At 37.0% G+C, this 72,089-nt stretch overlaps 4 protein-coding genes across 5 annotated transcripts; 2 read left to right on the forward strand and 2 right to left on the reverse strand.

Annotated features, from left to right (window-relative positions):
• The first annotated feature begins 6 nt into the window (after positions 1-6).
• On the forward strand, positions 7-2,588 carry LOC109170751 (protein MICRORCHIDIA 6-like). The gene is made up of 6 exons (XM_019319904.1): positions 7-33; positions 325-527; positions 650-750; positions 1,466-1,545; positions 1,723-1,765; positions 2,197-2,588. The coding sequence occupies exons 1-6, from the start codon at positions 17-19 to the stop codon at positions 2,299-2,301; spliced, it is 549 nt and encodes a 182-aa protein (XP_019175449.1). The 5' UTR covers positions 7-16; the 3' UTR covers positions 2,302-2,588.
• An 8,071-nt stretch (positions 2,589-10,659) lies between these two features.
• On the reverse strand, positions 10,660-15,021 carry LOC109170752. The gene is made up of 4 exons (XM_019319905.1): positions 14,884-15,021; positions 11,493-13,308; positions 11,249-11,367; positions 10,660-11,151 (listed from the first exon to the last, which is right to left on the reverse strand). The coding sequence occupies exons 1-4, from the start codon at positions 15,019-15,021 to the stop codon at positions 10,660-10,662; spliced, it is 2,565 nt and encodes an 854-aa protein (XP_019175450.1).
• Positions 15,022-19,511: 4,490 nt separating this feature from the next.
• LOC109170753 (histone-lysine N-methyltransferase ATX4-like) lies at positions 19,512-21,401 on the forward strand. The gene has a single exon (XM_019319906.1). The coding sequence runs from the start codon at positions 19,512-19,514 to the stop codon at positions 21,399-21,401; it is 1,890 nt and encodes a 629-aa protein (XP_019175451.1).
• A 3,721-nt stretch (positions 21,402-25,122) lies between these two features.
• Positions 25,123-30,241, reverse strand: LOC109170750. 2 transcript variants are annotated; one of them, XM_019319902.1, is made up of 5 exons: positions 30,044-30,241; positions 27,732-27,798; positions 27,138-27,542; positions 26,603-26,946; positions 25,123-25,698 (listed from the first exon to the last, which is right to left on the reverse strand). In XM_019319902.1, exons 1-5 carry the CDS (start codon positions 30,119-30,121, stop codon positions 25,483-25,485), a joined length of 1,110 nt encoding a protein of 369 aa, XP_019175447.1. In that variant the 5' UTR covers positions 30,122-30,241; the 3' UTR covers positions 25,123-25,482. The 2 variants fall into 2 exon arrangements, with proteins under 2 accessions (XP_019175447.1, XP_019175448.1); XM_019319903.1 differs by lacking the exon at positions 30,044-30,241 and having other exon boundaries at positions 27,138-27,535.
• Positions 30,242-72,089: the final 41,848 nt, after the last annotated feature.

Consider the following 72,089-nt stretch of genomic DNA (forward strand, 5'->3'; position numbering starts at 1 on the left):
AGCCCGCTTAAAGGAAATGACATGGGAGTACTGGTAACATATCTTTCTAGAGGAAAAATATGCCATTTCAATTACGTATCCCTCACTCTCTTATTTCTTTTATCCCCTTTTTTGGACTCGTTAAAGTCTGCTCAATCTTACATAGTTTCTTTACAAATAAATTGGGTTGCTCTTGGATGCTCTTAGTCAAGATAGCACTTCCTGCTTTAAGATAACAGTTTCCATTATATGTTTTCTTTTAAGGCATAAGCCATTCGGGGTTTTTAGTTGAGGTGTTTTCTTGAAGAAATGGTTGTAAGCTGATAGTGCTCTTGATTGCGCTAGGGATTATCACTGTGGACTTATTGGTTATGTACCAAAGAAAAAGGCTCAACCGTCAACAACACCCCAGGTTTTACCTGAATCTCGTCAGAAGCATGGTGCATATCAGTCTGTTTTAATGACTAAAAACTCTCCCAGTGCAACCAGTACAGAAGCGTCAAGGCCGGACAATCTACCAAGAACTTTCCATCAAAGCTATAAACAAGGTAGAATTCACATGAGTTTGTGTGCTACAGCCAATCACATCATGTACTTTGTTATAGCGAGTAAATTGCAGTGCTTGCTTTTATCATGACCTTTTTGCGCATAACAATTTTTTCCTTGTCAGTGCCCGTATTCCCTCATAAGAGGAAAGAGCGTGATCACCCAACTGAACCTGAAAATTTGAAACAAAAGGACAGAGGAAATGTCAATATTACTAACACAATGGTATGTATCCTTGTGTGAACTCTCCTGTATGTCCGTTTTGAAATCAGCAATCACTTTCGTCAAATGCTTTGCTGCATCATTTAAGCCTGCTATGGTTGACCATCCTTGAATTTCCATGTTGCATATTTTAAAATTAGATTGATAAGCTAATCTTCATTGTGCTTTTCTATCATAATGTAAATTTCTATAACCTTGCAGTTATCATTTGTTTCTATCTTGTTGCACTTTGGCTGTTATCTATTCTACACCTCTATTTTAATTTTTGTTTTTTCTTTCCATAGTTTATATACTCGTTCTAAAATCAAACGTGAGAAATTATTTATCAAAAAAATGAATAAATCTTTTTAAAAAAAAAAAAAAAAAAAAGAATAAATCAAACTTGGAAACAAAGAATGGTATCACAGAAGGGGAAATTTTGGTACGGACAAGTTTTGTAACTATTGGGCATGAGTGATCTTTCCTGTTTCACTTGGCAACCCCCAAAGGGATTATATTAGAAATCACTTCAAGAAGGCAAAAGAATTTGAAGAAACTTGAACTTCTCCATTTTGAATTGGTCTCACTGCACACATATCATGAGTTATAAGCTTTGGATGAGACCTATTGGCTTTTATCTATTTATTTATTTCTATAACCTGTTTCCACGACACATTTTAATATGGGTCTGTTCTATATTTTCTTTTTATTTATTTTGCTTCAATTTTTTTTCATGTAGCCTGTCGGTGCTGCTGCTAGTTACTTGGGAGGTGAAGAGGCTGCCAACCTGCTTGAAGAAAACCAAAAACTTCGTGCTCAGTAAGTTGCAGTTAATTATATTTTGTATCAAACTCGTCCATATGATTCAACAATGCGGAACAACTATGTCCTCGCATAATGCTAAACAGCTAGTTATGTTTAATTTATTACTCCAAGAAGTCTCACTTGAGATGTTCGCTCGATGGAATTTCATGTGCTTCTACTTCAATATTGCAGGTGCTCGGAACATGAGAAGTGGGTGGATGAGCTTAATGCTAAGGTAAGTCTAATTTGCTTGTATTCCTATACTGAACAAATCAAACCATATAGAGCTGAGCCGGTGAAAAGCGGGTGTTTGTACAATCATTATTGTGTGGACCATACTATCAAATAATGTACATTCAGTACACAAATAATGTACTTTTAGTATATTAAAAATGTACATTATATTCACGGAGGTACATTATTTGAGTACTGAAAGTACATTATTTTGTATAATGTACATTCAGTACACGAATAATGTACTTTTAGTATATTAAAAATGTACTTTTTGTTATGGTCCACACAATAATTTGCCGGGGTGTTTGTGTGACTGAACAAATCAAACCATATAGAGCTGATCCAATGAAAAGCGGGTGTTTGTGTGATTGGGTATCGGGTTACTGATTGATTGGTGAAGCGTGAACAAACTAAGTAATTTGTATTATGCAGGTGCTTCTCGTTCGAAAGCAACTAAAAGAAACACAGAAGGAATATGGTCGATTGCTGCTCGATTTGAAACTATTGGAAAAGGAAAAAATCAAACGGGAAAGCTAACAATAGTGTATTAGTGTTGTTTAGATAGGGCAACTTTCTTGCTCTTCTCGTGAGCTCTTGTAAATGATTTATGTATTTTAATGGCAGTTTAGGGACACTTTTGTAGAGTTTAATGTACCCACTAGACTTTTGTTGTTTGTGTGTTGTTCATTGCAGGCCAGCCAGCCAGAACTGTATCTCAAATCCTCCCTCCTTGTAGGGAAATTTTCAACCCAAAAGGGAAAAAGAAAAATCTAAGGAAATTTTTTCATTTTCTTTCTTTTGAGTACTTACAATTTCATTGTTAATGGTGCTGCACTGCTGCTTCTGTAAACATATTGAGAGTGATAGATTTCTTCCTTCCTCTATTTTTTTTTTTGTTTTTTTTTTAATTTGTTTTTGTTGTATGTGGATTGTGTATAGTGAATTTTGTTGACTGTTTTAAGCGGAGAGCATTATTAGTGGTTTATAGAAAAATATTTTGTAAATTAATTATTTAGTTTTAACTTGTAACATATAAAATAAAAATGAATATTATAAATTTAATTTTAAAAAGTATTTATTTTATAAATTTATGTGCTTGATTGAGACAAATGTACGAAGTAAATAGGTTTTAAATTTAAAATTTTTTTATTAGGTAAATTTTTTTTTGAAACCTTTTCACACGAGTCTTAATTCATGGAACATTATGATGTGGATTGTGGTTCACATAGTTGTGTGGATCATGGTCTAAAATAACGAACTCATAAAGTATATTATTCTAACTTAAAATACATTATCTTACTTAGAACGTTCATTATTTTAATTCAAAAAGTACATTATTATAACACAAAATATATTATTTTATTTCAAAAGGTTTATTATTCTAACACAAAAATTATAAAGTACAATATCAAGTGGCTTGTGGTCTATTGGTATCCGATTGCTTTCGTATGTGGGAGATTTAAGGTTTGAGCCTTATTGTAAGCATAGGTTGTTGTGTGGGTATTCCTTTTCTTTTGTAATAAAAATAAAATAAAATTATAATGCTAACACATAAACGGCTACAGCAAATACCGTTATTGACCTACGGATTTTTTTTTAACACCAAAACGATGTCATTTTGAGTCGTGGTCCCACAGCTGTGTGGACCATGATCCAGACAATAATTTGCTTTAATTCATGGTACGAATCAGTCGTTATATCGTGCACCAGGGCGCACAGCGCACAATGCATTGTGCGCCCTGAGCAAAACGACGTCGTTTGTATTGTTCAGATTTTATGTGTATTATGTTAAGAGTTTATGTATATTCTGTTATGAGTTTATGTGTATTATGCTATATTATGTGTATTCTGTTATGAGTTTATGTGTATTATACTATTATGTTAAATTATGTGTATTCTGTTATGAATTTATCTGTATTATGTTATGAGTTTATCTGTATTATGTATTACGTTAGATTATGTGTATTCTGTTATGAGTTTATGTATATTTGTATTATGTTAGATTATGTGTATTCTGTTTTGAGTTTATGTGTATTATGTATTATGTTAGATTATATGTATTCTGTTATGAGTTTGTGTACATTCGAAATAGAGAATTTTTTTTTTTTAATTTAACGGTAAAAACAGGAAACAGAATTTCTAGAAAAGAACATAGTCAAAACAACGTCGTTTTGGTCAGGGCGCACAATGCATTATGTGCCCTGGACACGATATATTTGCCGGAACGGATCATGTTAAGAGAATTGGGCCTTATAATATATAAGCTTAATAATATTATTTGTTCTGTTTGGCCCATTCTCACCATTTAGATATGGGCTTCCTTTGGGCTCATTATTAGTACTTAGGCAAATTATACTGTGGACTATGATCTATAAAGCAAAACGACTTTGTATTATTTTAATTACATTTTAATTTCTTTGATAATATTGCTCTGTTTTTTAATTTTATTTTTTACGTACATTAGTTTCATTATAGTAACATTAAAGTATTATTTTAATTATACTACAATTTCATTTGACATTATATGTTATTGCATGAGCTTTGTTTTTTAATTTTATTTTCAACACATGCTATTTTTATTTTAACAATACTAAAGTATCATTTTAACTCTACTACATTTTCATTTGGCAACCGTATTGGATTATGGTCCACATAACATTGTGTGAACTATGGTCTATTGTATAAAAAATTGTAGTATTTATTTGCCCATTTTTAGGCTCATTTTGTTTGGCCCATTTTCCTAAAAGCTCAATCAAATTATTTCGTGCAAGCTATCTATTATTGTTTTGTTATAAAGTATTATGTTTATGTTATACAGTATTATATATAAAGCTTAAAGCAATAATCATATATGCAACTTTGCTATGTAATACACTTTATTTCCTGCAAATTATCGATTATAGTTTTTTTCTATAAAATATAACATTTATGCTATAAAGTATTATATATAAGGTTTAAAGTATTGATTATATAATGTATGGGTATCCCCCTTCCTTTGTAATAAAAAAAAAGTATTGATTATATTTATAATTCTGTTATGTTACTACTTTATTATATGCAAAATGTGAATTACATTATGCTATAAAGTATTATATATAAAGTTTAAAGTATTAATTATATCTGCAATTTTGTTATGTTATTACTTTATTTCCTGCAAATTATCTATTACAGTTTTGTTATAAAGTACTGCATTTATGATATAAAGTATTATATATCAGGGTTAAAGTATTAATTATATATGTATTCTTTTATGTTATTAATTTATTTCTTGCAAATTGTTTATTACGGAGTACAATTTTGTTATAAAGTATTACATTTATATTATAAAGTATTATATATAAAGTTTAACGTATTGATTATATATGCAATTATGCTATGTTATTACTTTTTTTTTTTTTTAAGTACTACTAACTCGTTTACAATATAATATCAGTTCATATAAATTTTCTCAGCCTATTTATGTAAGTGTGTAGTTAGTTGTTGGACTGGCATGCAATATTGTAGTTATTTATCATGTGCACTTCAGTTTGTTTTTGTGTTGAGGATCACTAAACTCCAACATTTGTTCTGTTTTTGCTTTTTCTAAATTGTAATGCTTCTTTTCATTTTGAATACTTCTATTATATTCCTAAATTATTCTACCATTTTAATTAGGTCAAATATAATTAGTACACCTTACACATATAATAATGTAGGAAATAATTCAGTATTTACTTAAAGTTGGTACATGGTGCGTGGGAGGATAAACTAGTTAGGGAGACCTCATATATTAGAGGTGGTTACGGTTCACGACCGAATTGAACCAGTCCTGAATCGGTCCAGAAAAAGTTAGACCTGGACTTCATCGGATCTAGGTCGGGTTTAGCTTGGACCTGAACTGGCTAGTAATGGGTCAGTTTAGGTCCTATTAAAAAAATTCGAGGCCCAGCTTGAAACTAACTCAGGATCGAGGCCAAGAACAGCCCAAGCCCATAACTGGCCCAAGCACGGATTAGGTCCAGACCCATGCCCAGACTTTGGCACATATGTGTTTGAATTATTAAATAAAGTGCTTTTAATTTTTGTTAGATAATATGCTTCTTTCAATACTATATCTATAGTTCATTTACTTGAAACCTTACATTTACTTGTTAATTGTCAATTATTGCACTCATGTTAAATTTATGTGTTTAATAAGGACATCAGACTGATCAAAGTTTGAGTGCTTTTGTTGAACCAATTAGAAAATGTACTAAAAATTGAAGCATGTGCTCCATCTCAACTAAAAGTCTAAGCTAATAGTTGGATTGCACATTAATGGCTATATGCCATATACCAAATTGAAGCATGTGCTCCATCTCAACTAAAAGCCTAAGCTAATAGTTGGGTTGCACATTAATGGCTATATGCTCAACACTAAATGATTTAGATACAATAGAAAAAAAAAATGATTTTAAAATATTGTGTGCACATGGTTTAAAGAAAAAAGTCATTATAGTTTATATACACCTACTCAGTAAAATTTTATATGTAAAATGTTATGTGAAATTGCTCTATATCATGAGGTAATAACTATTTTGTATAATAGTCACCAAACTAGTGACGCTAGCCTAATTACAGCTATGTGAATTTTGATTCCTCTAAATTATTGATGATGATACGTATGAATCTTAACGCGTATATGTGTGTGTGTGTGTGTGTGTGTGTGTGTGTGTGTGTGTGTGTGTGTGTGTGTGTGTATATATATATATATATATATATATATATATATATATATATATATATATATATAAAGTGATCAGGTGTGTGTGGTGCTTCCCGTGCGGTTGTGCGGGTGAGCTCACATTAAGCATTATACTGGCGTACTTTAAGTACATAACAGACGCACATTAACCCCACACAAACAAAATACATTCACAACACAAACTCACGGACCTTAAGCACAAAACTCACGCATCTTAAGCACAACCCTTGCGCACCTTAAGCACAAAAACTCATGCACCTTAAGCACAAAAATACACGCACCTTAAGTTTTAACAACAACTCACATTAAGTACGCACTCACGCACATTAAGTACAAAACTCACGCACCTTAAGCACAAGACTCACGCACATTAAGCACACAACTCATGCACTTTAAAGTTTCAACAACAACTCACATTAAGTACACACTCACGCACATTAAGCACACAACTCATGCACCTTAGGCACAAAACTCACGCACCTTAGGCACAAAACTCACGCACCTTAAGTACAAAACTCACGCACATTAAGCACTACACACTCACACACATTAAACACAAACCTCACGCACCTTAAGCACAAGACTCATGCACATTAATCACCCGCATAACCGCACGGGAAGCATTCACCCGCACTGAAACTTAAACATATATATATATATATATATATATATATATATATATATATATATATATATATATATATATATATATATATATATATTAATTAGCATTATTGAATCAAAAAGTTGAAGTTCGGGGTGAGCAAAATATCGGTTAACCGCTAACCGACCGAAAAAATCGATTATCGATCGGTTTCGGTTATTGCTATAAAAAAATTTCAATTTTTCAGTATTTCGATTATTTTACGATTTTAGTGTGTCGGTTATCTGTCGGTGACCGATAACCGAGTTACATATATATATATATATATATATATATATATATATATATATATATATATATATATATATATATATATATATATAGTGTTTGAGTTTCAGACTTTCAGACTAATAGTCCATCTCCAGCCAAATATCTAATAATTTATTAGCACAATTAATAGAAAATACCAATCTCCTAATTCCCTAAACACAATGGAGAACCTCAAAGTCAGAACGCTACGATTAAGGTTTGGTGGGAATGAAAACTAAAACTCTTACAGAACGTTTGGTTCACGGAATGAATTTGGAGGGAATAAGAATGTTATTCCATAGGGAATGGAATATGTAAGGAATAGAATAGGAATTGTATTCTGTTGTTTGGTTGGCTGAAGGAATAGACTTTAGTAACAGTATTCCAGTGTTTGGTTGGTTAAAGGAATAGAAATGGAATAGGTTTTAAAGACATAAATACCCTTATACAAAAAAATAATAAAAATAATAAATATGATTATGATATACTGAATGTTATATATATATATATATATATATATATATATATATATATATATATATATATATATATATATATATATATATATATATATATATATATATATATATATATATATATATATATATATATATATATTTATATTTATATACTTATATATTTATTTATATTTATATTTATTTTCCCACTTATCCCACATCGGTTGGAGAAGTAAAGAATGGAGTCTTGATGCTCCTATAAAAGGAGCCTCAAGGCTCCATAATTTCAATTGCAATGCTCATCCGCTAGGCAAGCTTGCAATGCCCATCTGCTAGGCATGCAGATGAGCATGCTACTTAATATAGGAGCCAAGGCTCCATAATTTAGGAGTCTTATACAGTTAATTTTTTTATTTACTATATATATATATATATATATATATAATAAACTGTCAAGGGTGTTTTGAGAAAAATACTTTTCTTTTTCTAAAATGCCAATTGCAAATGCTGCAAAATGTGTATGTGTATATATATATATATATATATATATATATATATATATATATATATATATATATATATATATATATATTTTGATGGATAAAAATTATAATTAATTAAATATAGACATTTATATAATACATTATATTTATTAAATGAATATAAATATTATATAATGTGCAAATGGTATTTTTGGTATTTGTGATATAAAAGCTATTCCCAAGGGCATGGGAATAGCTAATACCAAGGCCCCCCCTAGGAATGGCTATTCCCCTTGCGAAGGTAATAGCTCATTCCTAGGAATGTTATTCCATTCCTGACCTATTCCATGAACCAAACATGCCATTAATTCCCTTATGCGAATCTGCTTCTCCATTCAACTATTCCGCAGCCACAGCCCACAGACGACGCACAACGATTCTCCGATCCATTGTCTCCTGTAACACCTCCCCCCCCCCCCCCCCCCCCAAAAAAAAAAAAAAAAACAAGGCCCAATTGAAGCCCTAACACAAGCAGATTAACAACAAAACTAGCACAGCGGAAGATAAACGGAAACTGGATAACAGAAATCCAAAAAGGGGTGTTATGCCACGTATACCATACTAGGTAACGCTAAGGCAACAATCTGCAAGTGTATAATACTATCCCAATACATCAATCTAAAACAGTCTAAAAACATTGGCGCACAGGCCACAAAAACACAAAGGTGCTAAGCTACCAGGCTCTAGACATCGAAAAAAAACATTGGGACGACGCCCGGTCAGCGAATAATGCTGGTAACCCACCAATACCGTTAAGTATCATAAATAGGTAGATATAAGATATAAAAACCATTTTCGAAACGGAATACATATATATAAGTCAAAAGCCAAGATCACCAGTCAACACAAGACTCATCACTCTCAAGACCACACGGGAACACATCCCAAACCACAAAGGTTAACCACACACAAGGATAAAGACTCACCCAACGGCAACACATGCCAAAACAACGCAAGCCTCCGTGACTACACACGTCACGAGAGAAGATCACACAACGCCGGCTTTACAAGCCCTCGCAACATCACCCATCGCGAGTTGGTATGCCTTCCTTATGCCCTGTTCCAACTTTATGGCTACCCCCAACCTTGTATCTTCTTTCCAACCATTACCGCCAGGATCCCCTGTACAGCCAAGTCCAACCTTATTCCGCCGGGACCGTCGTCCCCTACCTATAACCACCAACGAACCACCACCAATCACGGAAACACATGCCCGGATAACACATGTTATCCCCCAATCACGTGGACCCATCACTCAGGCCACAACTCCATAATCACGTCACGGGCACCACGAGGACCGCTGCAATACCTTGGTGACTAGTGTCCCATACCACTAATCGTGCAATCCAGGTAAAGCCACGCACGCCACACCTCAACAGGAATCAATCAACGGATTGCAACGAAGGTATGGAACATACTCAATCAAGGAACGGGTCACAGCCCAACGACAACAACGATGGATAACACAAGTTATCATCAACCAAACGGAAGGTACAAACAACACACACGCTAGCATTAAGATAACAAACTAGCATGCTTATCAACGGGGAAACTCAAGATAGTTCCGAGGAACACACAAGACACTTCTTGGTCCAACGAAACACAATGTTGAACACTTAGCACGATTCAAGACATCAAAGTCCTACATGGATACCTACCATATAGTTCTAGACCTACGAAACATCAAGAAGACACTCAAATAGTTCCACAAAAGAACAACGGAAAGTCAAAAGATCAAATACCGAGACAACGAATCACGGGGAACAAATCCCGAACCAAACACCACCGTGTACCCGCGGGTGGACCCACGGGAAGACCATCCCACGAGGCCTGTACCCGCGGGTAGGCCGGCGGGTGGTGCCCCGCCCGCCGTTCCGCCCGCGGGAACATTCCTGTTCCACAATAAATCCCCTCGGGGATTTTCTTCTCCAAACACAAATTCAAGTCCAAAACATGCCAAATCTCACCAAACACAACAAAATGACTTGAACCAAGGAAAATGCCAAGCAATGGCACCAAGGTTTTCTAGGCGACAAGCCGCCGACCGCCTAGTCGACTAGGCGGCCGCCTAGGCGACAACTAGGCGATGAGTAATATATTATATATAATATATAATATATATACTAAATTGTCTAAATATGCATTAATTTAAACATTCAATTCAAAGTCAAGAACCAACATCACACATTCACACAATACTATGATACTAAATGTCTAAATATCCAATGTCTCAATTCTCATTTCTCAAACTCCCAAGTCTTAAGCATCCATTAAATCAATCCCGAGCCCTGCACCACCATCATTATCCTCATCACTCTCAATTCCCTCATCTTCTTCATCATCATCAATATCTTCATCATCATTTGGGAAAGGATCTTCATCATCTACTTCATCCCTCAAACCTCCCATTGATGAAGTATTGCGACGCCGGGAATAATGTATTGGTGCACTCGTGCCTTCACCTGCATGTGCTCTTGTAGGAAGATTTCTTCCCTCCAAATTTGCTGAAGCACCAAGCACCTCATCAACAAGACTCCAAGTGAGGTCCTCACCGACATGAACATTATCATTATGATTAGTACCATCCACCCATTCATTTTCCCATTGAAATTCTTCAAGAACTAATGGGTTGAAGTTTGTTCCTTCCTCACGCCGCTTTTGAAACCGACTAACAATCTTCCGGTTATACTTCACATAAACCAAGTCATTCAACCGTTTATGTTCTAATCGGTTTCTTCTTTTTGTGTGAATCTAAATCATAAAAAATAAAAAATAATTACTACTTTAGTAACTTAGGAACAAATAACAGTATTAGTCTATTATTTAGTACTAAGTAGTAAGTACTTACGAACTCAAAGGTGCTCCAGTTACGTTCACAACCGGCAGATGAACAGCAGAGGGAAATAATGCGCAGTGCTAATTTTTGGAGCTCAAAATGATTGCCTCCAAAAGCCATCCACCAATCAACTAAAATATGAATATATATCATACTTAGTAAGTTAGTTTATCAAAATTCAAAAGTATAAAACTAGACATTGTTTAAACTTTAAAGTTTAAATTTGTTGTAGTTTAAAACTTTAAATAATACTTACGAGGAGTTTTGTTTTTGTGTTGGTTGATAGCTAATTGCTTCCCAAAACTTCCTCGCAAATAATCATACTCATCAACTTGATTGGCTATTTTGAGTTGTGTTTGTTGATCTGGAACCATCTTCTCAAGCACTTCATTAAACATGGCCCGCTGCTTAGAAGCATATTCACTATCACTTACTTTCAAATCAAAATAATGGGACGGATTTAAAAACAATGCTGCTCCATACAAGTCAACTCCCATTTGATCTTGCCAACGTCTATCCACAATATCCATCAATCTTGCCAGCAACCTTGATTGACTTGCAAACGCTTCATTCAATTTCCTCCTTGCAGTAGTCATAGCCATAGCAACCTCGGGCATAGCAGGGATCTCATCACCATCTACGATTCTCAATACAACAAGAATCGGTTGAGAAGCCTTAATGCAATCTTCCACCCCAGACCAGAAACGAGTAGAAAATACCGAGTCATAGATCTTCTTTCCAGCTTGTGTGTTTGCTAGTTTAGAAGTAGTCCAATTATCACTAACAAACAAGTTTTTTAAAGCTTTCTGATGCCTGTATAAGCTCTGCAATGTAAGGAAAGCTGTGGCAAATCGAGTTACTCCGGGTCTCACAAGATCCTTACCACCAGTAAACTCCCTCATAGCATTTAAGATCCTTCCATGCCTATATATGAAGGTAGTGATGCGTCTAGCACTTTCAATCTTCTGTTTGAACTCAACTAACTCGCCAATGTCTTCCAACATTAGGTCCAAGCAATGTGCCGCGCATGGAGTCCAAAACAGTGTAGGTATCTTATCTTCCAACAACTTGCCCGCTGCTTTGTAATTAGCACCATTATCTGTCACAATTTGGACAACATTTTCTGTGCCTATCTCTTGAATCTTGCTCTCTAGTAACCTAGCCAACATGTTGGCATCATGGGATTCGCTCGATGCATCAATAGATTCCAAGAAAAACGTCCCCTCCGGACTGTTTACAAGAAAGTTTATCAAATGTCGATTTCTTCTGTCAGTCCATCCATCGGACATCAAAGTACACCCATACCGCCTCCAAGCCAGCTTGTGTTTGTCTTTCAACACATCTATTTCCTTTTTTGCTTTCTCTAAGAGTGAGACCCGCAGTTCTTGATAGCTAGGAGGTTTCCACCCGGGTCCTAATTGTGCAACGGACTCTAACATGACCTCAGAACTAAAGGCATTTGCGACATTAAAAGGAATGCCACACTCGTAGAAACAGTTTGCAACATGCATTGCTGTTCTCTCTTTCTCTTCTTTAGTTCTTGTACAATCTTCAAGGGTTCTTTGATAACCCTTGCTACGCCTTTCTTCCACAACTTCTTCAGGGGTTTTCCTAACCATTGCCGCAATTGTTTTTTGCGCCGGTTGTGCAAACCTCAAAGCCGACTGCCTCTTTTTAGAACTAGTCCCCGAACTTGGATGAGTAATTGAGTCGTGAGATGATGGTTGTCTTGGTTGTGTTGGTTCCATTGACACTTCTTGTGAACCATTATCCCCATCATCGTCATCCAAATTTAGTTGTTTGTTCCTTGAATTTTTTAAGATATACTCCCGCATTTCTTTCATAATCTCTGTTGTTGTATTCGGGCATGCAACAACATCTCCATACCCCTTAGCCAAGTGTTGTTTCAATCTTTTAATGCCTTGGCTAATTTGTCTTCCACACAACGTACATCCGATCAACTCTTTTTTACTTAAATCTGGCCAAAATCCATACTTCCAACCGGGGTCTTTAGACTTGGCTTTTCTTTTAGGATCCTTTGATGGATCATAAGTATTTTCGTCCTCCATAACCTGACAAATAAAAAATAAACAACCTATATGAAACACATCAATAGCACACTGCCAACTGCCAAGTATGTAGAAAAAAAAAAATGGTCAGTGTGCCACACTGTGAAATGTGAATATATGAAATAACCACAGTGTGCCAAGTGCCAAGTATTAAGTATGAAAATATGAAATAACCACACTGTGAAATGTGAATACTGAATATATAATTATATACACAACATACACACTGCCAAGTGTGTAGAAAAACAAAATAAATAAATTCAATGGTCAGTGTGGCACACTGCCACACTGCCAAGCTTAATATATTATATATTTATATATATAAATTATAATGTAATATACTAATATATACAGAAATAACAGACTAGTTTTACACACTCACAGTCACACACGACTGCACTAAGAAGAAGAAAAAAAAAATAACAAAGCAGCAAACTTACCGGTCGGAGTCGCTGGTCGGAGGGTCGCCGGTCGGAGGTTGCAGTCGGCCGGAGGTCGCAGCCGGTCGGAGTCGCAGCAGGTCGGAGTTGTGGACTTGTGGTGAAGACTGAAGAGTGAAAGAGTCGTTGCGTTGAAGAGGACTTGAAGTTCAGACGAGTCTTGCGATAAAGACTAAGTCTAGTAGGGTTTTAATTCAGCAATTAATTTTTTTTTTTTTAACATAAACCCGGGTTGACCCGGGCAGAAACCGGGCCGAACCAGGCATAGGCGTCCCAGGGCGTCACCTTGACGACTAGGCGTCGCCTAGGCGACGCCCAGGCTCGCCTCGCCAATTTTAGGCGAGGCGAGGGAACTAGGCGGGAGCCCTAGCCCGCCCAGACGCCTAGATAACCTTGAATGGCACAAAGGAACCCTAAACACAAGCTCTAGATATGCAATATCACAAGATAAATGCATAAAACCATCATATTTCATAGCAAAGAACAAGTAGAATCCAAGAAATCACATATAGGTAAGCAAAATAGGTTTTGTAGAGCATGGGTTACCTCTTGAAGACCAAAAGACTTCTCTTTACACCACAACAAGCTCTCCACTAGGCTCACTTCTCAAACCCACTTCAAGATCAAACCAAAAGATCATAAAGGTCTTACCTTTAAGAAAAAGACAACTAAGATGGAACCAAAAAGACTAGACAAGCTTAGATCTTACCCTCCTAGATACCCAAATAGGTGAAAGGTTGAATCTTGGAAGCAAAACTTGGAATCTTGACATAGGTCTCAACTTGGCTTGGAGAATAAGCTACATTTCTATTCTAGAGAGAAGGTAGAGATATTTTCTAGGAATTGTAAGGAATGAAATGAAGAAGTCTTCTAGGTTAGGATACAATACTAACTCTTGGTGAAAAGACAAGGCTACCCTTACTAACCCTTAGAAAGTGTAAGGAACAAGGGAACTCCTCTCTAAGCACAAGGTACAACACAACTTAAAGATTGACTAGTCAAATACTAGTCCTTAAGTATTAAAAATCAGGATTTTAGGAATCAATTCCTCAAAAGAATTAGAATTAATTACTCAATTAATTCATGGATTGGAGTGTGGATTTTTGGGGTGTCACATCTCCGGTCTCTCAAGTCTCACCGCTGCGCCTCTCGCCCTCCGCCCGGACTGCCCTCTGCCCCTCACGCTCTCTGTCTTCGCGCCCTTGGCTATACTCCGATCTTTCACCGCCTTCACATCCCCATGTATTTCTATTTGTATCTGTATCTTCATCTCCATCTATGAATGGACCGACAAATCATGGAGACAAGTAATCTTTCGGTCGATTTTTGTATTTGTATATGTATTTGAAGATGTATTTGTATTTGTCTTTGTATCGATCGTTCATGTATTTGTATATGTATATTCGTCTTCGCCATTTTTGGAGCATTGTTAATCTTTCGTTTATTCGGTAACGGACGATCGATTTTTCGATCGGCTAGACCATATACTTCGGTCGGTTAAGAAGGTTAAAAATTTTGATCCGTTTTTCGGTTTTTCGGTCGGTTATGTAACCGACCGACCGTTTGCTCACTCCTAGTTGAAGTGCCTTCAATTAGATATAACTTTGATTTTTAACTATGATGTTAGTGGGTCAAATATATATATATATTTTAAGTATAATTATTTTATATAAAAAAAATATAAAAATAAAATTTTGGCCCACAATATATAGGCACGGGCCTAGGCCTGGGGTAAGCCCGGCACAGGATTGGCCCAAATAATTCAGGGCCGGTCTCAGTCCGTGCCAGTCTAGGGATCAGCCCAGGCCCAAACTTTGGCCACCTCTAACATATATAGGAGAGATAATTGACTTTTTTGATAATATATATGGTGATGTAGCATAGAGTGTATAGATGTAATAGCGTTCTCTAGAAATTAGGAGTACAATTATGACACATAATATGTGACAATAAGAGATTAGGCATAGTATCAGAAAATCAACATGCATGGAGCTAAGCAACTAAAAGCAAAATAGAACAACCACATATTAATAAGAAAATAACACAAGAATAAAATAAATAGGATTCAAACTATGAATCTTCTAGATGAAAACAAACTTATAGAGTTATAGGAGTGTGGTAAAATACACAACCAAAGAAAGAGAGATAATACAATCTTAACCTAACCCTTATATATACTAACTACTCACTCATATTAGCGCACAGAGAGGGAGGGAGGGAGAGGGGGAGAGAGGGAGAGGGGGAGGGAGAGAGGGAGGGAGAGAGAGAGAAATCTTAAAATTCTAGTGTTGAATTCTTGATAATAAGTTCTAAAAGTTTAATGAAAAGTAAATTCAAGTCTATTCTAACCTTGGTTAATAATATTGAAAGAAAGTGACAAGAATGCCCCTATACTGATAGAGAAGTTAATTAATTTCATTGATATATATTGGTTCTGATTAGGTGGTGAAAAAAAGTCTAGAGAGTGAATATACTTTTCAAGTAAATTAAAATTGTTTAACATCGACAATTTTATCAAAATAACTCTAAGTAAATTAAATTAATAAAAATCTAAATTTTATCAAAATAACTCTAAGTAAATTAAATTAATAAAAATCTAAATTAGAGTGCACATTGGAATAAATGTACGTAAAGTACTATATTCAAAAATGAAGTGTTAGATGATGTATGCAAACTTGCAACGTGAAGGGTAGAAATGAAACTCATGTAATCTTTTGGTTCACCTGTACTACATAATGCTGATGAAGATCAGAGTTCTAATACAGACAGTTTTCACAAATAATTTCCGGCCACTTAGTAATGAAATTAATATAATACGTACATCTTCGATCTGCTTCGTCATACAAATCAGGCCAGGGAACCTCTATTTTATGTATAGTTTCTTGTACATGTCAGACTTTTGGCCATTTTGGACTCACAAGTCACAACCTACACATTCAAGTAAACAACTAAAATATCAGACTACGAACACACGTTACGTTCTCAGGTAATATAATATAATGTTCCCCTAAAGATCACTAAAACTCAGAATCACTGATCTATCGAAACTCCAGTATTCACCTTGTCATACTTTATCCCAAAGTTTAAGATCATTAACTAATTGCATTCAAATTGATAATTTTAAGAATAAAAAAATGATAAAGTTATCAGAATATCCATAATCTATACAACTAACATTTTGGTTCAACAACGACCATTTTGAATTGCCAAAAGTGTCCAAAAAACGATAGTCTGGGATCTAAAATGGCAAAAATGATAGTTTGGGACTAAATTTAGAATTGTCACCAAAGACAAGGGACCTCTGGTGGAATTAACTCTGTATTAAATGTAATAGATACGTAATTTATTAACTTAACTAGTTTTTTTACGCGCATTGCACGATTGAGATAATGCCTAATGTTTTTTTTTTTTTTTTTTAAATAAGTACTTTAAAGTATATCAAGGCAAGATTATATTGGAATTGTTCATGCATAGATAATTGAATGTTAAATTTGCGTATTTAAATAGGCAATTCTAAGTTTACAAATGCAAGATAATATAGTCAAGATTGATTATAATTGTCAATAAAATAATTGTATAGGTATGGTTGAAACCAAATACGGGACATAAGGGAGAGCAAATAAAATTTAGAACATAAAATATTAAATATATACTAATATTGAAGAGCTAACCGCTGATTGCCAAACAATGACATTGTGAGATAATTTTCGACTTTAATTTGTTGTGTGATTTAAATACTCTTTTTGTCAATAAATCTCGCAAGTATTTAATATGATTGGCTTAATTATATATTTTTTAATTTTTTTATTTTTTTTTTTTAATTTTTTAAAATAATAATAATAATAATTATTATTAAAATTATTTTTCTTAATTAATTTATTGATAATGAATAATTTTTTTAATAAAGAAATTGTAGAGACAATGTAACGAATATAATCAATTGATGAATTTGAATGTAAAGAATTTTTAGGGAAAATGGTCAAATAGGTCCTTAAACATTTCAAGAAAAGTCAATTAGGCCCTTGAACTTTTAAAAAGTGCAATTAGATACATAAACTTACGATTTTAGCTCAATTTACCCCATTAGCAGGTTAACTATCAGATTACTTCAGATAAACGCCTATGTGACAGCTTACTTGGCAAAAATGTTAATATTTAATTCGCCACGTAAGCATAAGTAAAAAAAATGAAAATAAATATATTAATATTGTTGTTATTATTATTATTACGGAGTATTAACATTTTTGCCAAGTAAGCTGCCATATAGGCGTTTACCTGAAGTAACTTGATGGTTAACCTGCTAATGGGGTAAATTGAGCTAAAATTGTAAGTTTATGTATCTAATTGTACTTTTTGAAAGTTCAAGGGCCTAATTGACTTTTCGTGAAATGTTCAGGGGCCTATTTGACCCTTTTCCCGAATTTTTATATTGGAGAAAAATAAATACAATATAACTAATGAAATTATTTCTCTTATTTAATTTATTGATAATGAATAAATTTTTTTGAATAAAGACATTGTAGACACATAATTCTAAATTAAAGAAATGCATATGTATTATTTTTTGGTGTAGCTACTAAGTTATTATTATTTATAATTTAATAAGAGTAAAATAGAGTACTAATTATGCCAACTTTGATTGGGATGAGGTTCGAACCTAAGACCTTTCTTATTGAAATCAATGAGTAAGTTAACATTAACTAACATAAATTAACGAAAAAATTAACGAAAAAGTTAACGGATAATCATATTCATTAAGGATAAATTAGAAAATCTTAAGAAAAAATTAAAATCTGATCAATCTGAGTCATTCATTTGATTAAAAAATTTGACCGTTATTTTTTCTACCTATTATAGACCTAACTTTTTTGAGCTTTTATTAGTATAGTAGATAGTAGATGTACATAATATATTAATTGTAGGTACATAATCTAGACAAGATCTATCATGCGCACCCTGATTCCCAATATGTGGTCCAATGGTATCCGGGTTGGATTTCCACTTGGAAGGTTGTGAGTTCGAGCCTCAGTGGAGGTGTTATTAGCTCTTTGTGTTTCAATAGGTTGAGAAAGTATATGAACAGATACTACAATGTAATAGAGCTAGTAGCATTCAAAAAAAAAAAAAAAAAAAAAAAACTTTCTCCTTTCAAAAAAAAAGCAATTAACTTTCTTGGGTTTCAAGCAATTGTTAAACCATTGCCTAAAATATAATTTGAAATTAGCATTTCCTATTTTCATCATAATATGAAAAATTCTATTAAGCACGAAGAATATTCAAGAATAGAACGCTAGATACGTATTAAATATATTACTATTACAGTTTTCACATAACGGTAACAATTTCATCCTTTGATGGAAAATTATAATTTTTTTAATTCTTCAAATTGCCAATTTTCATGCAATTAGTTAATGGTCTTAAATTTGTGGGACAAATATAGTAAAGAATTTTTTTGTTAATTATTTAATTTTTTAAATATAATCTAATTCCTATCCCCAAATATAATTATCCATATCCCTCCAACCAAACGGGCAAAACTAGTCCAGTCCCATTACTAGTCGGACTAGAAATCTATATACGAACTTCTCTTGCCCTGTTTTTTTGGTCTCTCCATCTTCCTCAATTCACAAATCTCTCCCTCTATATCTGAATCAAGGGTTTTTCCGCTTCCAATCTCCGTTGAATCGCACCGCAAGAGCAAGAGTTTCGATCAGTGAAGAGAAATCCAGGAGAAGCAGAGCAAGAAATCACCAGAATAAATTAAAGATGGTTCTTGGATTGAAGCGGTGCCTCCCGGATTCAATGAGCGGCGCCGATCGAGGGTTCTGCTTCTCTGATCCCAAGAAACAGCGAAGAAGCAACGATGTTCTTCCCGGAGAACTCGAAAGGTGCGTTGTTAATCCCCATAATGGCGGCTTTTTGGCGCGAAATCCTCCAATGGAATGCAGCGGGATTCTCGATTCCGAATCAGGGCCAAAACCCTATCCTTCGCCGGAAGATGTTATTCCAGAGATGGTAGAAGTTGTGTGCAATGACACAGAAGGGGTTTATTTTCCCGGCCTCCATATGGTGCAATGTGGGTGCAGGCCGTGTTCGATCAAGAAAAACAACGCCAAGAGGAGCGTCGGCGATTGGGAAAAGCACGCCGGGTCGAGAGCTAAAAAATGGAAGGTGAGCATAAAGGTGAAGGCCACAAGGCAACCCTTGGGAGAATGGGTTTCAGAGAATTCCGCAGTCACTACTCGAGGACATGGGTTTAACTTTAATCCGGGATTAAACCCAACCCGACTCTCAGCATTCTTAACCCAAAAACACACCCCCATAACCCAAAAATGGACACCAGAGCGCTGCGCAGTCTGCAGATGGAACGAAGACTGGGAATACGACAAGATCGTAATCTGCAACAAGTGCGAAATGGCAGTTCACCAAAAATGCTATGGAGTAAGTCACATCAATGATTTCACCTACTGGCTTTGCAATGCCTGCAAGAACCCGAGTCTCAACCCGGAATGCTGTCTCTGCCCCGTCAAGGGCGGCGCATTGAAGCCCTGCGACGTTGAGCCGTTCTGGGTTCACGTTATCTGCGCCTGGTTTCGTCCCGAAATGTGTTTCCCCAGCGACAAGATGGAGCCGGCCGTCGGGCTGATGAGAATCCCGCCCAAGACTTTCCACCAGACCTGCCAAATCTGCAACCAGACTCACGGGGCGTGTATGCAGTGCTGTAAATGCAGCAACACTTACCATATCACCTGTGCTTTTCGAGCAGGGTTTTACATGGAAATGATGTTAATAGCCAATAAGAATACTAATAGACTGATATTGTATTGCAATATCCACAAACCTCCCAATCCAGATAGTAAATTAGAGATGCGAACTCTTCACAAGAACAGAAATCAGGCCCTGAAAAATTCCGTGCCCTATTCATCATCAAATGAACCTGAACCCCAGCCTAAAATTGAAACAAAGCCAGATGATCAAAGTTCAGAACCTGAAACTTCTAAGACTGATTCATCATTAAATGAACCTCAGCTTGAGCCTGGAACTGAAACAGAGCCTGATGATCAATTTTCCGCGGCGAGATGTCGGGTCTACGATAGAACAGCTCGGAAAAGAGATAAACCGGAGGCGATAATCAACGCCAGGCTGAATTACGGAAAGGAGCCGGAAAATGGGCGGGGATTCTCGTCGATGCCGGAGAGGATGAAGCATCTGCAGAGAACGATGAAAGAGCGAATCTGTTTCGGCAAGTCCGGGATTCACGGGTGGGGGGTGTTCGCAAGGCGGAGAATCCGGGAAGGGGAGGTGGTGGGGGAGTACGTGGGGGAGGTTGTGCGGCGGAGCGTGTCGGACGTGAGAGAAGCTCGGTACAATGCGGAAGGGAGGGAGTGTTACCTGTTCGGGATCAATGAAGAAAAAGTGATTGATGCGACCATGAAGGGGAACTTGACTCGGCTGTTCAACCATTGTTGCATGCCGAATTGCTATTCCAGGATAGTGAATCTGGGGGAAGGGGATTACGGGGTGGTTTTGATAGCCAAGAGGGATGTTGGTGCAGGTGAAGAACTTACGATGGACTACATGTTTGATCATAACAAGGATTATAAACCCACCACTCCCTGCTTCTGTGGAGCTCCCAATTGCAGGAAATTCATGTAATTTGTTTGTTTTAGTGACAAAAGGTGTAACCAATCATCCCGGATACCCCACCTAACAGAATTATGGAGGGATAGCACTAGCACTAGCATGTGTTGTTGTAAAATGGAATAGGATTTGTTTCAATTCTCGACTGAGATTAAGGTTATCCTTTGACATACTTTAGAAAAATATTACTCTCTTCTGCTTATTTTATGTGTCTAGTTCGCTTGATTGAAGTTATTTTTAATTCAATTTTTCATAATATTAAATTTAATATTAGTATACAAACTTTATATATTTAGAAACTACATTAAAAAGTACTATTAAACACAAAAAATTAAATTTAAAATAAGCAAAAATACAAAAAAAAAAAAAAAACAAAAATGAAAGAATTGATTTGACCAATGAATTGTAAGTAGGGCAAACAAAATGGGACAATGAATACTTTCTAATACCTAATTTAGTCCTCGGCTATAATGATTTTTTTTTTTTTTTTGTTTTAGTTCTAAATGTATTTTTGTGTTTGGATTCTCGACTTTGATAATTTTATTTAATTGAGTCATCGTAACTGTAGCATAATAATTTCTATCTATTAATACCCAATTTAGTCTTGAACTATAGTCGCTTTATCCAAATTAGTCATCGACTATAGTAATTTTTCTCAATTTAATTATTAATTCATATAGTCGATTGAGGACTCAACTAAGCACAAAAAGATAAATATAACTAAATCGAGAAAAATCACTATGTCTAAATTGCGTATTACTAACTGTTAAAGCAAAAAAGCGGCAGGATAAGAGAATGAAAAGCAGAAGATGTATTCAAGAATAACGAAGGCCATCTGAGGGTGGTATGCACTGCTCATTCGAATCCTCTGCTGCTAAAGTACGTGTTATATTTCTATACAAACTGTTGGACGTGTTTCATTATGACTTTCAATTTGGAATGGTAACAGTAAGTGGTGAAATCATACTAAAAAGTACTTAACAAATTATAGATACTAAAATTAAAAGTAAACTTCTAAACCAAAATAAATCCTAAACCCAACAACAACAACAAAAATCCTAAACCATAAACTCTTATTAAAGGTGATGAAACCATTTCACAAAACTTTTGTATATCACAATATGCACTCTATAATATTATTGAGTTTGAGTACATTTAAAGTTTGAGTTATTTACAAAAGTATCAAAACCTTTTTTTCTTTCTCTCATTACTTTAAAACCATTATATCTTTTCATATCGAATACTTTGATTGGTTCCTAATTTTCTTCTCAACGTAAATTTTTATTTGATTCAAATCATATAACTCTTAACCAAAGAATTTAATATTATGTATTTATGTTTCAACAATGCTACCAAACACATGGGGGGCATTTAGCTCACAAATTGTAAGATTATCTTCCGAGAAGTAACACGAAATTTTGAAAATGTGAGATTAACATATTTATTTAGAATTATATTTTAAGTTATATTATTTAATTTACTTAAATACCCTCGTAAACAAATAAATATTATTATATGACCATATATCTTATTTTATTAAAATATATTAACTCTCAATCCAAGTTATATCCCTGATTTATATCGTTAATTTTTTATACATTATGTTATAAGAGTTGTATTATACAATTTTTGGGACAAAAATATTGCAACCGTTATAACTTCTATTATCTTTTCCCATTATAATTACCACGCACATGCATACACAATATCTTTTCTTATATTTTCAATAGTAATATTAATATATGTAGACATTATATATTGGAGTATAAAACTCTTACTTTAATAATATTAATAATATCATAATTATTAATTTATTACTCAAATTATCAACTTTACTTTTTTTTTTTTTTTTTTTTTTTTTTTTTTTTTTTTTTTTTTTTTTTTTTTAAGGAAACTATACTTTTAATATAATATCAATATCAATTATACAACTATGAATTTGAAAAAAAATATTTTAATATATTTAAGACTTTAACATTGAGTATTAATATTGTGCATACATTTTTACGCATCACACATATAAAATACTAGTTATTTTACATAAGTATGAATATATTATTATTATTATTATTATTATTATTATTATTATTATTATTATTATTATTATTATTATTATTATTATTATTATTATTATTATATCTATTATAACAAATATAAAAGTTACTCAATTTGTCCCATTTTATCTGTCCTACCTACTATTCATTGGTCAAATCAACTCTTTCTTCTTTGTTTATTTTTTAAATATTGTTTACTTATTTTTTAATTTGGTTTTTTTTTTTTTTTTTTTTTTTTTTTTTTTTTTTTTTTTTTTTTTTTTTTGTGTGTGTGTTTAATAGTGCTTTCAGTGTAGTTTTTAAATATATAATTCTTGTATACTAATATTAAACTTAATATTATTAAAAATTTGATTAAAAATAACTTCAGTCAAACCTCGTTAACCGAATCAAACACATAAACTGGGTTTATGGGACAGAAGGAGTTTTTGATAAGGGCAAAATTAAATTATTAAAAAGTAATGTAAGAATACTTAAAAAGATAGAGGTAACTACATTACCTCAAAATTCTATGTGGCAATGATATAAAATTACCGAGTATCACATAATGTGATATAAACAATGTTTTTTTTTTTTTTTTTTTTGAGATCAAAACAAAACTTCATTCAAACAATCTTACGAGCTAATACAGGATTTAAAAATAAAGGAGAAGTGACATACCACTCCCCACATCCTCCTAACAAAGAATGGGCCTCCTTAGTAACCGTATGAACATCACACCGCTTAACACACGAGAATTACAACTGATCAAAAGTATCAGCAAGTTCCTTTACATTATCTAAAATTAAACCAAATGCACTATCCTCAGAGTATCTATGAATAGCCACCCAAAAAAAAAAAAAAAAAAAAAAAAACCGTATCCATAGTTGAAAAAATCGCTAGGCGCCCATCGGGCGCTCGGGGAGCGCCTAGCGCCTAGGGCGCCTAGGCGGGGATTAATCGGCGCCTAGGCGCCCGTGCATTTTTTATTTTATTTTTTAGTTTTATAAATTTCTTTAAATTTTTTAATACTTGATAATTATAAACTATTTAATACTTTAATAGTTAATACTAAAATATTAAATATTAACCTAAAAAACATTTAGAGTTTGAACAATTTAAGATTATTTCGCTCAAAAAGATGTCGTTTTGAGTGAAATAACTCACTTAAAAAGAATGGAACAATAGTTATTTGGTCGACTAGGCGACCTAGTCGGTGCCTAGGCGGCATAGTCGGTGCCTAGGTTGTTAGTGCCTAGGCGGCCTAGACAACACTTAGGCGGCCTAGTCGGCCGCCTAGCCGGCTAGTCGCCTAAACCACCGATTATGCTGATATGCTAGGCGGCCGGCCAACGCCTAGCGCCTAGGCGCCAATTAATCGGTGCCTAGGCGGGATTTTTGCAACATTGCCTGTATCACATTATCTTATTCCCATTTCCCACTCTCCACCTACAGTCCTACACCCATCCCGAATCAACCCCTGCACCTCCCAGATATAAACAATGTTATATCACATTATCATACTCATTAATTAGGTAAAGTTACATAACTTGAACTAAATGCAGTCTAAGGTAATTAATGTTTTCAAAATTTCACATTACATTTCAAGAAGCAATCCTATTAACTGAGATAATCTCACATTATGTGGATCAAACACCCCATTAAAGTTATTAAAGCATAAATAAATGTGAAGGCAGACATACTAAATTTACAGGAGATAACCATCAAAGAATTGATTATACTAAAAGAGTTCCACTTCAAGTACACAATGCATGCAGCCTAGTGGAGCAGAATAAAACAACAGGGAAAGCAACTGCTTTCCCTTTTGCCGTATAAATTTCTGAGTCATTTGTAAGTATGATGCCTTAAAATCTTGAAGATTCAATGAGATCGCCTCCGTTTCCTATGTGCTTCCATAATAGGTTGAGTCAGTCATAGAAGAACTATAGGTCATAGGTGAGATTACAACCAGCCAACACCATAATAATAGGTAATAAGCTTCAAAGTGGGCAGGGAAAGAAACTGCCGGCTTTGCTGTTGTTTGAAGAGTTTTTTGGTGAAAATCACCCCTCAGTCATGTTTATGGAAGGAAAGTATCTCATGACGAAGCTCGAAAGTGACCAAATACAAATCACACCAAGGACTTGGAGTACATTTAAGAGTGCACCCAGTGAACTGTTTATTGCCAAGTTGTGAGGTGTCGTCTCGGCTCCCCTTACTGTGAATGAAAGTGCTGTCACCAGTTGTGCTGCCCTGTTTAGTTGGTGCAACCTATAAACCTGTCAAATTTCCCAAAAGGGAGCCAAAAACCCTCATTAAAAAAAATTTAGGAAAAAAAAAAAAAAAAAAAAGACTTGAGCTTCTATAATTGAGAAGCAAAACAATGAAACTCTAGGCAATGGGTCATGTCATTCCAATCTAATATGTGTCTACAAACACATAATACGTTAACAATATATTGGCCCTGTTTGGTAAAATGGCTGTTAGCTGATTGTGTTAATTAGAGGGTATAAATAGTTGATAACATTAGCTGATTGTAGAAAAATGTTTGGTAAATTAGCTGTTAGCTGATAGCTATTTGGTATAATTTCTTTTCTCAAAAAGCTAATTGAAAAAGTTGTTTGGAGTAACTTTTTGAATTTTAGCCTTTTAGAGTTGCAAAAAGCTAATTAACCAAACATTTATATTGATATTTTAACTAAATCAAACAATTAATAGTGGTCAAATAAGCCAAAAATGGCCTATAGGCCAATTTTCTACCAAACAGGACCATTATGTGTCTGCACTTAACAGTTTATGTGTTTGTAGCTATCATTTTATGTGTATGTAGTTAACATGTTATGCACCTTCAATTTATTTACAAGTATATAAACTATTAACTGCAAGTACAGAAAATACCCCCTCACACCCCTACCCCCCTCCCTCTTTCGTTTTTGTTCTCTTTTCAACACACAAGACTTGAGCTTCTATAGTTGAGATGCAAAAGAATGAAACTCTAGGCAATGGGTCGAACCCCCACGGAAAAATCAATCTGGCTAGCACTTTGCCCCTTAATTGGGTTAGCCCAGTGAAAACATGGATTAGTCTGAGTATGGTACGGGCTTAAAGGTGCCTCCTACAGTTGGGGTCTGCTCAGGACACCTCGTGGTCTAACCAAAAAAAAAAAATTATGTATATTTTTACCTGGAAAACAACTGGAATAACAGGCCATGAAGGTGACTTCACATATCTTGCATATTGCTCAAACGCAAACTGTACAACAATACCAACAAGATACGGGGCAAGAGTAGCAGAAGCCGCTGGGCCAGTCCATGGCCAAACAAATCCCATTGTCACCATTGGAATTGTAAGACTCAGACCCAAGATAGCAACCGAAGAGATTCTATATGCCAATGGTGGGGGGGTAATATTTCTGTTACATGCTGAAGATACCAACTCAAGTGGCCTTCTTAAATGGTGAATTAGTAGAAGAAATATTGCAACTCCACAGTAGAAAAGAGCCTCCGTGAAAAACAGTATAAGGAAATCTGCATGCAGAAAAGTCAGTATAACAAATGGTAAGAAAAGTTATATTGATTCAAATATTACTCCCTAAATAAATAATGCTATTTTAATATTTGCATATCAATCAAATAAGGTTAATTCTTGTGGCATATACATAACAATTTGTTAAAATGTACTACGTAAAAAGTTTAGTTGTGGGATAAGTTCCACCTACCAGTTAGTAGAGAATCCTCAAAAATAGTAGATATTATCCTGCGTAAGTAGAGCGAGGGAACGATGAAAGAGGCTATAAGAACAGCAGGACCAACAACCCACAACAGAGTGCTTTCGTTCTTTCCACCATTAGACACAATGAGCTCATCTTCTCTTCTGTAAGGACGATTATAAAAAGAAATTAAGCCAGGCCTTCCTCCTCCTAATCCTTCAGCTTCAACATCTGAAGCATCTGCAGAGAAATCTTCAATAAAAGGCTCTGGACTTTTTTGCTTAGAAGCATCTTGTTCAAGCTCACTATCCAATAATTGATCCTCCGAGGAGAGAGCAAAGAAGTTGAATTGCCTCTTTGAAAAACTTCCGTGCATCCTTAGCTTTCCATGCATGAGCTTGTATGACCTAACAACTTAAAATTAAAAAAAAAATGAAAAGAATAATGACAGAAAGTCAGGAAAAATATACATAAGCTTTAAAAATCCATAAAGTTTGAGGTATGAGAACAAATGTTTAGGACTTTAGAGAAAATAATTGGATATATGACCTATAATTTAGGGATTGAACCTTCACAAAAAAAATTCCAAGTTCAAGTACCTACATTTATCATTGCTTGCAGTATCTGCACCAAAATGCTGCATGTCAAGCAATCTGAGTCTTGAGCTAATCTGAAAATGGATGGTAAATTCAGCAGAATAGTAAATATCCATGTATTATTGTGTCCATTACAACACATGGGGCATAAAAACCACATGGGACAACAGGGAGATGGATAAAGAAGTTTTAGACAAAAGTAGAAATGTCATGAATTACAAGCTCCCTTTGTTCAATTAACATTAAGGGTCAAGAACTTTTCACATTAATATTTTATATTTTGGTTTACCAGGATGAGTTTGTACTAATATACTACCCTTGCTACAAAAAAAAAAAAAAAAAAAAAAAAAAAAAAAATGAAGAAGAACAAGAAGTCCTGTTTGAAAAATCACACTTATATAGAGAATTTATGCATAGTTAACCATTATTTGTATTGTATACTTCCATTTTTGCCTTGAAGGCAGTATTCTAATTCATGAATCATTAATTCCAATCTAAGAAAAGGGGTATTCTTGAAAATCAACCAAGAAACCATTGAACTTTTATGACATCCCAAAAAATATAAAACAGGACACTTTTAGGGAACGGGGGAATTAAATTTATGTATGTGTGTGCAGTTTATTTACCATTACTCTCCCAATAACTATGCTTCTATTACTTTTTGGACTGCCATAGATCTTCCTCTTATTTAGAGTTTTAAGATGATAAAAACAACTTTGAATTTCATAAAGATTCCATCTGTTTGACTAAATTGATGAGAAGTTGAGAACTGCAAAACTTAGCACTTAGGACTCTTTTCACATAGGCATTTTAGTCTTTAAGCACTTCATAATGGGGGACATGAGATTTGAACCCAAGTTTAATGCCCAGACAAGGGCTTAGCTTACCACTAAGCATCTAAACTAAACACCAATTCTTACTTGCCAAATACTGAATCTGATGGAGAGATATCAACATACATTAACGAAGTGAATTTAGCCACAAATATGATAGAGCTGTTTATCATTTTCTAAAGTAACAAATAGAAATTTTCAAGGAATACATTGCACTCCTCAAACCTCCACTCTATAAATGTAATACCCAAAGTTAACTAAAAAAGTACAAACGGCTGAAGAATTAACAATACTGATTTTAAAACAATGCACTTAAATGCATTCATTGCTCTAATAGGCATTCCTGGAGTGAATTGCTAATAATTTGTATCGTAATGCTGACTAGATAACAAATTAATATGATTGGTTAATTTTATAGATAACTGATTTAAATTAGTTTCTTTAGGAGTAACATATATATATATATATATATATATATATATATATATATATATATATATATATATAGAAGAGCGCTCATATGCGGCGGGATCTTACGGTGCGGCGGTGCGGTCAAATTCCAGAATACACCAACAGTGTTAACAATATGCACCAACAGTGTAATAAAAACACACCCCAATGAAATGTAATAAAACATCACAAAATACACCACAGACTCAAAAAAACACACCATATAACTCACCACCCCCAATGGTGTATTTCCAAACAGTGTATGGTGTTTTTACTCACACCTAATGGTGTGTGTTTGGTGATGCAGGGCTCTGTTTACTCTGTTTTGTGTGGTGTATTTCCTAACGTTGATGGTGCATATTTGGTGAACTATTGGTGTTGCCGCACCGTAAGAAATAACAGCACCGTAAGACACTACCGCACTTGAACCCGCCTCTATATATATATATATATATATATATATATATATACATACATACTGTAAGACTTTAGGGGTTGAATTCCAGAACGAATTTGTCTATTCTCTTCTTTCTTTAATTTATTTTGGTTAACTATTGATCACAATCTTTTCTAGACAAGATTGAGACATATGTTAAATTCTGAATAATGCATGTCTTGTAAGTGGTAGAGAAGCCATTTTATGTATGTAAGATCATCACAATCATGGCTTAGAATTACCATTTATTGAATATCAGGGGAAAATTCATCATATGGAAATAACACATTCACATATGAATTCATCAAAATTACATATGACATTTACTCATGAAATTCATCTCACTGTAACTCACTCAAGAGACTAATGTATTGGAAAATATACACAAACAGATTATAGTGCTCCAATTCTCTAACAGATTAAAAGAAAATAAGTAAACCACTCGATAATTATTGCCATCCAATACCAAAATAGACTATCAAAGAACAAGTAATTGGAAAAGTTTCTGAGACTAAAGATGAAGCACTATGGAACGCTGACGGTAAGAAAAATTAGAATATTTCCAAAAAAAAAAAAAAAAACTAAAATAAAATAACGCACCATGCGGGCTTTCTTGGATTGAAAAGGCAAAGGAGAGGTGAAAACAGAGGAAAATGAAGACCCAATCTTGACTGACATTTCTTCTTCTTCACAACCAAAAAAAATCTTCAACGTATATGTGAAATATTGTAAAGAATTTTCTGACAGAAAATTCAGAGAGGAAGTGATGAGGGTTCAGAGATTTTTGAGGGGTGTAGCCTGTAGGGGGTTTTACAGAAGGCGGCTTTTTACCGTTCTTGTTTTTTTATTATGATAATTTCACTTTTGACCCTGAGGTTTCTCACTTTAAAATTTCGACCCCCTTCTCTCTTTCTTTTCTTTTTTTTTTTCTTTTTTTTTTTTCTTATTTTTTATTTTTTTGACCCTGAGGTTTCTCACTTTAAAATTTCGACCCCCTTCTCTCTTTCTTTTCTTTTTTTTTTTTCTTATTTTTTTTTCTTATTTTTTATTTTTATTTTTAGCACAATGCATACCATTACGACAAATTATTTTATGAGCTACATTTTTTTTTTAGTATTATTAACTCTTTTATAATGTAATATCTGTTTACAAATACTTTTTCAATTCAATCTATTAAAGCACAAAGAGTCACTATCCTATAGGAGTTCGAATTTGTGACTACTCATCTGGGAGAGTCACAGTTATGCACTTATGCTGCTCGACTCTGATACATATTTACTTTTTAATATACAAAAATTTGTTTTTAATTAAATAAATATTTTGCCGAGCACCTTGTGCTTAGATGGCACCTCTAAGAGGTAAGGTCACAGGATCGAACTCCAGTGGTGGGGAATTAACTCTTTGGGCTGCAACGATAGTGAAAGGTATAGATGATTGCGGTAATTTGGGACAACAAATAATATCCGGAGTATTCGTGTTATCGAACCACAGGGAGATGGGGTACTAAGCACTAGCTACTTGGTTACTCATATGGAACTAATCTGAACGAAACTTGAAGATTGGATAATTGTAGATAATAAAAGGCAGAATAAACTAATTAACAAGGTGTTGTAAGCAATAGAGCAAAGCAGGATTCTTGGGATCACAATGTTTAATCACCTAGTGCCAATTAAAGTTTGTAATATTTAGTTTGGAATTAAGACTTGTGTGATAATGCAAAGTGGAATAGAATTACTCTTGTAATCTCTATCCCTAGTGAATTTCTACTCTCGTGGCTTAAACACCCGATAAGAACAAAGAACAACATTAAATTATTCCCAATTACTACCATCTCCTCGATGCGCAACAATCTAGAATAAAATTTCCCAACCAAATTGCCCTTTCTCAAGGTGCAATAGTCAAGTGTAATCGTGTGTGCCCTAGCTTGTGTCTAACTCTCGTTATGACATGAACATGGCTATGAAGCAAGTAATTTAGGCCTTTAATTACTAACAACAACAGATTAAAACAAGATTGCAACACAAATCATAAAACCAAACATAAATATATTAAAGAACTAAAGAACTAGGCACATAGGTTCATAAACAAATTCACCCAAAAATCCCTAATGGCCTGTTTGGTTCACGGAATAGGCTAGGAATAACATAGCATTCCCAGTAATAGGCCTATTCCTGTGTTTGATAACCTTTTCTATTACCGGGAATAATATTCCTGGTAATAGCCTATTACCTCAAATAAGGTAATAGCTATTACCAGGGCCCCCTGGTATTAACCTATTCCTGAGTCCTCAGGAATAGTTTTTTCTTTTTCTTTCCAATTTTACCCTTTTTACTTAACCTATCGTTCTTTATCTACGATTCCTTCAACATCTATCCCTTTCACCATTTGCAATTCATTTCGTCATCTGTATCAATCTTTGCAATTCCTCCTGCCTTCTACATCAAATTAAAGCTTCAAACAAAAGTATTCTTCTAAATTTTATTTTTTACAAATTATATATATATATATATATATATATATATATATATATATATATATATATATATATATATATATATACACTGTTGTTTGTTGAGCTGGAATTAAATCAGATAGACAAGTAGCCTGGACCGAGATAAGACCAACGCCACCATCCTATTCATTGTTAGCCGCCTCCGTGGGGTACTAGTGTAGCATTCATCGCAATAAGGCAGAGGCTAGATAGATTCACTGCTTTCAATCAGTCAGCCGGAAATTTCATGTTCTGCCAGAGAACACATCTACCCAATAAAGAATCTAGCAATCTAGGCATCTGGCAAACAACATCCTCAGCCCAACTTCTGCGAATCGCCGGCGACAATCTCCCTTGCGCGCAGTAGACAACGATGACTATTTTTGCTTCCCCACGACAACCGCCGACGAGGAATCCGGTCTTTGCCCCCTATGCGACAACTGTCGGAGAGAGCTTCGGCTCCCCTACGCCTCTGGTCACGTCTCCCGTCAAATCATGGAAGTCGTCAAAAAATTCATCAATGCACCAACGAAATCTCACAGACTGAGAACGTGTGTGCGTGGTTCACAATGGATCCCCGAGACTGGCCCTAGAGCTCCACCTTCGACTGATGGTTGGCCACCGCCCAAATGAGATGTTGATCAGGGTCTAATTGGCCGCGAGAATGGCATCCACCGAGACTGCTGCGTCTGATTTAGGGGAGAGGGAAATGGGTAGGGATTATTGTCTTGCAAATGGGCCGTGGGTTTGGGTTATTATTATTATTATTATTATTATTATTATTATTATTATTATTATTATTATTATTATTATTAAGGGCATTTATGTCTTTTAAACATATATTCAATTTCTATTCCTTAACCAACCAAACATTGGAATACAATTCCTAAAGTCTATTCCTTGGGCAAACCAAACAATAGAATACAAATCCTATTCTATTCCTTACCTATTCCATTCCTAATGGAATAGCATTCCTATTCCCTCCAAATTGATTCTGTGAACCAAACGGGCCGTAAGGGTTTTAGCCACTCATGGTCATAATAACAATCAATACAATCTTTAAAGATAAACAAATAACAATAGGAATAAGAGAAAGAGTGAGAATTCTCCCGAATCTTCCTAGCCAATTCTCTACTCCAAAGCTAATTGTAAATCTTCAAATTGGTCTTCTTGGTTATTGCTCTTCGTTGCCTTCCAATACCAAAATCTGGGAAAAAAGAGAACCCTAGGGTTGATGGAAGATGATCCTTTTATAGCGAGAACCCAATGAGATTATTTTAGGAAAATTCCAAATTTCAATATTCCGCGTTCTCGACGCGTCGAACCTCTAATCTGGCACGTTCTTGTAGCTATTGGAAATTCTTGATGCGTCGAGCAGCGGGCTCGACGCGTCGAGGCGTTGATGCTTCGACTTCTTCATCTTTTTGATCCAGTCGTGCTTAAAAATCTCCCCTTGGTTTTACACTTAACCTGTAATGGTGAAAAACACTACCAAACACCGTAAGACATTCAAAACAAGTGTAAAACAATGTCCTAATGAGAAAATAAGGGAAACACGAATTAAATAGCTATAAAAACATGCACAAATGTGATAACATCACCCCCTCACACTCAAGACTTTGCTTGTTCTCAAGCAAAACAACTAGGCAAAACCACAGGTCAAACACTTAAAATCACTCCCACTTTCTCGTGCACAACTTAGCATACCACAAGCCAACTCACTGCAAGACACATGCTTCCAGAATCATCTCTGCTTGGCACACGCGGGCCGTTCCCAAGCCAATATACAAGTACCCAGATTATTAGTAATGAGTAATCTAGTATGCACATGTACTCAGTTAGGTTTGTGCAGAACACGCACCAGAAAAACATCCTAGGCTTGCCGTTCCTACTCCTCCTGTATAGAACTAAAGTTTCATGCAAAGATCAAGTAGGTCTTTATTAAGCTTGTAATGGGGCTAAGGGTCATGGCTTATAACAAAAAAAGGGTATGGAATAATAACAAAAGAGAGAGAATGACACAATTATCTATAGCTTTAAATCTTAGAAGAGATGAACCAATGGTGAATAAGGGAGCAAAAAACAACTCATCAATACTATAACAACTCTGAAGGATATGGGGGTTTATGTAAAGAATTTCCTCAATCAAAATTGGGAAAATGGCACTTTTTCCCCCTGAGTTATATACTTATAGCCCTTTTTCCTCCTCAATTATTTAGGTAAGCACATTAGCCCCCTCAATTATTCTAAAAGTGGTGGTTTTTTCCCCTGATATATTAAATTGACATTTCTACCCTTAAAGTAAACATTTTATTTATTTTACTTCTCCAACAAATTATCGCGTATACGTAGGGATGACCACGGTTCGGATCAAACTGAACCGAACACTATAGAAATTGAATTAAAAGTTTCCGGTTATGATTCAGATCTAGAACCTAATATTTGGATTTCAATTTATTAAAATTATGAATCAAAAAAATTGGATCTTGAACCGTGAATTGGCAGTTCTGGATCCGGTTCGCGATTTTGAACCGTCTTTATTTTCAAATTTTATTTTTTATTTTAAATATTCTAAATTCAAAAATAAATGAATTTTATTTTTTCAGTTCGGAACATGAACCGTCCATTCCGGTTCGCGATTTTAATAAACTCTAAATATCGAGTTTCGATTCTAAATTGTAATTGGAATATTTCGGTTTGGTTGCTATAATGTTTGTTTGGTTTGAACCAAATTATGGTCATAATTTGTTGGAGAAGGAAAATAAATGAAATATTTATTTTAAGGGTAAATATGTCTATTTAACATTTCAGGAAGAAAAACAGCCACTTGAATAATTCAGGGGGGAAAAGTGCTATAAGTATATAACTTAGGGGGAAGAAGTGCCATTTTCCCATCAAAATTTGATTTGAGTTTATTTGGAATATAGAAAGACAATCTTTTTGGTTTTTTTTTTTTTGTTTTTTTTTTTTTTTTGTATAACAGAGAATCGACACTACAAACTAAACAAGAAATGAACTGGTTTAATCGAACAAGTAATAACCCCAAACTTCACTTTTTCTGGAACAAATTAGCTTTTTAAAGTAAGCTCCAAAAGAAATCTCTTCTATAAGATTTTTAAAGACAAAAGCTACATTCTCTCCAGGGTGGAAGGATAATATCTGGCCAAGGGCTAAGGGTTATAATAATGGGGGTAAATCAAAGAAAAATAATCACAAAGAGGGAATAAGTGCTTAGCACTTATTTAACAAAATGAAAGGCACAAAGGGGACACAAAGGATAAAACATATGCAGGGACATGTTTAAAGGCTGCGGGTTACAAAGAATGTCCTAAATCATTTCAATACATGCAAAAATTAGCCTAAACTTGAGGAGTAATGGGACAAGCTCTAGTAAGCCAACCAATGTCGAAAGTCCACATAAACTTTCACTAGCACACACACTAACCACTAGATTAAGAAATTAGTCCGGTTATGAGTGGGTAGCAAGGATATTGACAAGGGAAATAGATTACTAATGTGTTACACTTTGATTTCATCCATGGCATAATGAGATGCAGCAAGTTCCACCAAAACAAACCACTAGCCAACACGAGAGAGCGAGTGCAATTAAGTGTCAAGACAAGCAGTTCATTAGAAATAAAGCACATGAATCATTCAAGCAAAGTATTCAAGTGGGGGAACAAGCAACACAAAATGCGCAAGTTTTACAATAAAAACAAAGGAATGACAATTTTGGGTGAAAATGCAAATGACTAATCTAAAACATTAAACATAAAATAATCGAAAAACATTAAACATAAAATATGACAACAAGACTAAATAGAAAAAACAAAAATAAAATGCGAAGACAAAGAAAAGAAGGGGAAATACTTCAATCCTCTCCCCCTCACCCCCCCATAGAGAATTACATTGTCCTCGATGTAACAGATTAAGTGGAGGAAAAAGGAATTGAAGGATAACCCTAGGACCTTCTACTGATCAGCATCCGGTGGTAGTGGTGGGTAGTAGCCCCGATAGAAATTCGGGATTACTGTGGGTCCTGAAGCCAAGGCGGTGGTGGTGGAAAGTGAGGCTGGAAACCAAGATGAGCTTGGTTTTGCTGGTGAATGGATGTCCCCATAAACCAGTTGACCTCATCCGACCTTCACATGAAGTCCTGCCAATCATGAGGATAGGCAGGTGCAGGTGCTTCAATCTGGGGGGGCATTCTCATCATCCCCCTCATCTTCATCTTCTTCATCTTCTTCATCGTCTTCTCCCTATTCGGCTTGCTGTCCGGGCTTATAGCGGGTGGCAATGTAGCGCTCAGAGATGAAAGCCTGTGGAGCCAACCGAACCTCTTGGGTCTCATCAATCGTGACCTTAGCCAGCTGGCAAAGGTGAGTGATAAGATAGGAATGACCAAGATACACTCGACCCTTAGCCTCCGCTGCTTCACGGATGTTGCCGTTTATGATACGGCCAATAATGTCAATGGTCTGGTGCTCCTTGATGCAATAAGTGAGGAACACCTGGTCCTTTCGGACGTTCCCCTTGTGAGAATTGGGGACGAGCTTGGCCTTAATGAAGTCCAGTATGGCTCGGTCGGCTGGCTTGAAATATTTGTAGTCCATGTGGGAGGCTACACCTCTCCTGATGTTCCACTCGGCCGCCGGGTAGAAATAGTGTGCAATTCGGTTCAACCATCTCGGCTCCATGCTGCCACGAGCTATGTCACGATGAAAGTAATCTTCACCCTCATAATTAATGGTACCGTAGTATGCATTAATAACTTCCTCAGAAAAATTCACCTGTATGCCTCGGACAGTGCACATGTTGTCCTGGAGGCCATCCTTGACATTAGCATAGAATTCTCGAACTAGGGTGCTAAATGCCTCCCCTGGCTGAGCAAGGAACCGGGGTCCCCAATTCCATGCCACCGGGACCGCTATATGTGGACCTCTTTCTTGCCGGACCGGCCTTGCAAACATTAGTCGGTGGTACCGTTCCGCTGCCGCAGGGGTAGCAAAACGCTCATAGGTCGGGTTTTGAGGTTGTGCCCCGGCTTGGGAGGACTCGGACCTTGGCCGTTTGGAGTTTGCACGGGCCCTAGGTGCCACAGGGAATGCCTACAAAACACAAGATGAAAGCAATATTTTCTTGAGTTAAGACAAAGGGCTTACAACTAGGATATAACAACTTAACCAAAATTCTCAAACTTATTCCAAATAGGACAAGAAACTCATTTGGACATTTTATCAAAGACCTTATGCGCATGAATTTTGACAATAGATGTATGTAAAATTGATACGTGTAAATCATCCCAAAAGTTCACCACACAACCAACTCATGGATACAAACATAATTAAGATATAACAATTGAATCAAGATACCCAAATTATTCAAAATTAGACAAGCAACTCATTTGAGCATTTTATCAAACACCTTGTGGGCATGAAATTTAACAATAGGTCTATGCAAAATTGACATATCAAATTCATCTCACAAGTTCACCACACAATCAAATCAAGGATACCAATCATCAATAGCAAGTTCTACATAAAAACTAGACTAACATTATGGCATAAAATCACAAAACAAAGCTAGGTAAAATTTAAACAAAAAAACTAATAGAACATAGTAAACTAAATTCAAACTTAAGTGACCAAGACTATGTGGTCTAATGGTACCCGGGTTGGACTTCCATTTGGAAGGTTGTGAGTTCAAGCCCTAGTGGAGGCGTTATTGGTTCTTTGTGTTTCAGTAGGTTAAGAAAGTATATGAACCAAGGTTGTAAATATCGGTCTAGGTGTCCGCCTAGCGTCTAAGTTAGACGATATAACTCGTCCATTTCGGTCGAGTTAATCCGATCGGCTTGACCTATTTTTTTTTTATTATACATATGTGTGTGTGTGTGCGCCGTTTGGCCGCCTAGCGTCTAAGTTAGTCGATATAACTCGTCCATTTCGGTCGAGTTAACCCGATCGGCTTGACCTATTTTTTTTTATTATACATATGTGTGTGTGTGCGGGCGCGCATACATATATATAATATGACATATATACACTCGTAGACTAGTTTGATACTTTGAATCTTTGGATGATTGAAGCATTTGTGTATTTTTAATTTTTAATATTGTTTTAATGTTTTTTTTTTTTTTTTTGAAAATCATTGATTTGATGTTATGACTTATGAATTATCATTAATTCATTTATTTGGATGTGTTATTTGATTAAATGTTGAAAACAACCTCATTAAAATTGTCAAACTGCAAGTCTACCATTGTTTTTTTGGCGCCCGCCTAGATTCCGCCTAGGCGCTGTCCGGGCGCCCGACTAGCGCCTAGTGCCTACTGCAACCATGATATGAACAGATACTACATTGTAATAGAGACAGTAGCATTCAAAAAATAGCAAATCAACACTAAGCAAGCAATCTAGTATTCAATATGGACTTTGGGCTGGACGCGTTTTTTTATAATCTGGAATCCGACGTCTCGATGCGTCAAAAAATTCCAGAATGAAATTTTTCGAGACGTCTTGAGCTCGACGCGACGAAAATTTCCAGTAGCCTTTTTTTTTTTTTAAACTGCTTGGGCTCGACGTGTCGAAAAATTCCAGTGAGAAATTTTTCGCCCAGGTCGATTTTTAGCCTTATTACTTAGCCAAAAATAACTCCTTCACCGCTAATTAACTCCCGAAACCAAAAACCACTCAAGTTTAGCAAAACAAAAACCAAAGCGAAATAATAAGCAAGAATAAAAACGCAAGAAATTAAAGGATAACATGGGGTGCCTCCCATGAAGCGCTAAATTTAACGTCGCTAGCTCGACTGTACCTCCTTTTTCAGGTGTCACATGTAGGTTGGGAGGTTAAGGCGATGTATCACATTGGCCTTAACTTCCTCGGTTGAATAATAGTGCTTCAACCTTTGCCCATTAACTGTGAATTCTTCTTTTGCCCCTTGAATCACCACGGCACCAGATGGATGCACCTTTATCACTTTGTGCGGCCCTGTCCATTTAGATTTCAATTTTCCCGGGAATAATTTCATCCTTGAATTGAATAAAAGGACATCTTCTCCCGGGACAAATTCTCTCCTTAAAATGTGCTTGTCATGCCACCTCTTGGTCTTTTCTTTGTAGATTTTTGCATTGTCATAGGATTCGAGCCTAAATTCCTCAATTTCATTTAGTTGAAGTAGCCTCTTCTCTCCTACAAGTTGTAAATCCATGTTGAGCGTCGTGACTGCCCAATGAGTTTTGTGTTCCAACTCCACAGGTAAATGACATGGTTTCCCATAAACAAGTCTGAATGGTGAAGTTCCAATGAGATTTTTGTAAGCGGTCCTATATGCCCATAGTGCATCATCAAGCTTTGTGGACCAATCTTTCTGGACGGGTTGACTACCTTTTCAAGAATAGCCTTGATTTCCCTGTTTGACAATTCTACTTGACCATTGGCTTGGGGGTGGTAGGGAATAGAGAGTCGGTGATGAACTCTATACTTCTCAAGGACTTTCTCCAACGCTTTGTTGCAAAAGTGTGTCCCATTATCAGTAATCAAAGCCCTTGGTACCCCAAATCTTGCAAAAATATTCTTCTTGATGAAATTGATGACAACCTTGGAGTCATTAGTAGGACAAGCAATGACTTCAACCCATTTAGAAACATAATCCACTTCCACTAGGATGTATTCATTACCAAAAGACTTGGGGAATGGACCCATGGAATCAAACCCCAAACATCAAATAGCTCCACTTCAAGAATTCCCTGTTGAGGCATCTCATTTCTCCTTCCCACCATGTCCACTCTTTGACATTTATTACAACGAGCCACGAAAGAGTGTGCATCCTTGAATATACTGGGCTAATAGAATCCTGACTGTGGAACTTTTGCTGCAGTTCTAGAAGCTCCAAAATGTCCCCCCCATAAGGTGATGAATGGCAATGGGTTAGGACACTTTCTGTTTCATCTTCGGGCAAGCATCTTCTTAATATTCCATCTGCACACCTCTTGTACAAAAACGGTTCATCCCAAAGATAATATTTGGCATCAGTTTGTAACTTCTTCTTCAATGATTTAGAAGCATTTGGTAGGAATTGTTGGCAAACCACATAGTTCACCAAATCTGAATACCAGGGCATAAAAGCACGGAGAGCCATCAGTTGCTCTCCCACAAAGTAATCATCAATTGAAATCTTCTCTTCTTCAGCCACTTCGTTATGATTCTCTAATCGGGACAAGTGATCAGCTACAAGATTTTCGGTCCCCTTTTTGTCTCTGATTTTCAAGTCAAACTCTTGAAGTAGAAGAGTCCACCTCATCAGTTTTGGCTTGGATTCCTTTTTGCTCATCAAGCTAGTACTTCAATGCTGAGTGATCGGTATGGACAATCACTCTGTTTCCAGCCAGATAAGACCGGAACTTATCAATAGCAAAAACTACAGCTAGCATCTCCTTCTCAGTTGTGGCATAGTTAACCTGAGCATCATCAAGGGTATGGTTTGCATAGTAAATTGGGTGTAGGCACTTTCCCTTCTTTTGACAAAAGACGACCCCCACAACAAAATCACTAGCATCACACATAATCTCAAATGATAAGCTCCAAGACAAGAATCATAAAAAACAAAGTTAGCATATTTTAAAAGCAATTGAGTTAGAGGTTTAGAGATCATTGAAAAGTCTTTAATAAATCCTCTGTATAACCCTACATGGCCAAGAAAACTCCTTATTCCCTTTACTGAAACAGGAAGTGGCAATTTCTCAATGACTTCCACCTTGGCCGGGTCAACCTCAATACCCTTCTGCGAAATCTTGTGTCCAAGAACAATCCCTTGTTGTACCATAAAGTGACATTTTTCCCAATTTAAAACAAGGTTGGCGTCTTGGCACTTTCCCAATGCTTCATCCAAATTATCAAGGCAATCATCAAAAGAAGAACCATATACAGAAAAATCATTCATTAATACTTCCATAGTCTTCTCAACTAAATCAGAAAAAATGGCTAACATGCACCTTTGAAATGTAGCTGGTGCATTACATAACCCAAATGGCATCCTTCGATATGCAAAGGTACCATAGGGGCATGTAAAAGTAGTCATCTCTTGGTCATCGGGATGAATAGGGATCTGAAAGAACCCCGAAAAACCATCAAGAAAGCAAAAGTAAGAATACTTAGCCATCCTTTCAATCAACTGATCAACAAACGGGAGAGGAAAATGATCCTTCCTGGTGGCATTGTTCAACTTTTTGTAATTCGTACACATCCTCCACCCAGTGACTAACCTGGTAGGAATGAGCTCATTCTTTTCATTGCGGACCACAGTTGTCCCCCCTTTCTTTGGGACCACATGAATAGGACTGACCCACTTACTGTCAAGAACAGGGTAAATGATGCCAGCCTTCAACAATTTTAGGATCTCTTTCTTCACAACCTCCTGCATCGTAGGGTTCAACCTACGTTGGTGCTCAACACTGGGTTTATGCCCATCCTCTAAATTAATCCTGTGCATGCAGTAAGAGGCACTAATTCCAACAATATCATCAATAGTGTACCCAATGATTTTCTTATGTTTTCTCAACACATTTAATAATTTCTCAGTTTCATCATCTTTCAAATGAGCACTCACAATCACTGGGTAGGTAGAATTTGGACCAAGATAAGCATACCTCAAATTTCTTGGTAAAGGTTTTAATTCTACCTGTGGTGGTTCCTTTTCCTCAAGGCTACAAGCAATAGACAGTAGTGGTGTTTCCTGTGATTCCCCACCATTCGTGTCATCATCCAAGTGTCTACTCTCTGTAGTGTCTTCACTTTCAAGTTGTAAAGGATCATTAGAGATCCATTTACCTCTCTCATAAGCTGCAACACATGAGCCAATTTCATCTACATAAAAGCAAGCATCAAGCCAAGAAGATTTGTTAGCCAATTCAAAAACATTAAATTCAACTTTATCCTCTCCAATTTCAAGCACTAAGGTTCCCTTTTTGACATTAATCACAGCTCCAGCAGTTGCCAAGAACGGTCTCCCAAGGATAATGGGAACTTTAGCATCTTCTTCCATCTCTAACACCACGAAGTCTCCTGGAACGTAGAATTTGTCAATCTTTACTGGCACATCTTCAAGGATTCCAATAGGATACTTCACTGATCTGTCTGCCAACTAAAGAGTCATTGATGTAGGTTTTGGCTCTCCAAGTTGCAGCTTTTGACACAGAATATGACATTAAACTCACACTTGCCCCTAAATCACATAAAGCTCTTTGAACAAGTGATCCTCCAATAACACAAGGGATAGAGAAACTCTCAGGATCCCTAAGCTTTGGAAGAAGCTTGTTTTGAATTAAAGCACTACATTCTTCACTTACTGCTACTGTCTCACGATCTTTAGATCTCCTATTGTTGGATAAGATTTCTTTCAAAAACTTAGCATACGAAGGAATCTCAGTGACTGCATCAAACAAAGGAATGGAGATATCCAGCTGCTTGATCAAACTGAAAAATTTTGCTCTTCTTTCCTCTTCCCTAGATTTCTTGAATTTTTGTGGGAAGGGTAGTGGTGGTGTATGCTTCTTCACGGGCTCAATTTCTTGTATCTCATCTTCTTTGTCTTGGGCAACAACATCTTCATTTACTTTCTCATTCTCACCTCCCAGATTCATCTTTACAATTTGTTCACTGTTGGGACACGGTGGATGCAGTAGTTGCTTTCCACTCCTAGTAGTGATGGCATTCATGTGCTCTCTTGGATTTTCGGTGGAAGCAGGCAACTTCCCCGTGACTTTAGTACTGGAGGTAGAGGTTTGATTTGCTAACTGATTTTCTAACATCTTTTGGTGGGCACTCATCTGATCCATCCTCCCTGTAAGCTGTACATGACCTTTAAGAAATTTTTCCAACAATGCTTCCAAATTTGACGAGGCCGGTGCTTCCACATTAGGCAAGGTTTGCTTAGGTTGATTTACTGGAGCTTGATATCCTTGGTTTTTCCTGAACTGTTGTGGAGGACCCCCTCTAAAATTTTGCTGTCCTTGAAATCCTGGTGGTTGAACTCTATTACCCAAGTGTTGGGGATTAGCTGCCCCAGCTGGATTACTCCAAGAGAAACCAGGATGGTTCCTTGGTGCATTTGGGTTATAGGTTCCTTGTTGTTGGAATGCCAGTTGTATCCTACCATATCCTATCACATCAACTTGTTCCATTGTGGCTTGAGAATCAACACTGAGACACTCCTCTGAATTGTGCTCTCCTCCACAAAGCTCACACATCATTATAGGTCTTGGAGGAGTAGAAGATGTAGTAACATTACATGGAGTTTGATTCTTGATAGCAATCTAAGCCAACTGTTGAACTAAAGTAACCACATTATCAAACTTAGCTGATAGAGCTGATATCTGATCAACATCATTCACACCCCCCACCAATTTCTGGGAAGATCTCTCTGAGTACCAAGTTGTTCCATTCATTGCAACCTTTTCCAATAATTCTTCAGCTTGTTCTGGCTCTAGGATTGTAAATGATCCCCCCGATGAAGCATCAACCAGGATTTTTGGATTATCCTATAATCCCTCATAGAAAGCCATCATTAAGTCCCAACTCTGAATATCGTGATGTGGGCACTGTCTCTTCATCTCTTTGAATCTCTCTTATGACTCTGCTAAAGACTCACCAACCAACTGTCTGAAATTCTGAATTGATCTCCTCATTTTCTGAGTCTTGGATATGGGATAAAATCTCTTAAGAAACTCTCTGTGCAACTGGTCCCAAGTTTCAAAATAGTTCACCGGATAAGAGGCAAGCCAACTGTTAGCTTTATCCCTTACAGTGAATGGAAAGAGACGAAGCTTGATAGCATCGCTCGGGACTCCATTAACTTTGAAGGTACTGCAGATCCTCAGAAATCTTGCAATGTGAGCATTAGGGTCTTCGGTTGGTGACCCACCAAAAGGATCTGAAGCAGCCATCTGAATAATAGCCGGTTTGATTTCAAAATTATTAGCATCAACCCTAGCACATTGATACTTTCATGTTCTGCTACATCTGGAGCAATGTAGTCTGAAATGGGCCTCCCAATGCGTAGTGGTTGATTGACTCCCTCTTCATTGAGAGCCAAATTGTTCTGATTTCCTCCCTGCGCCATCCTGACCTGTTTTCTTAAGAACTTTGCCTGCTTTTCAATATCTGGGTTAAAAGATTCTAATCCTTCGCTACCCAAAGAGCGAGTTCGCATACAACACCAAGAACGCTGATAACAGAAGCACATCACAACACAAGAAACTCGTTATCGGTTAGCGAAAATAAAAATAAAGTAAAAAGAAAATAGACTAGACTCCTAAAGTAAGATTTTCGCTAATGTCAGTACGTAACGCCACCTCCCCGGCAACGGCGCCAATTTGATTGCGGTAATTTGGGGCAAACAAATAATACCCGGAGTATTCGGGTTATCGAACCACAGGGGTACTAAACACTAGCTACTTGGTTACTCATATCGAACTAATCTGAACGAAACTTGAAGATTGGATAATTGTAGAAAATAAAAGGCAGAATAAACTAATTAACAAGGTGTTGTAAGCAATAGAGCAAAGCAGGATTCTTGGGATCATAATGTTTAATCACCTAGTGCCAATTAAAGTTTGTAATATTTAGTTTGGAATTAAGACTTGTGTGAGAATGCAAAGTGGAATACAATTACTCTCGTAATCTCTATCCCTAGTGAATTTCCACTCACGTGGCATAAACACCCGATAAGAACAAAGAACAACATTCAATTATTCCCAATTACTACCATCTCTCGATGCGCAACAATCTAGAATAAAATTCCCCAAACAAATTGTCATTTCTCAAGGTGCAATAGTCAAGTGCAATCGTGTGTGCCCTAGCTTGTGCCTAACTCTTGTTATGACATGAACATGGCTATGAAGCAAGTAATTTAGGCCTTTAATTACTAACAACAACATATTAACACAAGATTGCAACACAAATCATAAAACCAAACATAAATATATTAAAGAACTAAAGAACTAGGCACATAGGTTCATAAACAAATTCACCCAAAAATCCCTAAGGGTTTTAGCCACTCATGGCCATAATAACAATCAATACAATCTTTAAAGATAAACAAATAACAATAGGAATAAGAGAAAGAGTGAGAATTCTCCCGAATCTTCCTAGCCAATTCTCTACTCCAAAGCTAATTGTAAATCTTCAAATTGGTCTTCTTGGTTATTGCTCTTTGTTTCCTTCCAATGCCAAAATCTGGGAAAAAAGAGAACCCTAGGGTTGAAGGAAGATGATCCTTTTATAGCGGGAACCCAATGGGATTATTTTAGGAAAATTCCAAATTTCAACATTTCGCGTTCTCGACGCGTCGAGAATATGCTCAACGCGTCAAGCCTCTAATTTGGCACGTTCTTGTAGCTACTGGAAATTCTTGACGCGTTGAGCAGCTGGCTCAACGCGTCGAGGCGTTGATGCTTCGACTTCTTCCTCTTTTTGATCCAGTCGTGCTTAAAAATCTCCCCTTGCTTTTACACTTAACCTGTAATGGTGAAAAAACACTACCAAACACCGTAAGACATTCTAAACAAGTGTAAAACCATGTCCTAATGAGAAAACAAGGGAAACACGAATTAAATAGGCACGATTAAAGAACTTAGTTACTGAGATGATTCAAAATAACTATAAAAATATGCACAAATGTGATAACATCAATAGAACAGATAGTACCTTGTAATAGAGTCAATAGTTCTCGAAACAAAAATTAAAGGCTAAAGTGTCATCCCGCACCATGAACCATTTTCAATTATTCATGTCGCACCCTGATCTTTCAAAACGTATATTTAGATCCACAAACCATTTTTTTTCGCCTAGAACTTTTTATAGTTTTCCAGGTTACCTGATGATATGGCGACGGTTTCGGGCTGATTTGGAGTCCATGTCAGCTTTATTAAAAATAAAATATATGAGATGGAGTCCACATAAGCTTTATTAATTAAAAAAAAATGAATAATGAAGTCAGATAAAATGTTTGTTCAGCAGCGACTCCCAGCTCCGACTTCCTCTCCCAGCTCCGACTTCGACGACTTCTCCGCATTCAGATACAAAGGTTTTTTCAGCAGCGATGAGGAAACAAAAGATGAAGACGACGACGACGATAGGGCCACTATTTTCTCATCAGTGTCATTCTCATTTTCGTTCAACACTACTACTGATTGATCATGTGACGTTATGGAATAGGTAAAAATACAGAAAAGAATAGACAAACTATTTCACCTCTCTCTCAACACTAGATAGCTGGTCGAATTGGTCTTTTGTATCCTGGATATTCTCCTCAGTACAACAGCAAAAGTGTCTTTGTCCTGAATAAAAATCATCAAACCCAGTTATATTAAGGGTGGAAAGCGTGCAGTATCATAGATACAATCATACAAAATGTTGTGATATGCTAAATGTGGTTCTGTCGTGTTCATGTAACAGAATTTATCAAGCTGTACATGATGCATCATCTGGACAGACAACTTCTCCAGTCGGTATAAGAAGACGAAGAAGAGAGGTGTTTTGCTGTATCGATACACAGAACGGATTTTTACAGCGGCATTGATGGATTCTGTGTACGAATCATTTAAGGATGAAAATGGGTGTTTGTACATGTGCTACAGCAGCGAGAAAACCTTTGGTGCTATAGCTCCCAATTAAGTTGCGTCACTCACGTTTTACATATAACTCTATTGACATGTTTGTGCTAAGTGAACTGTGGTGACCTCATTGGTATTATCTACATTCTTTAAGATTTGTTTGCAATATGGACATCTTCTACATCCTCAGTAGCCTGCGCACGTCCAGGCAACTGGTGCACTGAAACAGGAGGAAAGATATAGATGAAGACGAATCAAAAGATCCATTCTCAACAAGGTTTGGGACTGATGTGGAGTGGTTTATTCCATCGTTGGAAAAAGTAGTTGTAAAGTGATAAGTTTCTCACAGGAGGGGAACTTGGTTTTGGAGGGACGATTCAAAGCGATAACAATCGGTGATATATTTGTATAGCAGGGCACTTCAATCGGTGAAAGAAGAAGAATACGAAAACAAATAATAAAAAATTCTATGTCAGGAATATTATTACCGGTAACCTGTAGGAAACCTGTAAAAAATTTAGGCGAAAAAAAAAATTAATGATTTGTGAATCTAAATATCACTTATTAAATATCATGGTGCGGCATGAATAATCAGGAATGCTTCATGGTGCGGGATGACACTTTAGAAAAAATTAAATAAAGAGTTAATTACCGAAATAGTCCCTTGACTATAGCGAAATTATCAATTTGGTCCTCAACAATTTTTCTTACCCAATTAAGTCCTCGACTTTGAAAATGTTAACCATTTTGGTCCTCCGTTTATTTAGGTGTTAGAAATCTGTTTAAGTGGAGGGCATTAATGGAATTTTACTTGATGAACGGGCTGCCCATACTGCCTACGCACTGTGTTTACAACAAAGGGAGAAATCCCCAATTTGTTTAACTAACATAGAGCTTTCAATTTCAATACTCTGGTTATGGAACAACCTAGAAACAGGAAATCATGGAAGATCTACACAAATTCACTAACTCTAAGGCCTGGAAGAGGTGATATCTCCTCCACGGCAAGGAGAAGAACAACCGCCCGGTGTTTGGAAGAGATGATGTTTTCAAGCGAATTCTTTTTTTTTTTTTTGTTTGAGAATTACTAAGAGCATTATTACTTCAAAGATCTGCGCAATCTGAGTTCAAAGTTGTAATATAGGGCAAACAAATACATTGCAAAGATTGAATTTTTACACTTATTTGTGGTGTTGACAGATGTGGGAGATTGGATGATTGAATGGGTCTTCTCATGCGCAGATCTGTTGAGGCACAAATTGTTCATGGGTCTTCTCAATTTACTTCAAAGATGATTAGTAAATTGAGAGAAAGAAACCAATTCATTCATCCAATCTCAACAGATGATCAGTAAATTGAGAGAAAGAAACCCCAAAAAAAATTTAAAAATCATTGTTTGTTTGCAGGGGAATTTGGGGTGGGCGTTGATGCAGCAAAGAAACTACATAGAAGCAGAAGATGCATACAGAAGGACTTTAGCAATAGCGCCGGAAAACAACAAGATGTGTAATCTGGGGATTTGCTTGATGCAGCAAGGGAGAGTGAGGGAAGCTAAAGAGACTCCGCCGCATAAAACCGGCAACGGCGAACGACCCCAGAGGCGTAGATTCTCACCTCAAAACCTACGAGAGAGCGCAACAGATGCTTTAGGATCTGGAATCCGTCACCATGGTTAAGGTTGTCGGGTCCGACCAACAACGCAAGGCTTTCGAATCTTTCTTTGGCTCTTCCGCAATCTGGAAACCTTAGCCACGACGACGTCAGCGTTCCCGGCGACAACAAATCCCCACCACCAAGAAGTGCGAAATTCCGTCAATGCCCTCTAACTTAACGGACTTTTAACGCCTGACCGGATGGAGGATCAAAATGGTTAACATTTTTAAAGTCGAGGACTTATTTGGGTAAGAAAAATTATCGAGGACCAAATTGGTAATTCTGCTATAGTCGAGGGATCATTTCGGTAATAAACTCTTAAATAAATATTTAGAGTTAATTCCACTAGAGATCCCTTGTCTTTGGTGGCAAGTCTAAATTTAGTCCTACACTATCGTTTTTGTCATTTAACATCCCAAACTATTATTTTTTGGAAACTTTTAGTCATTCTCATGACTTTTCCTATTTTTAGTAAGGACATTTTTTTTTCTCTTCATATTTTTCTTTTATTACTTTTCCAATTTCAACCGGTTTAATTGGTTTAGGCCTTTACTAAAAACTGGTTGAAAATATGGTTATTAAAAATCAGAGGTTACCTAAAGTTCTAAACCAATTAAATCGGTTGAAACTGGGAAAATAACAAAAAAAATATAAAAAGACAAAAATGTCCTTACTAAAAATAGAAAAAAATCATGAGAAAAACTAAAAGTGTCCAAAAAATAATAGACTCAAATGTTAAAGGGCAAAAATGATAGTCTAGGACTAAAGTTGAAATTTCCACCAAAGACAAGTGTCTTTGGTGGAATTAACTCTAAATATTTATTTTCAAATAGTACACTAAAAATGAACATATATGTCAAGCTCTACTTTGCAATATGAGTTATGGTCTAGAGGATAATGATTATACAATTATGTATTGGGTTGAAAATACAATTTCTATTAAAAATTTTAAGGCATCAATCAACATCTTTACCTTGTACACCAAGTACAATTAAAAGTGCATACAAAAAGTTTTGGGGTTTGTATTGGTTACAATGTCTTCATTATGTAAAATACTACATAGACTCACACTTCTTACTCCCAACTCCTACTTCCTTTCACAAATCATTGATGTAGACATTTTTCCTGGGACCCACATGATGAAAATATAATATCATATCATTGTTTGTCAAATCATACAGTAAAGGTGGGGGAGTAGAATTTGGGAGTACATGTAGTATAACTCTTCCATTATACTCAATATTGTTGGCTTTCACAGCGTTGATGGTTGCCCGGCAGACCAACACTACCGGATAACTTTGTTTGTGAGTGTAAAGAAAGCGAGAAAATAAAGATAATTTTAGAGAATAACCCGCCGTTATTTCTTTAGGGTGTTGCCCTTAAAAATATGCTGCTCCCAGAGAGAGGGTTCCTCCCCATCCATGGAGATCCCATGTGGATATTTATACATGAATATCGAATCTATACATGGTAAGTAGGGCTGACATCTAGCCAAGGTCAAGGGTAAGTTGGGCTGACGTAAGGGCTGATGCAGCCGTCGATTCCCTACCTTTCCTATCTAAGCGAATTATGGAAACTACCTAATCTGAGCGAAGATTGCTTCCGGAGAATCTGCTGATACGCATTTCGGGGCGTGTACCCAGTCGGGAGCTGTCCCGGCCGCGTGGGGACGCCTTCCTGGGTTTCTACCTCCAGGTAAGAGCATCCCTCCTAGCAAGCCTGGTCGCCCGCCCAAGTCTTGGGGTGTTGCACGGCTGGGGACACACCGCCCGCGTGACCTGTTCGCTCGTCCCAGTCTCTTGAGGCTCGGGATCAGCGACACACCGATCATCGTGACTGGTCTCCCATCAGCATTGCCTTCCAGGGCTCGCTTGGGGATGCGCCTCTTGTGACACCCCAAAAATCCAAATTCAATTCACGGATTAATTGAGTAATTAATCCTATTTCAATTGAGGAATTAATTCCTAAAATCCTGAAATTTAATAGTTGGGGACTAGTATTTGACTAGTTAACTCCAAAGTCAAGTTGTACCTTGAGCTTTGAAGGGAGTTCCCTTGTTCCTTACACTTTCTAATGTTAGTAAGGGCATTCTTGACCTTTCACCTAGTGTTAGTATTGTAACCTAACCTAGTAGACATCTTCATTCTACCCCTTACACTTTCTAAAATTTAGCTCTACCTTCTCTCTAGAAAGGTGAGTAGCTTTTCCTCCAAGCTAAGTTGAGACCTTTCCAAGCCTTCAAGAGTTGCTTCCAAGATTCAACCTTTCACCTATTTGAGCATCTAGGAGGGTAAGATCTAAGCTTATCTTGTGTTTTTGGTTCCATTTTAGGTGTCTTTTCTTAAAGGTAGAATCTTTATGATCTTTTGGTTTGTTCTTGAAGTGGGTTTGGAAAGTGAGCCTTGTGAGGAGCTTGTTGAGGTGTGAAGTGAAGTCTTTTAGTCTACAAGAGGTAACCCATGCTCTACAAAACCTATTTTGCTTACCTATATGATGATTTCTTGGATTCTACATGTGTTTTGCTATGAAATGTGAGTGTTTATGCATTGTCTTGTGAAAATGCATATCTAGAGCTTGTGTTTAGGGTTCTTGTATGCCATTGCTTGACATTTCCTATGATTCAAGTCATTTTGTTGTATTGGGTGAGATTTGTCATGTTTTGGACTTGAATTTGAGCTTGGAGTTGAAAATCCCCGAAGGGATTATTTTTGGACACAGGGATGTACCCGTGGGCGGAACGACGGGCAGAGCCCTACCCCCGCCGCCCACCCGCAGGTACATTGGCCTCGTGGGTAGTGTACCCGTGGGTCCACCCGCGGGGAACACTTCAGTGTTGTGATGGGATTTGTTCCCCGTGATTCTTTTGACTCGGTATTTGGTATTTTGACTTTCCGATGTTCTTTTGTGGAACTATTTGAGTGTCTTCTTGATGTTTCGTATGTCTAGAACTATGTGGTAGGTATCCATGTAGGTCTTTGGTGTCTTGAATCGTGCTAAGTGTTCAACATTGTGTTTCGTTGAATCGTGATGTGTCTTGTGTGTTCCTCGGAACTACCTTTGGTTTATCCGTTTGATAAGCATGCTAGTTTGGTGTCTAAATGCTAGCATGTGTGTTGTTTGTACCTTCCGATTGGTTGATGATAACTTGTGTTATCCACCGTTGTTGTTGTGGGCTGTGACCCATTCCTTGATTGAGTATGGTTTCATATCTTCGTTGTGATCCGTTGATTGATTCCTGTTGAAGTGTGATGCGTGTGTGGCTTTACCTGGATTGCACGATTAGTGGTATGGGACGCTAGTCACCAAGGTATTGCAGTGGTCATCGTGGTGGCCATGATGTGATTATGGAGTTGTGACCTGTGTGTCAGGTTCACGTATTTTCTTGGGAAGGCGTGTGTCGCCGTATGTGTGTACGGTACCTTGTGTACTATGAAATTAGTGGTCTCGTTGGTGGTCGTTGGTGGGGGACGACGGTCCCGGAGGGAAAAGGTTGGACTAAGAAGTACAGGGGTCTTGGAGGTAATGGTTAGAAAGAAGAAACAAGGTTGGGGGTAGCCATAAGGTTGGAACAGTAAGGCAGGCATATCAACTCGTGATGGGTGATGTCACGAGGGCTATTGTAGCCAGTGTTGTGAGTTCTTCTCTTGTGACGTGTGTAGTCACAAAGGCATGTGTTGCCTTGGCATGTGTTTCCGGTTGTGTAAGTCTTATCCTTTTGTGTTGTGCTTGTCGGGTTTTGATCTATTAAGTGATGATAGATCATGCCTTGACTCTTTTGTGAGTCGTGTTGTTCTTGTGGTCTTGGGATGTGTTCCCATGTTTTTTGTTGAGAGTGTTGAGTCTTATGTTGGCCTTGACTCTTGGTTTTACACTTATATATATGTATTCCGTTTCGAAAATGGTTTTACAATTTATACATTACTTATGTCTGTTATTTCACATGTATTGGTGGGTTACCAGCATTATTCGCTGACCGGGCGTCGTCCCATGTTTATTTGTGTTCTTTCAGGTGATGTCTAGACGAGCGCGATGTCTAGTGGCCAATAGTGTAGCTCCTTTCGTTTATCTTACGGCCTGTGAGCCGGTTTAGTTTTAGACTTGTGAGATTTGGGATAGTTGTATACCATGTAGATTTGGCCGTAGCGTTCATCTTTGTTGATGGACGTGGCATAACACCCCTTGACTTGGATTTATGTTTATCCAGTTACCTTTTTGTCTTCCGCTGTGCTAGTTGTTTGTTATGTTATCTGCATGTGTTAAGGCTTTTTATATAGCATGTTTTGGGGGGGGGGGGGGGCGGGGGGGGGGGGTGTTGCACAGTTGGCAGGCTGGCTGCTTGATAAGTGCATAGTGGACTTTGGGGGCGTCTGTTATCATGACCGGGAGGTTTTTAGTAGTTTCCTCTGTCCCTCCTGGTCAGCTACCGGCTCGGCTCCCTTACCTGGCCGCCTGCCTAGGTGGCTAATTTAGGGTATCTATCAAATACAACTCTCAAAATTTTTTGAAATGTACCTAATGCAAAAGACATAGCTAACTTATGTTAGGAATATATCTTATAGATTTTGAAATCATCTAAGTGTCAAAAATAATTTTAGAAGCAGCAAAGATTTTAGAAAATTACTTATAAGCAGCGAAGATTTTGAAAGCAACAAAGATGTTTTTTTTTTTTTTTTAAAGATTTTCTATAAGCTGCAAAGGTTTCGAGAATGTTTCATAAGCAACAACATTTTGAAAGTCAACTAGGAGCAATAAAGATTTCAAGCAGTTGAGTTTTCAAAAATTAGAAGCATATGTGTTTTTTTGAAAAAATTGAAAGTAGCAGAGTATTTTAAAACACGTTTACACGCAGCAAAGTTTTCGATAAGAAATCAAGTTGATAACATAAATTTTAAAATTTGGAGCATAAACTATAAGGGGCATAAATTTGGAGCACAAGTTACAAAGAGCACAAATTTGGAGCATAACCTATAGAGAGTACAAATTTGGAGGATAAGTTACAAGGAACACAAATTTGGAGCACATATTATAACGAGTATTTTGGAGTACGAATTGAAAAAAATAAATAAATAAATAAAAGGAATTCGCTGTGGATGTTTGAAGTAGAAGTTGATATATGGCTAAAACTCTTATGTATTCAAATTCCTATACAAGTTTCAAGAATGATACATGCCAAATAGGGAAATGTTTTAACCGTCAATAAATCATGTTTCCTAGACCAGGTAGTAGGATCAAAATTTCAACACATCAAATCATGGGCAAGAAATAAATTGTTAATTCCAACGGACAAATTTGGATCATCTATATAAGGACATGAAGATGTTGTTCGATATATACGAAAAATAATAATAATCATACGAAAGGTGATGAAATGCCTGACCTGTCACTCATTCACCAAGAAGAACACTCGACCGGCCACCTTTTACACAACAGTCACCACCGCAATCCCGTTTACCAAGTGGGGGGTTGATCTGCTAGGGCCACTGCCCCAGGCGTCTGGCTAAGTATGCTTTTGCATAGCAACTGTGAATTATTTCACCAATTGGGCAGAGGCCGAGCCCTTAGCCACCATCACTTAATATCAATGACAACGGTTTATATGAAAAAACATCGTGTGTAGATTTGGACTGCTTGTGCATCTTATACGGATAACGGTAGGCAGTTTGATAATCGAGCATTCGCGGCATTCTGCATGTAGCACGGGATCCGGCACATCAGCATGTCCGTAGCCTATCTTCAAGCAAACGGGCCGATCAAAAATCTGAATCGCACTCTCTTAGATGGGCTGCGAAAGAGGTTGGAAGAGCTGGGCGGTACATGGGCTGAGCAGCTAGAAAAGGTATTATGGGCTTACCTGACGACTCCGCGTCGGGCGACCGCTGAGACCCCCTTCTTATTAGCCTATGGGTTTGAGGCTAAGGTTCTGACCAAGCTCCAAGTGCCTAGTCGACGCATTTTTCTGTATAACGACGAAGGCAATGATGAAACATTGCAAATTGAGAAGAATTTTCTGAAATAAAGGAGAGATGCGGCCTATGCTCGAATGGCCGAGTACTAGTAAGTAGTCAAGCGATATCAAGATAAAAGGGCACGAGTCTGATATCATCAAGTAGGAGATTTGGTGCTAAGATACCGGAAGGCCAGTTGACTGACTAAAGGAGGGAAAATGGCAATAAAATGGGAATGGTCTTACAAGATAGCTGGGGAAGTTTATCTCGGAACTTACTGGCTGGAGACCACAGAAGGTGAACCGGTGAAACGCACTTGGAATGCTCACCACCTAAAAAGGTTCTATCAATAAGTAGTTAGCCCGGTTTCTTTTTCGAATAGTTCGTTGTAGGTCCCTAGAGGCCAAATACTTTGCTAGTTCGTATTATTTAGCCATTAGCAATAAAGTTCAAGTTAGTTCGTCGCAACGTTATCTGTAATGGGTCGGGATGATCAAAGTTGTCACGTCCTCCAAGCAAGGATGGCTGACTGCGCCTTATCAAGCGGTTTTTTCAGGCATGGAGTTTGGGTGGGCGGCCACTTCGCGAAGGAGCTTGGAGTTGTCACCTCCCCCAGGCGAGGATGGATGACCGCGCCTTATCAGGCAGCCTTTTCAAGCATGGAGTTTAGGTGGGTGGCCACGCCGCGAAGGAGCTTGGAGTTGTCACCTCCTCCAGGCGAGGATGACTGACCGCGCCTTATCAGGCGGCCTTTTCAGACATGGAGTTTGGGTGGGTGGCTACGCCGTGAAGGAGTTTGGAGTTGTCACTTCCTCTAGGCGAGGATGGTTGACTGTGCCTTATCATGCACGAAGTTTGGGGTAAGCGGCCGCACCGAGAATAAGTGTCTCTCAGGGCTCGTTGGCAGTCAACGTTGCCCACTGAGGGACTTGGCTGTGTTTGGAGTTCATTTGTCTCTCGGGGCTCACAGGCAGTCAGCTTCACCCACTGAGGAACTTGGTTATTTTCAGAGTTTGTTCCTCTCGGAGCCCGTAGGCAGTCAGTCAACCGCGCCAGTTTACGAACAGCTAGTCCCGACGCTCAAGAACACTTAGTGAAATTGGAAATATAATAAAGGTGAGTAAAGAAAGGCAGGCAAAAAGAGTTCATTTCAAAAAAACCCTGAGTGGGTAGTCAGGTTCATTGTTACAATAGATATAAAGGAGGGAAGCAAGACTCTAAGACCACTACTCTAGTTAGCCCCCTCCGTTAGTCCTGGGGGAGCATTGACTGGAGCAGCAGTAGTCTGATTCTGACGGCGTCTTAATAGTTGATAAGCAAGCTCGGCTTCGTCCTTGCCATCCAGGTCCAACACCGCCGGTTCGTGGGTCCCAACCAGAGCGTTTGGGTCAGCAGCCAAGCCCAAGAATTTCGTGTCAAACGGAACCTGCTGATCGCCTACCTGTCTGGCCGCCTGATGGTCCAGGTCGGTCGCCCATGGTCATGCACGTGGGTATCTGGGTCCACATTATAATCCGTCAATGTAGCCAGGAGACCATATCGATAAGGGCTAAAGTCGTTATACCTTCTCCGCAAGACATCGTAAATCTCCTTCTGGACGTCAGCCATACCGAGCTGGTAGTCCTCAGTACCCGCGTCTGCCAAGTAAGCTTGACCTTCTAGATAGCGTGCAAGTCCTTCAGCTCGGTCGTCATGACCTTCTGGCGGTGGCGGAGGACGAGTTGACACATCAAAGCCTGCAAGCAAAGGTGGACATTAGTAAAAGCTAAGTATACAATTTTAGACAATCGGGGTGGAGAGATAAAAGGTTACCTGGTATGTGCGGAAGGCGACTCCGTCGAGCAGCAAGTCGGGATCTCCCCCCTCAACGGACTCGAGGTCCTTAGGGAATATCACCTTCTCCAGCCACTCTCTCACAGGATATTGGCCCTTGTGGATGGCCTTTGGGTTGACCAGTATTTTCTTGGCAGCGGGGGCCTCAACATGAGTCTCCCTGGGCCGTTTTATGCCAGCCCGGCAAGGAGAAGGAGTAGCGAATGGACCTATGGGGAGTAGCCGATCCTCTCCGCCTGTTATCTATGGCGGACCGGGCTGAAGCAGTTGATGAACCTCCGATGACCATAGGACCTGAGATGCGGGCAGCTTGCGGTGGGGTGGAGTCGACCGAAGTGGTCGCGCCTTTGCCCTTGTCAGCGGCAGTCAGGCAGGCAGGGCCAGAAACACGAAGTATAACGCGGCGGTCGGCCATGGACGCTTCTGATGATTCTTTGGAAGGAGTAGCGTCGACGGGGATAGGTGCAGCAACCAGCGCTTCTTCGTCTCCTTGCTCGTCCTCTTCTAACTCCTCCGAGGATGACTCGATGTCGTTGTTCCTTGTAGAAGAAGGGAAGGTTAGTACAGGCACTCTACCCGATAAGTAGTCAGTCAGCAGGAAGAGAACCAACCTGTCCTAGAGGCTCCCTCGGGCAGTATACCGGCCCTTATCATAGCCCCTAGTCGCGACCAACATCGGGCCGAAATGAGTTCACCCTCGGTGATCCGCTAGACCAGATCAACCAAGTTATCGAGGCAGGGTGGCCTCCTCTCAAGGCGAAAGTATGACGACTACCAGGCAGTCGGAAAATTGAAGGCCGAATGGTAGTCGGTTGGGCGGACAAAAAGGAACTCCTCCTTCCAACCCTTGTGGGAGGATTCCAGTTTATCCATGAATTTACGACCATCCCGGGAGCGTATCTGTATATGCCCCAGGGCGACCGAGCCGATCGTAGTAAGTCGAAAGAGCTGGTGGAACAAAGGCAAAGAGGCCGACACCTCTAGGCGGTGGCAGTAAGTCAGGAAGGAAACAAGAAGGCGATATGAGTTGGCCACTAGTTGGCCGGGCACGATGCTGTAGTATTGAAGAAGAAGAGAGAGAAACGGAATGACCAACACACGGAACCCACACCGGATAGACTGGTAGTGGATCCCCACATACCCGCCCGCCAGGGGGTCGCACACTACCCGGTCGCCGGGGCGCCGAGTTACCGCCGTCGTGCCCAACAGCCGGCGGGCATGGAGGAAATCCACCTTGGAGATCGTGGAGCGGCGGCGAACTAGCCACTCAAAGTCCTCAAAATAGCCCAATTCCAGGTCAATTGGAGGGTTCATCGGGGCCACAGAAGTGGTGGTAGGAGGGTTTGAGGTTTGACCCTGACGGCTAGTGGCGGCAGAAGTAGAGGGCGGTTGTGAGGAAGACATGGTAGAAGACGAAAAGAAAGCAAAGGAGGGAGGAAAATGAGGGCTAACCTTAAATGACGACGGCCGGATGAGATGGTGGAACTAACTCGGGAAGGGAAGAACGCTAGCCGCCGGAAAAAAGAAGTGAAAGGGTGTGCAAAGGGGGTTATCACTGAAATATTTGGGAGATGAAGGTAAAGAAGTGCGTAAGAAGAGAAGGGAGAACGGCTCGGGTATTCATAGGTATGGCCGGCTGGCCAGATCATGCCACGTGTACTTGATCGAACGGCTGGAGAGTGACGTAACGTTTAACAAAATAGTTATGAAAAGGCGTGTCTCGAGACTATAACCGGTGGAAAAGGAGGGGTTGCCATAATTACATGTCAGTGACCGTAACGATTCTCGGAACCAGTCGGGACAAAAGCGAAACTAGTCAACAGAAGTGCATACCTCCGACTAAGTGCCAGTTCAGCCTAAAACGAGATAGCCACAAGGAAGTCAGGCCCCTAATTACGCACTTGGATGGACATAGAAAAGTGAGGGACTGGTGATAGATACCCAAAATCGGGCACTCAGCCTGGGGATATGAGGAGTAGTCAGGGTCGATTACAGAGGGGCACTTGTTCAAGAGAAAGGGCTTCTCTTTTGGCCCACGACAGCGCAAGCACCCGGGAGACTAGGCCGCCAAGCGTGTATGCACCTGGTCACAATTTCCGGCTGGCTTAGGTGGGCGACCAGGCACAGTAGTCAGCGCGTCCCCGACTGAGCCCTTAGAAGGGTTCGGATGGGCGACCAGGCTCGGTAGTCGGAGTGTCCCTATTTGGGTGCCTTAGCCTCCTTAGCCAGGCTACCCGACCGAGTGCGCACTCCAGAGGCGGTTAATGGCGGATACTGCGGAGATTCTTTTCCTTGTTCGACAAATAGCTTCCTTTTTCTCAGTTTAAGCAGTTACGGTATGAATTATAGTAGATACCCTAAGCTAATGTAGTTATTTTTTCTCCCAACTTACCTTATAGATGATCTATCCCTTTGTATAAAGACCCCCCAGGGTCATCATGTAAGGGGGGGGGGGGGGGGGCTTTTCTTAAATAAGATCTCGTTACTCTACCTCTTTCTCGATATCTCCTAGTTTCACTTTACAACCCAAGTATTTTACTGTAGTGTTGGCCAGCTAATTGGCTACCCTAGGCCGTAAAACCAACAATTGTCGTTCCTACCACTGTTGTTTTCAACAACATTTTCCACCCCATGAATTGACAGTACGGGGTTCTCCATTTCTTCAAGGAAATTAGAGAGAAAAAAAAAACACAAAAATGGTAGATAAGCCTTTTAAGCTTGTTGTTTGATATATACGGAAAATAATAATCCTACGGAAAAGGATTATTATTTCTAGAAATACAAGGAAGGACGAAAGGATATGGTGGATAGGTGGTTAGCACGAGTCGAGTGAATCACTCTTTCCTTAAAACCTTATTTTCCGTCTCCCAAAGGTGCTAAGAGCGTCCTGGCATAGGTTTCCCAGGATAAAACGTATTACGATTCCAAGTTTGAGCACTCAAACAATGGAATCCGGTGAACTAGAGCGCGGGATAAACACAGGAGGCTAAGAAAAGAGAAGAAGCAGAATTTTGAGAGAGAAAAGCTAATTTTCGCTGTGTAAAAAATTTTCTTCGCGACAACAATATATATAGGTGTTGAAGGATTGAATAACATTCAAACATGGCATTAAAACTGATGTTAAATCAATCTTTTAAACCTTTGTAATAGCAGGCCATTACCTGGGTATTAAAACTTTAATTCAAAATTGGAATTAATTCAAAAATTAATTCCGTAACTGTTGATTTACGACTCAGAAAGGTCCAGAGGTTGCGAGCCAAGCTCTTGGCTCGTCAGCTCGCCAAACGTCAGGCCCGAGCCGTTACGACTCGCTAACAAATGGTTAGGCCGAGCCGCATGACTCGTTAACTCCACTCTAGCGAGTTGTTCGTTAGGTCGAACCATTCAGCTTAAGCGAGTTGTTCGTTAGCCGAACCATCCAGTGGCTCTATGTTGGAAAAATATACAGAAGTTTGACATAACTTAGCCCGCAAAGCGGGCAGCCAATTTTCCAAAAGACATTCGTGCCTGTATAAACGAGTCAAGCCTTTTTAGGCTCATTTTGGGACATACACGAGTCAAGCCTTTTCAAGCTCATTTTGGGATTTGATTTGTACCCCCCGCCCCTCCCCAAGGTGCTAGGAGAGTTCTGGCCTAGGTTTCTTAGGATAAAACGTACTAAGATTCTATACAATTCAATAAGCCCTAGAAAGACTCTTGTATAAATAGTGGTACAAACCCACTTCCCAACCAATGTGGGGCAAAGGCTACTTTAAAGCCTTTCCCTTCATTTTTCCAACTCAAATAGGTCTACTTTGAGAATCAATATCTCATTCACTCATTATCCATTTTGAGCGTACAATTTAACAATCTCTTCGTCTCACTACGAAGAACTCGAATCCACTTTGACCGAACCCAAGTTGGAAGTAGATCCCACTAATAATTGTACCACAAAATAGCCACTAAAAATGACATCTGATGTTATTTTTTCCAACACAAGAAAAAAAAAAACACAAGACAAGAGAGCAGAAGTGATACAGTTATTAAAAAAGAAAATATTCTTTAAGTTCAAAGATGCTCATATCATTCTTCATAGATATAGTGTATAGAAAGGAAGACAAATCTTTTCCGTCTCAAATGTTGGACATTTTCTTTCTTATTGTATCACAAATTATCTACTAAGGGTAAATAGAAGAGAGTAACAAGGAGCTATGAAATCCTGAGATTACTGTTGACTTTCATATCAAATTAAAGCACTAAGTCTCATTTATTGTATCATGTACTGGAGTATTGGATATACTGAATTCCTTCTGGAGATAGGGGTAGAGTGGAATAGAAGTATTACATACGCCTTCGAACCACTATAAAAGTTATTGTCCATTATTTTACTTTGAGCTTTACTTTTCTGCATGCTTCTAATTTTCACAATCATTTTAAGTTTTCAAGCACTCACACCTCCTCTCTAGACTTTTTACCGTCCAACCGAGACCAACACTTTATACATGCAATATTCTCTTACTTCCAAAAGTAGATCTTACTTCTGCATCATCAAATTTGAACTTCACTTACTATTTTCTTTACATCAACACAATTTTAAATCACCTTCAAAAGTGAGAATTTAAAAATGAAAGCTTGCAAACTATAATCTATATATCTATATCTATATCTATATATACATAAAAACAAAATCCTCCTATTTCATTTTCCCGCCCAAACTTTTGTAGTCAATTTAGTAAATATTTTATTGGTCAAATAATTAAAGTCATTTTTGCAGAGCTTATTTAGGAGCTTATAGCTTATTTTAAGTTACTAATAAACTATAAGCTCTGTTTGGTAATGTTCCCAAATAAGCTCGTAGCTTAAAATAAGAGTTTATTTTGGAACGCTATCTTATGTAGCGTTTCAAAATAAGCTAGTAGCTTCCTAACTTTTTTTTTTCCATATTTGTCCTTATTATTTTAAAAAAATAACATCCTTTGATCCTTCTCAATTAAAATCCTTTTATCTTCTCCTTTATCCGCAACTTTCACCGAAATTATTATTATTATTATTATTATTATTATTATTATTATTATTATTATTATTATTATTATTATTATTATTATTATTATTATTATTATTATTATTATTATTATTATTATTATTATTATTATTATTATTATTATTATTATTATTATTATTATTATTATTATTATTATTATTATTATGAGATGAAGTAGATTCACAACAATATTGCTACTTCATTATGAGATGCTAGATCATGATTATGCTAATAATTTTATTTCAAAATGTTAATTTTTTTAATGACAAAATGTTAAATTTTAATATGTAAACAAACTAATCTAAATTTTATGAAGATGTCCCTTTTTGTCTTTTTTACATTTATCAGCTTATCAAAAAGCTAATTTTACCAAATACTTTCAAGCATAACATGGTTTCTCTCCCATCTAGGGTTTCTCTCTTTCTCTCCTTTCTAGGGTTTTCGACAGTTCTTGTTCATCTTTTTCGATCGACCGCAACGAACGACGACAGGCAGAATGGCGGCTTCGACGGCACAGCAACATGAAGGAGGAGTGGAGATGTTGTCTGAGCGCTGGGCTGATATGATACTTGAAGATGAAGAAGAGGGAGTTGAGGCCGATGGCGTCTTCCAGCCGTCGATGGGGGAGGACATGCCAGTATATTCAGTGGTAGGGCGCTTCTTGACGGCGAAGATGATAAAAGTAGAATACATGCGGCAAGTTCTAGCATCGGTGTGACAGCCTGTGATGGGGATGCATGTTACGGAGTTACACTCTAACCTGTTTCTCTTTGCCTTCTACTATGAGACTAATATGATACGGGTATTAGAGGAGGGACCGTAGTCGTTTGAAAATCATACGCTAGTATGCCGGCAAGTTTGTGATGGTCATCTTCCGGGAGAAGTAAAGCTAGACACCGTTGATATGTGGATACAAGTCTATGATTTACCTATGGGCTACACATCTAATGTGGCTCTAGAACAAGTTGGCAACTTCGTGGTAACGTACATTCGATGTGATGACTGCTAAGTTGGAGGGCCATGGAAAACGTTCTACCTTGTACGTACCTAGGTATGGTGGACAAACCACTTAAGCGGGGGATGAAACTAATACCACGGGACAAGTCCTGGGGCTGGGTGAATCTAAAGTACGAACGCCTCCATAACTTCTACTTTTGTTGCGGTATGCTAGGACACTTTGACAAATTCTGTGTGAGAGCCCAGGTCTCCGATATCAAGCCAGAATTCTATCCGTAGGGGGCTTGGATGAGGACAGGGCAATCTAAAGGGTCGAGGCCAGTGGGAGCTTCAGGGTTGCTACCGCCGGTCGGATCTACTGGACAGCAGCCGACGATGCAGCTTGACAGCAAAACTCCGGCATCCTCGAATGATGGTCAGGGCGATGTTCTTATGGCGCAACCGCGGCATGGATCAGAGGAAGGAGTTGTGGCCTTGTCCAAACGACGCTGAGCAGCTACCGGGAATCCGACCAGAGGTGGCTCGCCGATGGGTGGTGAAACAATGGTTCAAAAAACGTGCATGTGGCGGGTTCTGGCCCCCAGAACCGCTCAACCCAATGAGTACACTAAGCTGGAACTGTCGTGGCTTGGGCAATCCACGTACAGTTCGTGAAGTAGTGGACATGGTGTCCCGGACGAAGCCCGATTTTGTTTTTCTCATGGAAACCAAGGTGGGACGAATACATGCAGAACGTATTTGTGTTAAGCTTGGCTTTGATAGTTTGTTCTATGTTGATTGTATTGGCTTAAGTGGTGGATTGGCATTGTTATGGAGGAAAAACAACACAGCAAAACTTATGACTTTTTCAAGGAATCATATTGATGTGGAAATTAGTATGGTAGGCTTTCCAAATTGGCGAATGACTTGTTATTATGGATATCTGGAGCGTAGCAGGCTCAACGAGACATGAGATTTGCTTAAATCATTAGTAGCACAGTCCAATCTACCATGGATTTTGGTTGGCACTTTTAATGATCTTCTGTTTCAATGTGAGAAGAGAGGAGGAAACCCACACCCAGATAGTCTCCTTCGCAGCTTTGGGGAGGTTATTGAACACTGTGGATTATCTCAATTACCGATGGATGGATATCAATTTACGTGGGAGAAAGGGAAAGGCACGTCCGGGTGGATAAAAGAGAGATTGGATAAAGTGTTAGCCACAAATACCTGGTGTGATATTGTGACTGGGGTGAGAGTGGCTAACTTGTTGACAAGAACGTCTGATCATTCAGTCCTTTTCCTGAGAATCCATGATCCTATGAGAAAGGGAGGAACAAGGAGAAAGATGTTCCGTTTTGAGAAGGCATGGATATATGATGAGGGATGCAGGACTATGGTGGAGGAATCATGGGGTATGGTGGGGGGGTAGGGGCTTGCAGGAATGTATTATACATTGTGGTAATCGACTATCACAATGGGGAGGTGATCGGTATCATAAGTTTGGTGAGCGAATTATGCAGCTTCGGAAAGAACAGTTACATTTGAGGGGACGCTCGAATTCAGTCTCTTTAGCTGAGTTTCAGCGTCTGGAAGAAGCCTTGAGTCGTGTGGAAGCCCAAGAGGATGCGTACTGGAGACAGAGAGCTAAGCAACACTGGCTTAAGGATGCAGACGCCAATACAAAGTTTTACCACGGGTATGCCTCTCATAGAAAAAGAAAAAACACTCTATCTAGAATTATGAATGATTATGGGGACTGGGTGGAGGGGGGAGCTATGAGGAATGTCATCCTAGATTATTTTGCCAATGTTTTGTGTTCTAGTAATTCTACCAATGGTGATAATTTATTTGGGAGTATTATGCCACGAGTCACACAGACTCAGAATGAGTCACTTCTTCAACCTTTTGGGATGGATGAGGTTAAAAATGCTCTTTTTGAAATGTTTCCTGATAAGGCACCTGGCCCAGATGGAATGAATCTGGGTTTCTATCAACACTTTTGGGATGTGGTAGGTGGGGACTTTTCGAGATTTATCATTGAATGTCTAAATTCACGCATTTTTCCATCTGCATTGAATGAAACGAAGGTTGTGCTAATCCCAAGGAAGAATACCCCTGAATTGGTAACAGACCTAAGACCCATAGCTCTAAGTAATGTGGTCTATAGAGTGATGGCTAAGATGATTACCCACAGAATGAAGCCCTTGATGGAGAATATTATATATGTCTCGTAGAGTGCATTTATACATGTAGACTCATTACTGATAATATCCTAATAGCTGCGGAGGTGGGACATTATTTGAATAGAAAACAATGTGGGGCTGTTGGTTGGGGAGCTCTCAAGTTGGATATGGCTAAGGCATATGACCGTATGGAATGGCTCTTCCTACAAGGAATGCTTAAAGCACTGGGTTTTGATGAGAGGTGGGTGGATCTTATTATGCTGTGTGTGACTACATTATCCTATAGATTTCTGATTAACGGTTCTTGTAGTGAACCGGTGACGCCCACTCGTGGCCTCAGGCAGGGGGATCCATTATCCCCATATCTTTTTATTATCTGTGCGGAAGGGCTTTCCTTATTATTGCAACAGGCGTAGGCTGGTGGTTTAATTCATGGATGCAGGGTCGCTAGGGGTGCTCCCCCAATCTCTCATCTATTTTTTGCAGATGATAGCCTACTGTTTTTCAAAGCCAATGCGCAGGAGGCCACTGAATTAAAAATTGTTTGTCTACATATGAGAACTTGTCTGGACAGGCGGTCGATTATCATAAATCTAGTATTTGTTACAGCAAAAATACATGTGAAGAAGACAAAGATGTGGTGGCACAGATTTTGGGAGTGGTCCAGGCTCCTAATTTTAGAAAATATTTGGATCTGCCAGCTTTTGTGGGAAGGAATAAAAAGGCGGCTTTTGCTTATATTGAGGATAAAATCAGACAAAGGATGGGATCATGGAATAAGAAGCTCCTAACACAGGCTGGTAAGGAAATCTTATTGAAGAGTGTGGCTCAAGCTATGCCTACCTTTTCAATGAGTGTTTTTTTTATTACCGGTATCTATTTGCACAGCTATTGAGCGGAAAATGAATCGTTATTGGTGGGGATCAGGAACTGACCGGTGGTATTCACTGGAAAGCATGTGATAAGTTATGTATTCCCAAGAAGTATAGAGGCCTGGGTTTCAAAGATCTGAGAGCATTTAATTTGGCAATGTTGGGTAAGAAGGCATGTCGTTTACTTACTAACACTGACTCTTTGGTGTCTCGTGTATGTAAGGCTAGGTACTATCCTAAACTTCCCTTCTCTGAAGCATGTTTAGGAAATAATCCTAGCTATTGCTGGGGCAGTATTATGGCCGCTAAAGGCTTGATATCTAGTGGAGTAAGACGACGTATTGGGAATGGAAATTCAACCCTAATATGGGAACATCCCTGGCTCTATGATGGCTTAGACCCTATGATTCAAACAGAGATGCCACCTCAGCTAACTGGTGCTAAAGTCGCGGGTTTAATAGATCAGACTACTGGTTCATGGGACCCTCATATTTTATGAGATATTTTCCAGCCAAGTGACATTCCTAGAATTTTAAAGATCCCGGTTTCCCCAGGGTATGAAGATATATGGTATTAGCATGGGGACCCAAATGGATACTACTCAGTCAAGAATGGTTACAGACTCATGGTGGGTACTTATGAAAACAACACAGCTTGTGATAAGTGGCTCACCCTGTGGAAGCTAAAAATCCCACCAAAGTGGAATACCTTTTTATGGAGAACTATAAGTGATATCCTCCCCACTACCAACAATTTGCTTATAAAGAGGGTGGGTGTTAATCCGATGTGTGCCATGTGTGGAATCATTCATGAGGACACTATGCACTCATTAGTATTGTGTGGTTATGCAAATTCCATATGGGTTCAATCTAACCTTCCACTTCCCCATATTGTGACAAATGTTTTCCATGAATGGTTTAGAGCAATCTTGAATGTTCTAGACACTAATGGAATATTATACGCAGCTGCAATTTTATACAATATTTGGAGGGCACGGAACGGAGCGGTTTGGGACGCTTACTTGCCAATGCCGAAGAAGGTGGTTGCCGCGGCTATAGCTTCCATGCAAGCATAGCAGCAAGTGCATTGTTCAACTGCCGATCGTGTGCCGCCGAACAACGCCGAAACTGCCGAAACACCACACCCGGCGCTGCCCACACAGCCACTGCCAATTACCGTCGCCGGAGCTGCGCCAGTACGGATGAGCCGTTGCTATGTCGACGCGGGGTACCATCAGATGCTGAAGACGACCACAGTCGGAGCGGTCCTATTCGACGACCAAGGTGGATACGTATTGGCCTACAGTGTGCCCCTCCAAAGCTGTTTCTCTCAACTTATGGCCGAGGCTCTCGCATACCAAGAAGCTTTGTCATGGCTAAGAGCTCGTGGAGAACGATCTGTTGAACTGTACACGGATTGTCACACACTTCAGGTCTACTTATCTTCAACTAATGCCCAAGCTCGATCTTATATTGGTTACGCGATCGATGGTTGTAGAGATTACATGGCTATGTTTGATTATTTCTCAGTCAATTTTATTTCTAGATCTCAAAATTATTTAGCTCATACTTTAGCATCTACTGTTTTTAATCATGATATGACTATGTACTGGGATGTAGTCCCGCCTAACTCTATTTTGATTCATCTATAAATGCAACCACATTGGTTCCTTTAAAAAAAAAAAAAAAAAAAAAAAAGGGGGGGGGGGGGGGGGGGGGAGGGGGGGTGAGGGAATTGTAAAAAATGCCCCTCTATAATATGTCAATTATCAATGTCACCCCTGAATTATGAGTGGTGTAAATGTTGCCCCTCAATTATAAAAATTTAAAAAAAAAAAAAGAAAAAAAAACTAGCTTAACATCTCTTTAGTTTTCAGCTCCTAGCTTATAGCTTTTCAACTTTTAACTCCTTTTAAGCTTTCAAGTACCTTTTCAGCTAGGTTTGCCAAACATAGCCTTAATAAAAGACATCAAAGATATACCTTTTTGCATTAATTGAAAATTTTAAAGCTTTTTACCTTTCTTGAGATCTCTTACCATTTTCTAATTTCAATACTAAGCCATTTTGGTCTCATCCATGGGGCATAAATACACTTTATATGACCATACACAACCCATCAACTTTACAACCCCAAATAAGGTTAATTATTTCATTGGCTTTAGCTAATCATCGTCACTTTCATGGCTGCAACAACTGCCAGAAATAATGTAGCAAACAATTGTTTATGATATTTCCATGATCTTCCACAGTTGAGGTTGATACGTGATTTGCACTGGTGAGGTTTTCATTATATTAATTTTTTTTTCTTTTTGGGTTTTGTTTTGTTTTGTTTGGTTTTTATTTTTATTTTTATTTTGTATTTTTCGATTTTTAAACAAGAAAATCGGTTCGTAAGAAAATGCAAATGTTAATTTATTCTTTTTTTGTTTGTTTGTTTATTTTTATGGAGAAGATATGGATTTAGAAAGATCAACTGGGAAATAGTCGAGTTCCTTGCTCATCAAGTGGATAAAATTTGGAGAGGGATGGATTCTCTGTATATGTAAACAAATAGAGAGAGAAGCATGATAGGAATACTGTTAAAACCAAAATGAAATTCAAAGTATTTTTTAGTTGTCAATATAGCGTTGGGTTTTGTTTCGATTCAATCTCTGTGTGTTATAATTTAATATACTTATATCTTTTATTTTAATTATTAATTATGTAATCGAGCTATTATTTGCATCTTGATCTTGATTATACATTTTTTTCTACTATATAAATAATTAGTAATATTCAATTCTCATAACGTTTTTTTTTTCTTTTTTCATTTTTTATGTGAGTATACATTATTTCAATTTATATTTGAAATTATATATTCGTGAACTGTATGAAAGTTATACCCCTGATTTATGTCTGTTTTTTTCGTTAAATTTTTTTGTACATTATGCTATAAATGTTGTACATTAAAATATTTTGGACAAACATACCCCTAGCGTTATAACTTCCGTTATCTTTTCCACTATTGTTACCATGCACATACATCCACCATATATTTTCTTATCTTCTTCATTAATAATAACTAGTATTTGTCCCGTGCGGTGCACGGAAAATATGTTATAAAAATATACCCTATATGAGGTTTATTTATATATAAAATTTTTGTTATTTAATAATTATTATGTGTAAATTCCTATGATAAAATTATGAACATAAATATATTTATAATTAAAATAATACTTAAGGTGGGTGATTACTACAAATCTTAAACTATATTAAAAATTTAGTACATAGTATTTAATATTACAAAATTTTAAGAACTTAGTAAACTACAATAGTAATTGAATTACAATTTTAGAGTCACCACGGATCAAAATTTTAGACCTTTGAGATTTCTAACTCTAGATGTAGCAACATACAATTAACCTTTAAAGACCAAAATCACAATCTTAGTTCGAACATTGATTTTTTCTTCCAAATACTATCGAATTAAGTGTGTAATCAATAAAAGTTGAGAACTAATAATTCGAGTATATAATCTTAATGTTACTAAGAGCATGAGGAGAAATTGTGGAGAATTCACTACTTTTGAGGCCAAAATGCCATGGTGGCAGAAAGAGAACCAAGAGAGAGAAGGGGTGGGGAGCATCTGCAAAGATTGGGATATTTCTCTGCCCAAGAAAAAAGAATTAAGGATGGAGGAGAGAACCAATAGAAAAATGACATGCTTATTTTATATATATATATATTTTTAAAATCAGTTTTGATTTTTTTTCCTTCCCTTCCACATTATTCTCTTTCCTACTCACTCTTGCATTCTCCCCTTAATATCTCCAACTGATAAGGATGCTCTAAGCCTATTTCACGCCAATTAAGTTGGAGAGTGTTGTTGGATAGTATCCGATGAATCTACGAATAACGCATCTTTGTCTCCGTAGTCCTCAATATGTACATCAACAATCTTAAATATTAGGCCGCCTAGCTATGCCATATATTAATTTCAAACTTATGAACTTTGGGGTTGCATGCAATAAAAAGTATATTTTAAATATACTAAGGGTACATTATATATGTATGTAAGGTACTTTCAATATAAAAATACTATATTTTTAATATATTAAAAATGTATTTGATATTCATGATCCATACAATTATGTGGACCATCGTTCACACAATAATTTGCCAGTAGAAATTGAAATATAAATAAATAATATATATATATATATATATATATATATATATATATATATATATATATATATATATATATATATATATATATTAGAAACTGTCAGTGAAAATTATTATTATTATTATTATTGCAATTATTATTATTATTGTTATTGTTATTATAATTAACAATATTATTATGGTCTAGTGAAAATTAAATGTTGATTATCACCATTTAATTTTCACAAGACCATATAACTTTATTATATATAGGATAGGATAGGATAATATATACACATTAAATATTTGAGTTATATGTTAATTATTACATAAATATAAATATCACATTTATAAAAATGATTTACATTATTATTATTATTTAGAATAATTTAAATATCTAAAATCTAATTAAATTTAAAATTTTAATATAATGTATTAATATTGGGCACCTATTTTTTGCGCATCGATAAGGATATAATGCGAAACCAATTTATAAATTGCTATTTCTCTATATTTCTCTATGTATGCATTATTCAATTTATATTAGAAATTTTATTATTTATAGTAAACCTAACTTTATTAGTCTAATAACACAATGCACATAAATAATAATATTATCTCAAATTTATATTACAACAACATAACAAAAATGTTCATAAAATTTTGTCTCGTGCATCGCACGGGTATCATACTAGCATGAGTTTGCACACCTGTATTTAATGCATATTACGTCAATATTACAAACCTGTATTTAACACTTTAATCTTACTATAGTAATTAAACATAAAGTGTAAAGACAAAAATTATAGGGAGAAGAATAATAGTTTCATTTCACTAGCATCCATATACTTATATAAATCTATACTATAATTAAAAGCAAAATCCTATTTACTTGATTTCGCTCAAACAATAGTAAATAGTAAAGGTAAATTAAAAAAGGAACAGAAATATTTCACAATAATACTCTACATCATCATCAATTAAAAATGGAACAAAAATTAGGCAAATTGGAAAAGTTTTCAAAAAAAAAAAAGGTAAATTGAAAAAAAAAAATAAATATTAATAATTGACTGAAAATTAAAAATAGAAAAAAAATGGAATTTGGTTAATTGGAAAAGGATTGAAGATTAATAATTAACTAAAAATAAAAAATGATCCATAATTGACTAAAATAGAAAAGAAAATGGTCAGATGATTGCATTTTAATTTTTCACAATAATATTATACAGTAGAATAAATCAAAGCACAATTATATCATAAATCTTTCACAATTTTAAACAATGGAACAGAAATTAAAAATGGAGCGGAAATATTTTAATAATAATATTCTACACCATAAATTAAAAATGGAAAGGAAATATTATATTTCAATAATAATATTTTACACTATCAATAGTAAATGCATATTTTGAACAATAGTAAAGGTAAACTAAAAATGGAACAAAAATAAAATGGAACGGAAATGTTTCAATAAAAATATTCTACATCATCAATTAAAAATAGAATGGAAATTAGGTAAAAATAAATATCACTGCATCTGATATTCTAATTGACTAATTGACTGGAAAAAAAAAAGAGAATAATTTGCTGAAAATGAATCTAATATTACTAATTGACTGAAAATATAAAAAGGAATGAATATTAATAATTGACTGCAAATAAAAAATGATCTATAATTGACTAAAATTAAAAAAAAAAAAATTGCTATATCATTGCATTTTAATTAAAAATGGAACAGAAATTAAAAATTGGACGAAAATATTTCAATAATAATATTCTACATCATCAATAGTAAATGCATATTTTAAACATAGTAAAGGTAAATTAAAAATAGAACGAAAGTATTTCAATATAAATATTCTATATCATCAATTAAAAATGGAACGGAAATTAGGTAAAAATATCACTACATCTGATATTCTAATTGACTAATTGATTGAAAAAAAAAATAATTGGCTGAAAATGAATGATATTACTAATACTAAAAATATAAAAGGAAATGAATATTAATAATTGAATGCAAATAAAAAATGATCCATAATTGACTAAGGAGAAAGAAAAAAAAAATAAATTGTCAGATTATTGCATTTTAATTAAAATGGAAAGAAAATTAAAAATTGGACGAAAATATTTCAATAATAATATTCTACATCATCAATAGTAAATGAATATTTTAAAAAATAGTAAAGATAAATTATAAATAGAACGAAAATATTTCAATAAAAATATTCTACATCTTCAATTAAAAATGGAACGGAAATTAGGTAAAAATACCAATGCATCTAATATTCTAATTGACTAATTGATTGAAAATAAAAAAGAATAATTGGCTAAAAATGAATCTGATATTACTAATTGACTCAAAATATAAAAGGATCACTAATTGACTGATATTCTACCATTATATATTTTCACCCGAGTCACTCATCCTGATGGACCGAAGGTGTTAGCTCTAGACGAAGATGGACAAGATTGTGTTGCTACTGCCAATGTTGTTTACAAAGAGGTTTCAATAATGTGTAAATACAATCGGTGATATTATGTTTTTTTAAATGACAAAATTTTTATATATCTAGACAAAAAAAAAATACTTTTCATACAAATGAATTAGGATATCCATTCATTCTTATAACTGGGTTGCTAGAGAACGAGCACATTTGCCTAATTTATAAAACATACTGAATAATGATAAATAAAATCTCCAAAGTTACAGCACCGCATGTGTACATCTATACATTAGCTATTAATTTGAGCAATTATTTGCTCAAATTCAATCAATGACAACATAAAAACACATAAACGATCCAAACCATACCTTCAATTGCACTATATAATATTTGATGTTCTCATTTAAATAATTATATATTGATCTAAATATTCTTAATATATTACAACAAATCCATTTCGTGGATTGCACGGGTGAAAATACTAGTGTTAGAAGTAAAAA

The sequence above is a fragment of the Ipomoea nil genome, unplaced genomic scaffold (assembly GCF_001879475.1).
Source record: "Ipomoea nil cultivar Tokyo-kokei standard unplaced genomic scaffold, Asagao_1.1 scaffold3338, whole genome shotgun sequence".
Lineage (NCBI taxonomy): Eukaryota > Viridiplantae > Streptophyta > Magnoliopsida > Solanales > Convolvulaceae > Ipomoea > Ipomoea nil.

Excerpts from the sequence above, each read along its gene's own strand:
- LOC109170751 (XM_019319904.1), top strand. Across the intron at positions 528-649 it reads CCATCAAAGCTATAAACAAG|TGCCCGTATTCCCTCATAAG; the intron begins GTAGAATTCACA and ends TTTCCTTGTCAG. Across the intron at positions 751-1,465 it reads TCAATATTACTAACACAATG|CCTGTCGGTGCTGCTGCTAG; the intron begins GTATGTATCCTT and ends TTTTTCATGTAG.
- LOC109170752 (XM_019319905.1), bottom strand. The coding sequence starts at position 15,021 with ATGGAGATGAAGATACAGATACAAATAGAAATACATGGGGATGTGAAG. Across the intron at positions 13,309-14,883 it reads GGAGGGCGAGAGGCGCAGCG|GTTATGGAGGACGAAAATAC; the intron begins GTGAGACTTGAG and ends TTTATTTGTCAG. Across the intron at positions 11,152-11,248 it reads ACTGGAGCACCTTTGAGTTC|ATTCACACAAAAAGAAGAAA; the intron begins GTAAGTACTTAC and ends TTTATGATTTAG.
- LOC109170753 (XM_019319906.1), top strand. The coding sequence starts at position 19,512 with ATGGTTCTTGGATTGAAGCGGTGCCTCCCGGATTCAATGAGCGGCGCC.
- LOC109170750 (XM_019319902.1), bottom strand. The coding sequence starts at position 30,121 with ATGTCAGTCAAGATTGGGTCTTCATTTTCCTCTGTTTTCACCTCTCCT. Across the intron at positions 27,799-30,043 it reads AATCCAAGAAAGCCCGCATG|ATTAGCTCAAGACTCAGATT; the intron begins GTGCGTTATTTT and ends ATCCATTTTCAG. Across the intron at positions 27,543-27,731 it reads TACTGCAAGCAATGATAAAT|TTGTTAGGTCATACAAGCTC; the intron begins GTAGGTACTTGA and ends TTTAATTTTAAG.